Genomic DNA, 72,089 nt, shown 5'->3' with positions numbered 1-72,089 from the left:
GTGGCTCAGTGGTAGAGCACTTGCCTTGCATATGTGAGGCACTGGATTCCATTCTCAGTACTGCATATAAATAAATAAATAAATAAAATAAAGATCCATCAACAACTAGTAGCAATATTTAAAAACAAATGGCATCACAATTACATTGGGACTCTCTTTAAAAAACGCATATTGTTGCAGATGATTTCATGAGTATCAAAGTTTGAGAATCATTCTATAAGAAGTGGGTAGCCCTAGAAGGTTTTCAGACATGCTGCGAGCCATCCACGGGCTGTGTGGGGGCCACTGTGCATAAAACCTAGAGGGTAGGAACACTTGGTGTCTGAGAATGACCAGTGGATACTTCCTTTGGTTAACTGCCTTGACACAATGTGAATTTCTCTCCTGCTCTGCTGGATCCCACACAGCACCTGAGATGGGTGCAACCTGCCAAGATACCAATCAACCTGCTGACTGCAAGACATCAGGAAGCAAGAGTCCACCCTTGAAACCTTATCCCTGCCTTCTGGTACCCCCTTAAATAAACCACTGGAGCCATCTTTCCTTTGTCTGGTTCCACCTCTTGTGTGGACTGGACCTATCAATGGGTCCACTTTTGTAAATACATTTCTGACTTCTTGCCTTTTGTTCTTCACTAATTATTTTAGACTTAGTTTTTCAGGTGGCCGACAACCTCCTCGGCAGGAAGAACCCCCCAATGAGACGCTGGCCATCGCCACCTATACAGACAGAAGTCTGACAGAGAAGTAGGTGAAAAAATAAGAAAGAAAGGGAACTCCAAAAGCAAAGATATGTACAACACATAGAAAAATTCAAGTTATAAATTAGAGGCTTTACAGGAATTATAGATTTATTTTATCTCTTTTTTCAATCTGTGTTGGATAGGACAACATTATAAACATAAAGCCAGGAAAGCATATTTAAGAAAAGCACAAGAATTACCATAATAAATACTTTCAAACAAACCACAAACCATTTAATTAAAGGAGAAATACATTACTACTTTCCCTTTTCAAATAGTTCTCTCAGGATACATTATCTTCAAAACAATTTTGTTTTTATACAATTTCTACTTGATTTAAATAATTACAATTTTTCTTCTGGATGTGGTTAACCCCTCCTCCCCTTTTCCTTTTTTTTTTTTTTAGTGAGGGGTCAGGAAAGGAAAAGAAAGTGCTGATGATTTCAGTAGCTAATCCACTGAACATACAAAGCAAAATTAAATTCTGGAGCAGTGACATTAGTAAAGCAAAAACTACATTTTATCTTTTTACAATTGATTTTTTTTTACATCTTAGAGCAAATCTAAATCTCAGTGGGCTCCTAGTGGAACAAATAGCTACTAAAAATACTCTTTTAATTGACACAGAAAACATACTTGCAAAGCCTTTGGCCCAGATGGAGTCTTAAGTTAAAACTTCTAGAACTAAAAGAAGAATTTCTCTATGCAAAATATCCTTTAAGAAAAAAAAAATTTCATTATTTTTAGTAAATTTGGGATGGTCATGTTTCCCACATTTGAAACTAATGTCCCTGATTTATGGATTTTTAAAAAAAATTTCCTATAATGGTGCAAAAGCATACAACCATTCTGTTTTTCACTTTCAGTAGAGTTTTCAACAAACTATGTTGAGATGCCCAACTCATTATTACAAAATGGACTTCATGTAAAGTGATTCTGCTCAACTTTAGGCTAATTTAAGAGTTAGAGAGGCATAATTCTCTGTGGGTCTGATATATTGAATGTATTTTTTACTTACGGTATTTTCAACTTGTGATGGGTTTTTTGGGACCAACTTATATATTGAAGAGCATCTATACTTTTATAAATTATACTTGATGTTGACCTAGTATCTGTTAAGTTTCAAATGACCCACAGAAGGATCAAGATGACTTATAAGACTATGTTTTACACATGAATAAATGACATTAAGGGCTGGGGTTGTGGCTCAGTTTTAGAGCACTTGACTAGCATGTGTGATGCTCTGGGTTTGAGTCTCAATACCACATATAAATAAATAAAGGTCTATCAACAACTAAAAAATAAATATTAAAATAAATGGCATTAAAATCAAATACATAATAGTGCATTTCCAGATGAGTTAAGCTTAGTACTTCTTAAGAAAGTTTAAGAATGACATAGATAACTATCTGTCCTCAGAATTGATAGGGTTTTCCAAAGAGTTGATAAAGTCTACTTCTAGAAAATCCTTGCTATAAAGTAGCTCGTGAATTTCTGCCCAGTAGGATAGGCAGACCCTGAGATGCCTCTCTACAATCCATGTTTCCTCGTATTCATATCCCAAAGCAATTTCCTCCACTTGAATGTGGACTGACTAGACTTATTGACTTTGTCACTATACTTTGGAATAAGTCTTCCAAGGTTTAGAAACATACCACTTTTTATTGCTTCCACAACAAATTACCATAAATGTAGTTACTAATCAATACAAATTTATTATCGCATGGTTTCTGTGGGTCAGGAGTCCAGGTATGTGTCCACTGGTCATCTGTTCTGGGCCTCACAGTCAAGGTGTAGCCCAGGGCCGTGGTTCTCATTCAAGTGATGTGTTGAATTTAGTTCCTTATGGGTTACAGCTGAGGTCTCTGTTTTCTTAATAGTAGCTGCCTAAGGACTAATTCTAGCTCCTAATTCTTGTCTCTCTCTGTAGGCAGTTTATTCATACAGCCTTTTGCTTTAAAAAGCCCAGTCTAGCAGAACAATGCTCTTATTTTAAAGAGTCCATTTGATTACATGCGGCCAATCCAGGATAATGCCCCTTTTTATTAACTCAGTAAATTGATTTGGAAAGTAGAATGCATTTGAAACATTTCTTTTGGCATAGAATGTGACAAATTCATGAGAATGTTATTTCATTCTCATAGGATCTGTTCGTATTCAATGGGAGGGAATTATATAAAGCTAAAGTAATTGGTGTCTATTTTTGATCTGCTGATCACAGATGATATAGAATTCTATAGAGGACTATCATATAAGATCTTCTCCCATCATACAAGGTCAAAGGACCCTTCTTTCACCATGATGCTAAGATATAACTTTGTAAGTGGAGACTCAGAATTACTGAACCATTCTGGGGTAATCTGATCTGGAGGCTGGAGATGACACTGAGAACTCCTAGTCTTCAACTGGACCCTAAACAGAGGGTGGTGACGGAATCTGGTTTCAGAGATAAAGTGATGACACTTATCAGCCATAAACAATGTAGGTGTAGTTACCATGACAGATAGCAGAGCCAAAGCAGTAATAAGAATATCTAACCAACAGAGATCACTGATTTTGGCTAGTTGATTATACAGTTCCTAGAAATTAAATAGATTGACAACCTACTAAAGAGTTACTCCATTGACATTAACAGGAAAATTTTAGAACGAGTGAACACACATCTGTTTTAAAGCACCAAAAGAGAGACTCAAAGGTCTTCACTCATTTCCAGTTTGAACCAAACCATGGGCACAAAATCCCTTCAATGAAGTACAATCTGAGGAATCTTGAAAAAGAACCTTGCTAGTCAAATATTTATACTGTTAATCTTTAAGCACAACTCCCCGCTACCATTTTGGATCTGTGTCATATAACCTTCTGACTTTTATTTTTCATATTACACATATAGTGTACTTAGGGTAATGATGTCTAACTCATTCCACCATCTTTCCTACCCCCATGTCCCCTCCCTTATGCTCCCTCCCTTACCCTATCTAAAGTTCCTCCATTCTTCTCATGCTCCCCTCACATTGCCTTTATGTATCAGCATCCTCATATAAAAAAAATGGGTTTGTTTTTTGGGGATTGAATAACTTCACTTAGCATTATATTCAGCAACTATATCCATTTACCTGCAAATGCCATAATTTTACTCTCTTTTAAGGCTGAGTAATATTCCATTGTGGATATATACCAAAGTTTCCCTATCTATTCATCTACTGAATGGCATCTGGGTTGGTTCCATGATTTAGCTATTGTGAATTGTGCTGCTATACACGTTGATGTGGCTGTGTCCCTGTAGCAAGATAGCTTAGTCAAATGGTGGCTCCATTCCAAGTTTTCCAAGGAATCTCCATACAGCCTTGCAGATTGGTTGCACTAATTTGGAGGCCCACTAGCAACATATGAGTCTGCCTTTTTCCTCACATCCTTGCCAACACTTGTTGTTTTTTGTATTCTTGAAAACTGCCCATCTGACTACAGTGAGATGAAACCTTAGAGTAGTTTTGATTTGCATTTCTCGAGTTGCTAGAGATACTGAACATTTTTCATGTATTTGTTGATTGATTGTATATTCTTTTCTGAGAAATGTCTGTTCAGTTCCTTGGCCCATTTATTCATTAGGTTATTTGTGTTTGGGGGGGTCTTAAGGTTTTTGAGTACTTTATGTATCCTAGAGATTAGTGCTCTATCTGATGTGCTTATGGTAAAGATATGCTCCCATTCTGTAGGCTCTCTTCACCTCACTGATTTTTTCTTTTGCTGAGAAGCAGCTTTTTAGTTTGAATCCATCCCATTTATTGATTCTTGGTTTTAATCCTTGCACTATAGGAGTGTTATTAAGGAAGTTGGGGGCTAATCAGACATGATAAAGATTTGGGCCTACTTTCTCTTCAATTAGGCACAAGGTCTCTGGTTTAATTCCTAGGTCCTTGATCCACTTTGATTTGAATGTTGTGCATGGTGAGAGATGGAGGATTTTGATTTGTAGTTTTCTCAGCTCCATGTGTCGCAGATGCTATCTTTTCTCCAATATATGTTTTTGGCACCTTTGTCTAATATGAGATAACTGTAATTATGTGGGTTTGTCTCTGTGTCCTTTATTATATACCATTGGTCTACTTGTCTATTTTGGTGGCAATATCATGTTGTTTTTGTTATTATTGCTCTGTAATATAGTTTACGGTCTGGAATAGTAATGCCATCAGCTTGACTCTTCTTGCTAACTATTGCTTTGGCTATTCAGGGTCTCTTATATTTCCAGATGAATTTCATGACTACCTTTTCTACTTCTATGAGGAATGTCATTGGGATTTTGATTGGTATTTTATTAAATCTGTATAGTGCTTTTGGTAGTACAGTAATTTTGACAATATTAATTCTGCCTATCCAAGAACACAGTAGATCTTTCCATCTTCTAAGGTCTTCTTTAATTTCTTTCTTTAGCATTCTGTAGTTTTCATCATAGAACTCTTTCACCTCTTTCATCAATTCCCAAATTTTTTTTTGAGGCTATTGTAAATGGGATTTTTTCCCTAATTTCTCTGACAATTTGTCATTGATGTACAGGAATGCTTTTGATTTATGGATGTTGATTTTATATCCTGCTACTTTGCTAAATTCACTTATTAGTTCTACAAGATTTCTGGTGGAATATTTTAGGTTTTCTAGGTATGATCATATTGTCAGCAAATACTGATAATTTAAGTTCTTCTTTTCCTATGTGTATCCCATTAATTTCTTCTAATTGCTTTGTCTAGAGATTCAAGAACTATGTTAAATTCAAGTGGTGAAAGAAGGCATGTCAGTCTTGTTTCAGTTTTTAGAGGGAATGCTTTCAATTTTTCTCCATTTAGAATGATGTTGGCCTGGGACTTAGCAGAGAGAGCTTTTACAAAGTTGAGTTACTTTTCTAATATCCCTAGTTTTTCTAGTGTTTTGAACATAAAGGGGTGCTGTATTTTGTTAAATGTTTTCTCTGCATCTATTGAGATGATCATATGATTTTTATCTTTGAGTCTATTGATTTGATGAATTACATTTATTGATTTCTTTATATTGAACCAACCTTGCATCCCTGGGATGAACCCTACTTGATCATGGTGCACTATCTTTTTGATATGTTTTTGTATTTTATTTACTCATCTGATTTTAATGAAGAAAGAGCAATAACCAGATTTTTCAAGTATTATTGGACACTAGTTCTTAACTGAGACCAGATTTTGAAAGTTAATACATCATGATTGGCAGACACTCAGATTAGGCTTTAGGAAAGCTAGAGTATGAATGGAGACTTGTTTTACGTTCATTTCACAGTGGTTTCAGGGGCTCTCAGAATGTACCTTATAATTAGGTCCTAGTTCTGGAATGCACAATTGGATAGTTTTATAGGTATACTCAGAAACTGAAGGGAATCTCCATGTTGTTTCCCTGACCTGTGGAATAAGGGTAATTGTGATAGAAAAGAACAAGTGGAAGCTACTAAAATTGCCTCTACCTATGAAAATAGTAAACCAAAGAAAATACCACATTCCTGGCAGAATTTTGGAGATTAGTGCCACTTATAATAAGAGCAAGGAAAAAATGCATGGGTTGTATTTATTTTCTACCATATCCCATTTCAACCTGTCTACTTGGCCTATAAAGGAAACAGAAGGATCTTAGAAAATGGCAGTAGAATATTATAAACTCTACTGTGTAATGATTCCATTTGCAGCTGTTGTATGAATTGTGGTTTTCTTGCTTGAGGAAATCAATACATCTCTTGGCACCTGGCATGCAGATAGTGATCTGGTGAATGCTTTTAAGTTATTCTTGCTAATAAAGACCATCAGAACCAATTTGCTTACAGCAATATTCACTTCCTTGCCTCAGAGACTTTTCAACTCTACTTCTAGCTCATATTTTAATCTGTGGGGATCTGTGTTGAATTCCTCTTCCAAAATTCAGCCCACCAGTCTATTAGATTTATGATAGTAGACTGATTTCACATGATGAACAAGTAGGAGCAACTATTCTAGATACATTTGCAAGACTTTTTCAGGCCAAGAATTCTGGGGCCTGCTACCTCACTGAAGTGTCCAAGGTTCCAAGGTTCCATTGGTCTGGGATATATTGAGAAAACCCGTCCAAAGTGAAGGGTAAGTTGTATCTGGTCCTTCCTACTAGCACATTTAAATATGTTATATGCTGCCTCCGTTATCCAAAGAATATCACCAGAGATTTTTGTCTTTAATTTAACTGTGATACTCTTACCCACTTAGTGAGTTACCTAAAAGGATGCCAATATTAAGTGGAACTTAGAGAAAACTCTGAAATATATCTAGGCTCCCAAGCAAGTTGCTTTACCCCTTGGACCATATGACTCGTCAGATTTGCTAGCATTTAAAATGTTAGTGGGGGTAGGGGTCCAGTTTGGAGCTTTTGGTCCAACCTGTTCTGATTTAGGATATTGGAGAAATGCTATGCTATTCCCTATGTATAAGTATTCTCCATTTGGGAAATAACATTTTGCGTTTTACTGAGTCTTAGTAGAGATTATTTTCCTGACTATGGGAGAAGATTGCATTTGAGATAGAATACTTAAGCAAGTAAATGTTTTCCAGTAAACACAGATGGACATACAGAATAAATGTGCATAAAATGTAAGTTTAAAATGGGAGTTTAGAAATCAGCGGCTCCTGATGACACAAGGTAGTAAACAATGTCCTATGGCCCTTGTTACTGCTATATTAACTTTTCTCTCTTGACCCACACATAATTCATGCTTGGTTTGCAGATGTTTCTGCATGGTAAATAGACACCACCCAAAAGTACACATGAAAAAAAAATTGGCTGGAAATTGGGGATTAAGAAGAACTAAATTTACATCTTTGGATACAGATGTAAAGACATCTGTGCCCCCCATGTAGTATTTACTAAAAGATGACCTTGGCAGAAGAATATTTTAATAATCAAGGATATAGATAGGGTAACACATTCTTTGACTCCCATCATGGCCCAAAAGGATCAAGAACAAAGTAGACACAGCAGCAAAGATGGATGTTATGCATGGGTTCAAAACATGAGATTCCATTCACAAAGGCACATCAGGGTATAGCCATCAATGAATGCCCATTCTCTCAACAGTGAGAAATACCCCGAGCTCCCTATATGACATCAATTCATGGAAGGAATTCAATCACCTAAGGTAGAATTATAATGGACCATTTCTGTTATAAAAGGGACTGTCCTTTTTCTTAACAATAGGAAGTACTTACTTTGGATACCATATTTCCTCACCTAACTACCACCTTTTCATTACATAATACTATATCTATTGCTATGGTATTTAACAAAGTTTGACTTCTGAAAAGAGAAACATATTTCACAGAACATGCTACATGACAATGCGTGAAAGATATTCAGTGATCTTATATTCTCCACAATTTCAAAACAGCTGACTTGGTACAATGGTTGGTTGGTTTACTATGGAACAGACACAGTATCATACAGTTGCTAACCTACTCAAGCTATAGTAATATGGTAATATCCTTCCAGGTAAGTTCAAAATCCAAATTTCTTCTGGAAGTAGGATCCATAGACTTGTGAGTCAAAAGAAGAGCCATTATACCTATTTATCCATCCATTTATAAAATTTATACTTCTCATGCTCACTCGGAGTCTTCTGGACTAGGTATCTTAATTTCAAATCAATGCTTCCCCGAGTAGACACAAAATTATTTCATCGAACTGAAATTCACACTGCTACCTATCCCTATTCTTCATTACAGTAAATCCACAGGAGAAGATGGGGTTATTATTCTTATTAGGTTGATGAATCCTGACTATCAAGAGATATTGTTATTTTACTCTACTATATAAGAATGGATATGCCTGTATTTCAAGAGATCAACAAGGTTTTGTTTTGTTTTGTTCACAGTACTCCCCTTCCCTTGTGATGAAAATAGATGAAAAACTGTGAAACAGAGTTCAGGCTACACTTCCTGTGGACAAGATCCTCTAGAAATTCATATTTGGATAACCTCACTAGGCAACGATCCAGGTAAGTACTTTCTGAGGGCAATGAGAATATGGAATTAGTACTATAATAAGGCAATTAGAAATACCAGCTATGATAGCATCACCTTTTCAAGAGCAAAGATGGTAATAGTTATGAGTACTTCTTCTTTATTTTGATATGATTTTGTCTATATATATTTTGATTGCAATTATTTTCTTCTACTTTCTCATTTATTTAACACCTAAATCCATATAAGTTAATAGTAATGTTATATCTTATTTTTTAAGTTATGCAATATCAAAGAGGTTTGTGAATCAGCTAGGAGAGGGATAAACATCACCCACAGACCAAAAAAAGAAAAAAAAAAAGGTGAGGGACTTTATGTCATCTTCTGAAGAAGTAAGTACACATGTTCTCAATTGTACACTAAAGAAGTGTTTCATGTGAGACAGATTGTGACTTTGTATTGTCTTTAAAGATTACGTTTTACAGAGATGCATGTGGTTGCCAAGATGATAAAAGGTAGACTGTGATGACTTTGTAATGTGCTAACCTGGAAAGGCTGAACTGCATTTTTTTTCTTACATTTTTCTGGTTATAATGGATTTTGGGGAAGAAGTGGGGACAGAAATAAAGCAGCAGCTATTATATAACTTCCACATATTGTTCCTGATCTGCTGACCTCTTTCTTGGCAGTAGGTAAGCTGTTTCACCTTGTCTTGGATACTCCTTTTATGGGGTGGTCGTTCAGTTCCTGTGGTGACAAAGGTCACTAGCTTCTTCAGAACATTCATACCACCAAAGTAGAGTCAACTAGATACTAATATGGCTTCAGTTCATCCACAAAGTCAGCAGATTGCATGTGGAGATTCCAATTTGTTCTGGCCTGGCCTGTTCCCCTTTCCCCCTATACACATACCTCATATCCACCTTCCTTACTGTCTACTCTTGAAGTCCCAGCACCAGAAGACAACTGCATATAGACAGAGTAAACAGTTAATATAATACACCAGAATACACCCCTGTTGTACAAATAATTGTTATTATTTTTAACCTGCTTGAACCCTGACTGATATACATAATAACTCAGAAGATTAATGTTAGGAATTTCCAAATTACTAATCTCATTCATTTTTCTGCCATTGGAAAAATAGCACACAAATGCTCAATTTATCATGTGCTGATAGTTAACTGTCTAGCTAACTAGAATGTTAAAATATCAGATGGGTAAATCTTAGTAAAACAGACAAGCTGACTCCTTGGCTAATGACTTCTTAAAAGTCCCTCTTGGATTTGATGCAATCAACATTAGTGTTCTTGTCACTTGTCCTTCCTATTGATTTTCTGAATATCATTTTCTTTAATGTAAAAGGTCACTGAAAAACAGTTTGTGTATAGTGTTGAATGAGTTAGTGTGTGCACGTATGTTGTGTGTATGTTGATCATAGAGTGTTTACTTATTCAAACATAGTGCTGAAAATATTTTATTAATTTAAATCCATAATTTGGTCTATTATAAAATAGCTTTCTTGGTCTCTGGCTCAGTATTCACTTCATCATAATACTTAGCAAATTATGTCCAATATCATGCAGGACCATAATAAAGCCCGTATACATGTTTATAAACCTAGGGAAGGATAAACAGAGTTAGACTTTTTTAGATCACAACTACCACAGTTTATGCCCTTGATTGGATATTAATTTTCTGTGCTGGAACGTCATTTCCAGTTATAGAGTTTAGTATTTCTAACCACAGTCCTGAATGAATTTATAAATTTATGATAAATTCATTTTTATTTTGAGCACCTACTGTGCAAGAGTACTATGTTGTACTGATTGTACAGCATGTCCAAGACCCTGGGTTCAATCCACATCACCACAAAACAAAGTATGATGTTAGTCATTTCTAGATAAATTACATCATTTATGTGAAGCAGTTCAGTGTGAAAATTTTCTTTACCTCTTTTCAAGATGACATCTATATTCTAAAAGTTCATTAAAGTAATGGTTGTATCAATAAAACCAGAATGGCGGTGGGAGTATTAATACTCTTGAGCCACCAGGGATTGTCATATGACAAGGATATGCCCCAAATATTTATTCATGCCCAAAGGAAAAGTACAAACCATCTAAGATTTTGTCTAGTGACCTTGCCAGACAGAGGCAAACATATTCTGTGACCCAATACTGAGAAACATCTGTCAGGGCTGAGACCACAGAAGAAGTCCACCAAGTCAAGAGCAGAGATGGCAGAGGTAGTGGGAAGTTCTCTGGACTGTGTATAGGATGTGAGACAGTACTGTGTATGATGTATCTATTCTCCATGACCTTATTCTCATGAGGAGAGATCTGTGTCATCGATGTAATTACAAAGTGGAAGTTGAGCAGGTACAGCCCAATCCCTCTGGCTCTCCTTAGTGCAATGTGTTTTATCCCAGTTTGTGCCTCTATTTCACTTTGCTCTACTTCCTCATGAAATAAGCCAGAAGAAGAAGGTGCTGCTGGATAGAAGTCTATGTTTGTCAGTTTCTCTTGCCATAATTTGAGGGAATATCAAATGAAGAGGTGAGGAGAAAAAAGTTTGGTTCTTAGACAAAGTCTAATTTCAGAGTACAGCTTCTGCGAGCAATACACAAATTCTTTCGTCTTTTCTACTCCTTGTGTATTTTTTTTGTTTGTTCAGAATATCATGGGGAGGAAAACATGATTAACAGTTCTAGACATCAATATTTAGTAATGGATCAGTTTATTGCATAATTCACTGATTCACTAAACAAATATTTATTAAGCACTTCTCATTTGGATTTAGCTTAGATTCTATAGATAACGAAATAAATTTCATGATTTTTACAGTTTAGTAGGTAAGATGAATGAATAAGGAGAATAGAATATTATTTATATTTTTTGCTTTATTTGTATCATAGGTATGTAAGTCTGATCAAATTTTATACAGATCTAAAACCCAAAAAGAATTCATGAGTTCATACGTAAAATTGAGATTCATCTTATAATGATGGGAATGAATAAGGATGTACATAGGTTTATTCTGAAAATACCTTTGATTAAGTGAAAAACTGGATACTTCCAAAATATCATGATCAGGTAGAAGATGATACGCATGCAGAAGAGAGAGAAGGAGGTACGAAGAAAATCCAGAGCATGTGGATAGTGCCTCGGAAAGGATGAAGTGGCCCACAGATTTTAATGATTCTGAAATTTCAAGTTAGAGGAATGAAAAAAAAAATCATTCAATGTAATCACATGAAAGTGATAGAAAGCCTTAGAAAAAATTATTTTTGGAAAAAGTCTCCAGGGAATAGAATGCTAAAGTAAATTAAGGAGTGAGAAGGAAATGGGAAGAATATTCCACAATTCTTTCAGACAGATGGTTAATATTGAGAAGAAGAGTGATAGGGTGATAGCTGGAGGGAACTGTGAAGTGGAATTAGGATAGTCCCTTGTTATTGTTGAAGATGCCATGTGATTTAGTTTTTCAAAAGAAAGAACATTAAATTTGATTGAACATTAAATGGAAAGACTGATTTCACAGAAGCCCATTGTCTATTATGGGGAAGAGAAGCAACATGATCCAACCACACAAGTGGAAGTCCACATATTCATTTACTCGACCATTCTGTAAGTCCCTGCTTAATGAGCATATCTCACAGATGGTACTACCAGGGTTTGGGTAATGTTTCTACTAATCATGGGTCTGACTGGGACCATAGCAAAGTAACGTGTCATCCGACAGCAAACTTTAAACTTTACAACCTTTTCACATTCAACATTTAGAGAGAGCATGTTTATTATTCAAAAGCTATTTACTAAAGTTAACTCACTTTTCATTTGTAATCAGATTCATTTAAAATATAAAACCCCTATGTGATATGGTCTTTGCTGAAGTGCTTCTTCAGAAAGGCAGACAAGCTAAATGTATAAACAGACACCTAATTGAACTGTGAAATCTCACTATTGCTATTGTGCTGATTTACTTTGTTGAATTTTAATGTTAGAAGACTATCAAAGCATAGCCATAGGAAAATGCCCTGCATTACAAATGCTTATACAGAATTCCATGAATGTTAATTATTTTATTCATACCAAATTCTCTATTCAGTGAAATATTTGACTTTTCTCTCTTCATAACTATTTTTTTTTCCTTAAAAATGTTTTAAAGACTTACAAGATATATACTCTGACCTGAAATTATAAAACAATTCTTTTACTATCCAACTGAAGGAATAGGAAAACACTGCTGCTCTATTTATTGACAAAAAAGTAACAATAAAGTCTATTTTTTTTTTAATTTCAAGGGCACTTCAACTTATCTGTCAATAGAAAATCTGGTCTATACTCACAGAGACTGCTATCTTTATATTACAAGGTATGATGAAAGAGTTTTGCTTTTTGCAGTTGCAAAGGGGAAAATTAAAATGCCAGAAAATGTATGGAACTTGAAGAATATGCATTCTAGTTTTACTTGACAAGATAAATTTGTCAAACTCTCAATTGTACTTATTAACAACATAGCTTCCCAGGACCCTGTTTTATCTCTCCTTTTAAATTATATTATAAACTTGGCCTTCTGAATATTTTGACAAAATATTCAGACACCATAAAATACACATTTCTCATTTACTAGTTAAGATTAACTTTCAGCATTTAAGTTTAATTTACATTATCCCTATTATGTATATGAGTTGCTATAATAAGCATGGTTTCTAAGTTTACAGTTAGATGTTATCTCAGTTAAGGACAGAGGATCATAACTGGGGAGCCTGGAAATGCCAATAGAAACAGGTGGTATTTTTAAATGGAAAACAGCCACTACTGAGTTCATTTCTATTAGGTAATTACACTTCTCATTACCTTTTCCCGTTGATGCCAGATTGGTTGTTACTTTTCAGGGAATACATACCTAAAAACTGCATTTTGCCAATTATCTAATGTTTGGTGGCAAACATTGAATCCAGAATATAAAAATTGGCAATTGCAATTAAACATAATTTTCTTGCATCTAAAAGTACAGATAAAAATTTTAAAATTCTGACTTAACATGCTACTGACACATTTCTTTGTTGCCTATCAAATAAGATAGTAATAAAAAATATCACAAATATTAAGAAACAGGACATTCTAAATAAGCAAGCATGCTCCTAATATAAACTATTTCTTGTTATTTTAAATTAAAATCTGCTTTGGCTTGTACAAGAAAATTCTGTTTTAGACAGACAGAAGAAAGGTACACAGACTGACAGATAGGAAATCATCCTCAACCAGCTCCAGCTGGTGGTCCTGAGCCTTACATCGTTCTTTCCTTTCCCTTTTGTTAATGTTTTCAGAGGCAGAGTCATGCTAAATTGCTCATTCTGGCCTGGAATTCACAATCCTCCCACCTCAGCCTCCTGAGTAGCTGGGCTTACAGGCGTGCACTACTGTGTCAAACTCTGAAACTTACACTAAGCCCTGAACTTAATTGACAATTAAATGAGTTATTTTCTTTTCTAAGAGTAAAATAGGAAAGATCTCCTGCTGAGGTGGCCAGTGCTGTCTCAGAATGCAGTATGAGGAGGAACTGTGCTTCACTTTAGCCTTGTACACATCAGGCTCAATTTTAAAGCTCTTTGATTAAGAATTATTGCTATTCTTAAACTTTTATTTTCATATCTTAACTGTATATCTGCTTTTGATACACAAACATGGTATATTTATCTTGAAAGATTGTGGTAAAAATAAGCAAGTGAAAAAGCAGAGACTGTAAAAAAGTGATATATAATGGCAAAAATGTGCATTATATTATCTCCTCCCACACCCCAACAAAAACGAATTCTTCCCCTATTTTTGACTCCCTCCATTCCTGGAGTCTGCTGTAATTAGAAAATCAATTTTAGAAACCATACTTTTCCCCCTTAATTTTATTTTTGTAGCCAAGAATTTCTTCATATCATTCACATCTTCACATCAGATATTTATGTGCATGTCTTATACATCTCCGTTATGTAAAGGGAAAAATTTGCATTCTGTTAAGCATCATTGTGCCAATATTTCTGCTTTTTTGTTTGAAATATGTGTTCTCTCTTTAAAATCAATTAGAAACATTTTGTTTATCTTTAGCCCAAATTTAGTAAAAAAAAATTATTTTCCAAAATATGTACTTATTAGCCACATAGCTTTCTTCCTAAAAAAACGATTTTTTTTTCAAATGTTGTACCTCAGAGGAACTTTCCTTCATTTCCATTTCTTTCTTAAGACACCTGTCAGTAAATTTAATATTTTCTATTATCTCTTCAACAGAAGGGGCCTCAGGCTGTAGCTTGACAAAAACACCCAGAGGTATTGACATCTCAAGTAGACTCCAGCTGTCACCACCTCTGCAGTCCTTTTGTTCAAAACAGAGAATGATTGAAGTGTTTGGTCTAATGATGTTTTAACATTTATTTAGGGCTCATTTTCTGTCAGGTTTTTAGCATGTAAAAGATACAGGTCCTCCCTCCAAGGAGCTTACATTCCAATAAATTCAAACAAGGCAGATGCGCAAAGGAGTTCTTTGTGAAATGTACTTTTCCCAAGAGCAAAGGGACATGCATGGAAAGAAAACCAGGAAACATTCAAGTGGCATTGATGACAGAAGCAGAAGAAATCACTGCCTCTATTTCTTGCCATTTTAAATTTACAGCCAGAGAGTCTTAAACAAAGGAAATAATTCATGTTAAAGCATCAAACTGGCTAAAATAAAATTGCCTTATAATTTGTTTATATTCCTGTAATTTGAGGTATAAATACTGACTTGGAGCTACATAGGGTGGCTCATTTTAGGACAAATCCACATGGAAAAAAAAATGGTCCTTTAGGAATTGGGAAAATTTCAATAATGTTTCACTTGGAATGAATCAGATAAATATTGAGATATCTGGTGGTTTTAAAATCTGGGAAACAGAAGGGTGGAATTGTAAGTCCTTCCTAAACTATAATCAAACTACAGCAGAAAAAGCAACGTAGAGCACTGGCTAAGGAGATAGTATTGAAAAACAGCACTTGTATGTTTTGTTCACGATTTATGATAACAGAATGATAGGCAATACATAACAATGTCTCCCTACATCAGGGAACAATGGGTTGTCTGGATATTTAACTATCTGATGAAGAGAACTAGAAAAGATGTGAAGTGCAGGTAAAAAAACTTCTGGATAAAAATCTTAAGAGATAGTGTGAAAAATAACATGGTATGAGAGAAAATGAATTTTCTGGGTGAAAAGTTTTCTCACCTTGAAAAAAAAAAAAAACCTAAAATGAAAATTGTTCCAATAAACTACAATATCTATATGTCAATAGCACTTGTTAAAAAACACTCTAAAGGTAGACATTTTATCCAGGGAAGCAAATATGAGGAAATATTCTAGAAAAAGATCGGCAAACTTCTACTCTGTGGGAATCACACGGTAAATTTTTAGACTCTGTAAAACAGACAGGTCTTTAGCCAATCTTTAACATTTCACATTGTTTATGTGAGGTGCAACCGCCATGTACAATGTTATATATTGTGTAAATGAAAATGGCTCTAGTGCAGTAAGCCTTTTTTTTTCCAAATACACATGACTTAGCACATTTAGTTCATGGTTTGTCAACCTCTGTTCTAGAACCATTGAAGTCATTTGTAAAATGACTCCAACCTGGTGGTATTTTTGATCCTTCACTTCTGTTTTAATTCTATAGCATTTTAATATTGATATTCCTCAGAAAGTTTTATAAATAAGTGCTGCAATAAAAAGTCATACATATCTCAATGTTTTAAAAATCACTATGTATGATAATATATTTTCAGCTAAAATAGAGAGTAATTAAAAATCATGAGGCTTTATATTTTTTAAAAAAATTTGGTTAATATTAAGCCCACTAATAAACTTCAGGCCATGAACAAGACAACAAAATAGAATATATTTAAATATCAACAATGATTTGGACCACACACATTTATTATACTATTTCCTTAGTGTCATCTAACATTTTTTTTTTATACAGAAGGCTCTCAGAGAACATTCTTCCCACTGTGGCTATGTCCTTTAGACTTGGCCATAGGCATCCATCATCCTCAAATGCAACTCCTCATTATGCCATAGAAGGTCAGCCAGGCCCTGATGGAGTTCTCTGCACACTTCTGAGGCATAATCATCAAGGTGAAATCACAGGAGAATGGTTACTAGGCCCTTAATTGAGCTGAATTCTCAGATCACAACAGAACCATTACAACTCATATCCCTCAACTAGTCTTCTTCTTCTTCTTCTTTTAAAAATTTATTTGCTTGTTCTTTTGAGTTATACAGGACAGCAGAATGTATTTTGACATATTATTCACACACAGAGTATGACTTCCTATTCTTGTGTTTGTACATGATGTGGAGTTACACTGGTTGTGTATTCATTTATGAACATAAGAAAGTTATGTCTGTTTGATTCTACTGTCTTTCCTATTCCCATATCCCCTCCCTTCCCTTCATTCTGCTTTGTCTAATCCAATGAAATTCTATTCTCCACCTTGCCCCCCACCATTATTTTGCCTTAGCATTTACATATCAGAGAGAACATTCAGCCTTTGTATTTTGGGGATTGGCTTATTTCACTTAGCATCATAGTCTCCAGTTCCATTCATTTATCGGGAAATGGCATAATTTCATTATTTTTTGTGGCTGAGTAATATTCCATTTTGTTTATATACCATATTTTCTTTATGCATTCATCTGTTCAAGGGCACCTATGTTGGTTCCATATCTTAGCTATTATGAATTAAGCTGCTATAAACACTGATGTGTCCATGGCATAGTATGCTGATTTTAAGTCCTTTGGGTATATGCTGAGGAGTGGGATAACTGGGTCAAGTGATATTTCCATTTCAAGTTTTCTGAGGAATCTCCATACTGCCTTCCAGAGTGATTGTACCAATTTGTATTCCTACCAGCAATGCATAAGTATACCCTTTCCCTCGCATTCTTTCCAACATTTATTGTTGCTTATATTCTTGATAAGTGCCATCCTGACTAGAGTGAAAGGAAATCTAAGAGTAGTTTTAATTTACATTTCTTTAATTGCTAGAGATATTGAACATATTTTCATATATTTGTCAACAGATCATATTTCTTCTACTGTGAAGTGTCTATTCAGTTCCTTGTCCATTCATTGATTGGGTTATATGGCATTTTTTTTCATTAGGTGTTTTTAGTTCTTTATATATCCTGGAGATTAATGTTCTGAGGTGTAGGTGGCAAAGATTTCTCCCACTCTGTATGATCTCTCTTCACATTCTTCATTGTTTCTTTTGTTTCGAAGCTTTTTAATTTGATATGATCCCATTTATTTATTCTTGATTTTACTTCTTATGCTTTAGGAGTCTTGTTGAGGGATATACTTCCTAAGCCAACATGATAGAGATTTGGGCCTACTTTTTCTTTTAGTAGGCACAGGGTCTCTGGTCTAATGCCTAGGTCCTTGATCCACATTGAGTTGAGTTTTTGCAGGGTAAGAGAGATGGGTTTAATTTCATTTTGCTTCATATGGATTTCCAGTTTTACCAGCACCATTTGTTGAAGAGGCTATCTTCTCTCCAATGTATGTTTATGACAACTTTGTCTAATAATGAGATAATTGTAGTTATGTGGTTTTGTCTCTGTGTCTTCTATTTTTGTACCATTGGTCTACAAGTATGTCTTGGTGCAATACCATGCTGTTTTTGTTCCTATGGCTCTATAGTATAACTTAAGGTCTGGAATTGTGATGCCTCCTACTTCACTTTTCTTGTTGAAGATTGCTTTGGCTCTTCTAGGCCTCTTATTTTTCCAAATGAGTTTCATGACTGCCTTTTCTCTTTCTATGATGAACATCATTGAATTTTTTTTTAATTTTCATAATTTTAAATCTGTATGGAGCTTTTGGTAATAGGACCATCTTGACAATATTTATTCTGCCTATTCAAGATTGGGAGATCTTTCCATCTTCTAAGTTCTTCTTCAACTTCTTTCTTTAGTGTTCTGCAGTTTTCATTGTAGAGGTCTTTACCTCTTTTGTTATATTGAAATGGAGAAAAATTGAAAACATTCCCTCTAAAAACTGGACCGAGACAAGGATGACCTCTTTCACCACTTCTCTTCAACATAGTCCTTGAAACTCTGGCCAGAGCAATTAGGGATATGAATAGGAAAAAAACTCAAACTATCTCTATTTGCCTACAACATGATTCTGTATCTAGAAGACCCAAAAACTCCACCAGAAAACTTTGAGCACTCATAAATTAATTCAGCAAAGTAGTAAGATATAAAAATAACTCCCATAAATAAATTTTGTTCCCTGTATATCATCAATGAACCAACTGCAAGAGAAATTAGGAAAACTATCCCAATTACAATAGCTACACACACAAAAAAAATCAACTGGTATTCTTTTAACCTTGAGCTGTCAAATGCATATCTTCAAGTTGTATCCAAACTCAACCTCCTCTAAGATCATTTAACCGAAATAAACTTTACTCTTTATAGATCAAGAAATGGTCACTCTGGTAGAGGTGTCCCTTCACCAAGTCCAACTAATTTCTTGACCTACTTTTATCTTCCATTATGAAAAGAAAAATCTTAGGATATGCAGGCTAATGCATCTACTCTCCTTGAACTCTTCTACCAAAGTCATGGATCAAGCACTTAAGCCAAAAGTACATTTACCAATAACAAACATATTTTAAGCATTGTGCATTTTAAATTCAGATTCAAGAGAGGAAAATGAGCCTCCACCATTTCAGAGACATAGTTCTGTTAATAAGCCCAATTGGAGTTTCTGAATTCCTGTTAATGGTGAGCTCACATTTTCTTCCCAAAACAATGAGGATTCTGGTTTTATATTTGTGTAACTGAGGAACGCTAATTAGTGATATTTCCGAAACAAAAGGAAATCTGCCAAAAGTATATTGAATCTCTTCCTCTAGACACACAGAACTGCAGCAACTTGGAAATACATATAGTCTAGCTTCATAAAGATTAAGACTCGGTATTCACCAGGCACCCAGTTCCAATACAATTAGATACATAGTTATTGACAGCAAATTCCCTAATGAAATCTCTGAGTAGTAACTGAAGGCATTCAAAGGAAGCTAGTGTCAAAGCATCTGGAAGCAATCATGTAGTAATGCCTTTGAAAGATGAAAATGACTTACAGAAAAACAAATGTCACTAATAAATAGTTTGAACACCAACTGGACCAAACTATCATAGTTTACTCTTGCTGCTTTGCTGCTTCAAAATTTCTCCCCCATAATATCTTTGTGTGTTTGTGTGTGTAGTGCTGGGGTGCTGGGGATTGAACCCAGGGCCTTGGGCATGCAAAGCAAGCACTCTACCAACTGAGCTATATCCCCCCCACCCCATAACATCTTCATGGTTGGCTCTCTCACTCTTGCAATTCTTTATTTCAATGACTTCTCCATAAGATCTCTAGACACCCCATCAGAGAGAAAATCCTAGTGTTCTCCATACTGTGTTCCTCTGCCTCATTATTATACATCATTATCAAGCATTTTTAGCTTATTAAAAGTCATTGCAACAAAGCAATGACTTTTACCTTCTACATATTAAAAGATGGATAACCAATTGGCAAATGAATAAATAAATAAATGCATAATTATTTTCCACACAAAATTCAAGCCACTCCAATTTCTTTTACCAACATTTAATATTAAGTTATGATTTGTAGAGACATACAGGTAATATTTATTTCTAAAAAGAGAGCAAATATGCATTTCTTCTATTTCTGGTTCATCACTTGTTTTCTTCTCTTTGCTGTTAGATTTTTCTTAAACTTATATATCCTCTAACACTTGATAATTATGCTATAGACAACCAGTCACATGCAGTAGCATTATTACCATGTACCCATGTAATCAACATAAAAACTAGCTTTTTTAACTGATATGGGGAGATAGAAGAAAAAATAATCTGTTGGTAAGTCATTCTACCATATTTGCCTTAGCTGGCCCAGTATCTCCAATGCCTGTGGTATAAGCATCTCATCTCAGATCACAGAACAATCTAGCCAACCATCTACCTGCCTGTCTATAATCTATCATACATAATTTAAAACCTTCCTACAAGTCTAGAAATGTGAAAAAATGTATTTCAGTAAAAATAGTTTAAACAATTCAGAATAAATTTAATAAGAGATGAATGAAACTGAATAGAGATTTAAAATCATATTGAGGGTCACATAATGTCTAAACAAATGGAAAAGCATCATGCATTTTTGATGGAAGGACTTAAAATAATAAAAATGTCAGTTCTCTCAAAATTAATATAGGCATGTAATCCAAGTTAAATGAGGATATAAGTTTTTCTAATTGCATAAAATGAAAATTTATATGAAAAAAATAAATATCTATATGTGACTAAGAAATGTATGAATAAAGAACAGTGAGAAGAAATATCCTTTGCCCTTCAAGGTAACACCACATAAACAAAAGCATTATATCAAATATTACAAAATCAAAGTGCCATGGTATTGTTATAGAAATGAAGGAAATATCATGCAAACAAAAAATAAGTATAAATATGTATGTGTGAATGTGTGTGTCTATGTGTGTAGATGAAACACTTGAATACCTGATCAAACTACTATTTCTATTAATACATAATATTAAGAATAATAAGTCGATAAAGCTGACACTCCATGTAGAAGAAAATTAAATTCTTATATTTTGTCATGTTAAAAAAGAAATTATAGGTATATAAAAAATAAAAACACTATTGAAAACTATATTTGAAAATATCTAGAAGTTTATATATATAATTTAGCTGTAAGCAGATACATATTTGACTATATAAAACTTAAAATATTTAAGAAAGAATGTTAGAAACCAAACAAGAAATTAATAATACTGTTGAAAAGAATACCTTTAAAACAGATATAAATGGTGGTTAAAGTACACAGTATGAAATAACTAATCCACGTTGATGAGGAAAACTTGAAAATACACTGATGTAAAACTTCAAAAGATTTAAATAGCTTTATTACTGAAGAGAAAATTCTCATGGACCATAAACCATATCATAAGTAGCTCAAATGTGTTAGTTGCCTTGAAGTGGCCAATTAAAGTCATCAGAAATCTCACAACAACCACATAAAACTGACAGAAACTAAAAGAACAGAACATCTATTGCTGTTGGGCTATGAGGAAAAGATGCTTTTATATGTTACTCAGGGAAATATGTAATTCTATCACCTTTCTGGAAAGAAAATTAGAAATATTTGGTGTAATTAAAAACACATGAACTCTTTGATTCAGCTCTCCTGTCCTGGAATTCAAACACTAAAGATAAAAGCCTGAGTCCATAATACCTATGTAACAAGGATGATCATTATAGCAGTATTCAAAGAAAAATTAGCTAAAACCTTTCTAATACCCAGGCATAGGACAATGAATGGAAAAATTATTATGAACTCAAACTACAAAATCATCTTAAAGAGACCGAATAAAAAGGTAAGGAGAGCCAGGCAAGGTGTCGCATACCTGTGATCCCAGCAGCTCTGGAGGCTGAGGCAGGAGGATTGCGAGTTCAAAGCCAGCTTCAACAAAAGTGAGGTGCAAAGCAACTCAGTGAGACTATCTATAAATAAAATACAAAGTAGGGCTGGGGATGTGGCTCAGTGGTGGAGTGCCCCTGAGTTCAATCCCCAGTACAAACAAACAAACAAAAAAAGAAAGGTAATTAGTTCATTTACATCAGTTGATTTGGAGAAATTCTGTTAGTAATAAAAAAGAAAAGTACTGAGAATAAAAACATATATTATATGACAAAGCATACATATTTGTATAGAAACAGGCTAAAATATCAATGCATATATACTTTATATGATTATGTGAACAGGTAAGCTATAGGATGCTCTTTGCTAGGAAAAGTTCAATTATGTGACACTAGGGAGGATGAGCAGGTGTGAATGTTGAGGCAAAGAAAAGGAAATGACAGAGTCATGAATAAAGGAAAAGGCAAATAAATATGGCATTATAATAAGGCATATACAATATAAACAGCTGCATACATTTCATACATCTATATAAAATTATGTACACACAGCCATTAGGGAAATGCAAATCAAAATTACAATGATACTACTTCATACCCATTAGGATGACTATACTCAAAAAGACTGATAACAACATATGCTGGCAAGAATAAGGAAAAATTAAAATCATCATACACTGCTGATGCAAATGTAAAATAGCTCAGCTCCTTTAGAAAACATTCTAGCAGTTTCTCAAACAGTTAAAGAGTTACTATATGGTATAGAAATTGCACTCCTAGTTATACCAAAAATAAAAAAATAAAAACATGTCTACATAAATATGTATGCAAATTTCATGAAGCATTGTTCATAATAGCCAAAAGTGGAAATAAAGTGAATATCCATCAGTTGATAAATGTTTTTATCTGGTGGAATATTATTCGATCATAAAAGGATTGAAGCTCTGATATATACTCCAATAAATGAATTTAGAAAACATATAGCATAAAATAAGACAGACACAAAAATTTGCATATGTTGTATGATTCCTTTCACACAGAATGTCCAGAAGAGGCAAACCTCTACAGACAGAAAGTATGCTAGTGCATACACTGCAGTCAGTGGACAGGGAGATTCGCGGTAATGGGTAAGTAGAGAAATGGTTCTTTGGAGAATAATGACTATATTCTATATCACTGTGATGGGTGCATAACCCTGTGACTATAAAACTGGACTGTAAACTTTAAGTGGGTAAACTTTATGATGTGTTAATTACATTTTTAAGAAGCCTCTTTGTTAGGCCACAGATTATGTTAAACCACCAACTCAATGCAGAATATTTTTTAACTTGTAAAGAAACAAAATGACAATTTAGCCAATATTTCTCTTGCTCTTTGTTTTTTAAATTTCAGGCTTTCTGAAAATAAATTTCAGTGGAAAATTTTAACATAAGTAATAAAATAAATTCTAAGTGGCCATAGTGCTCTCACTGTTACTGCAAGCCTATTGAAGTATGGAGTGAGGCAAGGGAGGTTTAAGACATGCCTGAAAAAGAGCTGAGAAAAAAATAACGAATGCAAAAACCTGGACAAAGGAATTCCTCAGAAGTTCAACATTGGGCATGAGCATTTTTTGTTTTATGTTTTTTGTTTTGTTTTGTGTGTACTGGGGATTGAACCCAGGAGCACTTAACCACTGAACTGTATCCCTGGCCCTTTTTATTTTTTATTTTGAGACAGGGTCTTGCTAAATTCCTTAGGGCCTCACTAAATTGATGAGGCTGACCTCAAATTTCTAATCCTCTTGTCTCAGCCTCCTGAGTAGCTGGGATTACAAGAGTGGGACAGGAGTGCCTTAAAAGCAAGTCAGGGCATGTAGTTACTAATAGTAATTAGACGGGAGGGGCTTAGAAGTGAGAGGTATGAGGTGACAACCTGGAATAAGCACAGTTCTTGAGGCAGAAATAAAGAGAAATGCTTTTAAAACATAAGGCACTAGAAGAAAACTAGGAAGAAAGAGAGATTGAGGTAAATGTTGAAATCAGCTTCTAACCACCATTACCAACTTCATCCTTTAAGGAGCCTGAGCATCACTATAATGCAGAGAAGAGAGTTCTCTCTAATATACGTGAAAAATAGAAGAAAAAACTCGGGTTTAAAAATGATCTTACTACACTATTATAAGACAAAAATACAAAATATAAATTCTAAGTTGTTCAATGATAAAAACCCACTCTTTATGTCCCAAAATAAATAAAAATAAAACAAGACCAAAAGAAAGTTCAGACAACATTCCAACCTGAATCATATATTCTCAAAGAAGCACATGGAGTAAACAAACAAAGAGAAATTAAGAATAAAAATGCAAAAACCAAGAACAAAAATGGAACCAAATGGAAAACAAACCAAAAAACTTTAAAAATTATAAAGGCAAAATCATTTTAGATGAAGAATAAATTAAAATTGAACAAGAATGATCCATCCTGACATATATTTTTAGTAAAATTATCAAATTTATGACAAAGAGAATATCTGTAGGGACAATAGGCAGAAGTTCACACTGCTTCTAAGTGTGAAATAAATAGGCTGCAGCCCAGCTATATCTATTTTCCATTTTGCTTGGTCCAGCTAGTCTCCTCACTCAGTGAGAAAATAGTCCTTTAAGGGAACCCACAGATGAAAAGATGACAATACTTACCATGACCAATGAAACACAAGGAAGAACTGCAGGAAAAGAACCAATCATTAATTTGCAGATGGCAGGACAGTGGTTCTCCAGTGCAGTTTAAGACCAAGAGGCATCGCCTCTTAGTAAACTAATGAAAGCCTATTGTCAATGAGAGTTTTCCAATGAGGCAGATCAGAGTCAGACTTGATGGGGAACAAATCAATGAAACAGACACATCAGCGCAGTTGAACATAGGGGTTGGAGAAAATTGATATGCAATAGTAGCAGATACTATTGGATACCAAAAAAGAAAAAGAAAAAGAGAGCCTGATATATTACAAATCTGTTCCTACAAACAAGATGCATGCCCAATTTAATAAACAATTTGATTTCACCAAAACCTTACTAATTTAGTACACCCCCCATTTTTTAAATTTTACACATAACTGACATATGCTTGAGTATTTACTATATATTGAATTATTTTATTTTTTAATAAAATAACCAATAGTGTGTTTTGATGGATACTACACAAAAACAATATGGAGAAAAAAGAAAATTTGTTTCTTTTTTAAAAAAAAAAAACAAAAAGCCTCCTTTTTTCCTTTAGTTCCACATAAACCATTAGACATTGTTTTTCATTCTGTGTAATAAATGCAAGAGGCAGAAATTTAACTTTTTCTTTGAAGGGGTATTCTGGCATACCCTGACCACTAAACATACAATAATTTTTCTGAAGTGTTACCCCTTGAATCTTTATAAAGTTTCTCTCCCATCCTTTTGAGTAGAAGTCTTACTGAGTTTATAACATAGAAGACACCCTTTGCTCATCCTGCCTGATCAACATGATGTCATCAATGTAATGGATCAGTGTGAGGCACTACATGATGTCCAGACAGCCAGGCTCCTTCAAATTTTATTTTGACAGAATACAGAACCACTGATATAGCCCTGGGGAAAAACTGAGGAAATATCATTGTCCATTGTACATGAAAGTTAACTTTCTGATTCCCTGTTTTCATTGAAATAGAAAACAATCTATTCCCTCATCACTATCATAAACCATGTACCTGAAGCCTGCTTATCTGCTTTAATAATCGTGCAATACATGGTATTGTAGCTGCAATCAGGACTACAATTTGCTTAAACTTGTAGTTATCATGAATAAGTCTCCATGACTGTCTGCATTCTTCTGGGATGAAACCTGTGAATCAAACAAGTGTATGATAGGAGTACTTACCCATGCATACATCCTGGATCTTTAATTGTAACTTCAGTCTCTGCTACTCTAACAGTGCCCTCTCTTAACACACACACACACACACACACACACACACAAATATACATACATGTAACATGGGACTTTGCTTTTAATTTATAACAACGTGGTAATGTGAGATTTCTAAGGATTTCATTGAAATATTAGGGAACATTTTTGAGTGTTAGTCCAAATTTCAAGCATGTAAGCACCAATTTTATATTTGGGAATTAGGTAAACTACTTGACAGGCATGTCCTCAGAGTAAAGACTAGAAAATTCTCCTAAAATTTATAAACTAAAAAACAGACTTCCTAACAAATATCCCTGGGACTTAAAAATACTTTCAAAGAAAATTCTGAAACAAAAATTTAAAAATAAATTGCATTGAATGAAATGATGGTCATCATTATATAAAATACATGCATGAAGATTGAATTTGGTGTCAACATACCTTATATACAAACAGAGATATGAAAAATTGGGGTATATATGTATTAAGAATTGTATTGCAAAAAAAAAAAAAAGAAAATTTAGGGGACAAATCCAAATCAATACTGAGAGGCAGTGATAACAATAAACTCATATAGGAGAAAACAGGGAAAGTCTGAAGTGAATAATCCAAGCTTTAACCTCACAAAATCAAAAAAAAAAAAGAACAATAAAATAATCTCAAAGAGAAAGAAGTAAGCAATAAATGAAAGAGTTGAAATTTAAACAAGAAAACAATAGAAAATATCAAACAAAAAGCTGATTATTGACTAGGGATATAGGTCAGTGGTACAGCACTTAGCTAACATGTATAGGGCCCGGAGTTCAATCCCTGGAACTGGAAAATAAAGCGACAGCTAGTTATTAGAAATTATTAATAAAATTGAAAAACCTATAAGAAGACAGAGGAGGAATAAAAGAAGAAAAAAATTACCAACATCAGCCATAACATAGTTCTAGAACCCTGCAAACATAAAATAATTGTAAAGGAATGATTATATATATATCTATCTCAGTACACATAAACTTGACAAGATAAAATTTTGTAATCCCAAAAACCACAATTGCATCTAACCCATATAATAGGTAATTTGAAGACCCACTGCTGTCAAGAAATTTTAATGTGTAATTTTAAACCCCCCCTATAATCTCTCAGTCCTGGTAATTTTTTGAGTCCTACCACATCATTAAACAAAAATTAACATTTCTACATATTGCCAACCAGCAAACAGAAGAGAAGAGAACATTTCCCAATTCATTTTATGAAGCTAAGTATTACTCTGATAATAGACCAGAAAAGGCTGGCACAAAACAAAAGAAAAACAACCACAGTGCATTATCGTTTATGATACAGACAGAAAACATGACAAGTGTCCACAACTCTCTTACTAAAAATAGAGTGGTTGGCCAGTGCATTAAGACAAGAAAACAAAATTAAAGGCATAAAGACCTGAAAGAAAATGTAAAACGGTCCCTATTTGCAGATGACATTCTTTTCTACCTAGTAAATACAAAGGAATCAACCAATGATTATAAATTGTGTTTTTAATTTTTTTTATATATATTTTTAATTTTTTATTGTGGGTTGTTCAAAACATTATGTTTTTAATTTTTATTATAGTTCTTTCTCATATAATGTTTAATCAGGTTGCATTTGATGTGATATAAACATTTCATTTGTCCATCCCTTTACTTTTAGTCCTTTCAAATCACTCTTTGCTTCTTGAGAGTGGGCTTTCAAGATATATCACAATAGTAAGTAAAATACAATCATATCTACTGATGGGTCTGAAACATTATCTTCAATATTTCCATATTATTATTACTGAATTATAATGGGACATATATTGCTTTTACTAATCTGTGAGGGTAATAATTTGATTTTTCCAAATTTTATAACTGTTTTGAACACTTAGTAAGATTTTTATTTTTGTTTTAGTAATTACTTTCCATTCACAACATTAGTAGATACTTTTTTCCACACCTAACATTTTAGAATGGAGTCTGAGTGTTAACTTTCACTTATAACTTTTATCTATAACTCAGTTAATGACCCTATTGTCTTTTCCCCTTTCTAGCCTCTTGTTTTAATGAACTTTATCTATGTTGTAAGACATAAAATACTGTAATGTTTTACTCCACCTACATCCTTACCTTTAACTTAATCGCTACAATTAAATATATTTAATGCTTACTTTAGTCTTTTCTAAAACTTCTCCAGTTCTTTTGATTAGATGAGCCTCATCTTCCAGAAGATTCTTTCGGAAGTACATGGATATATTACTTTCGGATTCACTTCACATTCAAGATCATTTTCTAAAGCCTGACATATCTAAAACTCACCTACATACAGATCTCTCAGGTAAACTTTGTTCTTGCGTTTCAAATTGCTATTTCAGTTTGGCCTTGACCTGTTCTCTTCAAAAGGATGATGCTGCTTAGTGTTTCTTCAAAAAAGAAATTTATTTAAACAATAAGAACTGTGGCATAAATGGAAGAAATCTAGAAATATTTTTTAGAATAAGTGTTCCTACATAAAGATCAATGCTTCTTATAAAATTAATTTTTATGTCTTATTTTTTAAATTAAAGAAAAATATTTAAAATTTCTATCCAAACAAGGTAAGCAACTCTATATTTTTTAGCACTGAAAACAAAGGGGCTCACTGGAAAATTACTTGTCCAGCTGGCATTAGACAGACGTTTATCATTGGTTTCCCTAGTAATAGCTAGAAAAAAGAGGGTCCTCAGTAGAAGGTGAAGCTATGAATGGCCCCACAAGCACAAACTCCAAGTTACCAGGACCAACTGAGATGCTTCTAGATCTGAATGGCCTACCTGCCAGCATGGTGACCAATACCAAGGACTCCTTAAGACACCATTTAAACAAGAGGCAAATAGATGTTTGATAGCAAACTGATTACATTGGTCTTTTCAGCTTGGAAAGTCAAGCAATTCATTCTCCCAGATATATCTACTTATTCTGCATATGAATTTGCCTTCCCTAAGCAGTATGGAGATTCCTTGGAAATATGGGAATTGAACCTCCATTTGACCCAGCTATCCCTTTCCTCAGACTATACCCAAAGGATTTAAAAACAGCATACTACAGGGATACAGTCACGTCAATGTTTATAGCAGTACAATTCACAATAGTTAAACTGTAGAGCCAACCTAGATGCCCTTCGGTGGATGAATGGATAAAAAAAAATGTGGTATATATACACAATGGAATTTTACTCAGAATAAGAGAAAAAAAAATCATGGCATTTGAAGGTAAATGGATGGAGTTGGAGAAGATAATGCTAAGTGAAGTTAGCCAATCCCAAAAAAACAAATGCCGAATGCTTTCTCTGACTGACTCATAGTGGGGTAGGGAGCGGGAGCATGGAGGAATAGATGAATTCTAGATAGGAAAGAGGGGAGGGAAGAAAGGGTGGAGGCAAGGGATTAGCAAGGATGGTAGAATGTGATGGACATCATTATCCAAAGTACATGTATGAAGACATGAATTGAGTGTCAACCTACCTTATATACAAACAGAGATATAAAAAACTGTGGTATATATGTGTAATAAGAATTGTAATGCATTCCACTGTCATGTATTTAAAAAAATAAAAAACTATGAAAAAATAGAATTTGCCTTCCATGTCTGCAAAGCCTCAGCCAGTACGACTTAGGTGTTCAGGTTTATGGAATGCCGAATACACATGGATAGAGTCTCCTGCAATATAACCTCCAACCAGGAAACATACTTTATAGTGAGGGAGGTATGGGAAGAAGACAAAAAGTGTTGAATCCATTGACTTACTGTGACATACAGAATACAGTTGATATGATACAGTTTTAGAACAACCCATATGTGAAAAATCAGCACAGTGAAGTTTACCAAGAATGTCTCTCTATTTTTCACTACACTGTATGTGCACTTAGGGTCTCCATATGGTTTTGCATTCCCAAGAGAAAAACATTGAGTATCCAAGAATCACAGACTGAAGCAGGAGTAATCATTCCCAGTTGGCCACAGAGGGACCTTGCACTGGTATTTCTACAACTCAGCTTTTCAGAATTAGCAGTCCTGCTCATCAAGGGCATGCATTCAAATCTAAGTTCAGAAAGATATCCCATCTAATATTTTTGAGTCTTTTTGCCCAACCATTAGCAAATGAGCAGTGATCATCTTGGCAGAGTAATTGTTTATGATCAGAAGAAGAAGTAAAGTTGCTTGTATAAAACAAAGGGAAGGAGAAAGAAATTGAGAAACCCTGTACTCACTTGGATGCAATTTGTTGCATCTCTAACTAAATACAGCTGAATAGATATATGCAAGAATGCTGGCATCAAAATGGCATGACTGAAGGCTCAGACCCCTCTGGAATGAGGTTTTGATCTCAATATAGTTAAATAATGAGTATATGAACTAATAGCATTGGGCAAGACAAATTTAGAAAACATAGTGCCCAGAAGGAGATGAAGAACACTTGATGCCCTGAGACAGAGGACGGTAACAGCATCCTCCTAACTTCCTTCTAATTACCCTGTTTGCAAGAGAAGCCCAGGGAAACTGTGGAGGAGCTGCTTTTCAAGACTATGAATAAAACTGAACCTCAGTAGAACAAAGGATGGACTATAGTGAAAGTAGATGCCCCTTTCTCCTAGTCTCAGATTTTGAGTGGAAAATAAGGTGGTTTACCAGAACCCATTTTACAACATATATTTCAACTTTAAAACTAAAAGGCAAAGGCATATGTCTTATTTTAGAAGACTGCTTCATCCTCTTTTCTTAAACCCTACATTTTTCTAGAGAACAAAAGTGAGATGAGCTCATGAATAGAAAAATCTTTCTTATGACACATGCTTAGTATTTGGATGAAATCATGGAGGTATACAATAATTTTATGATATCTACTGTTTTTCTGAGTTCCTTTTGTTCAGAAAAGTAATGTTGCTGCTTCCTTTGAAATTCTAAGAGATTGTTACTAGAGGTAGGAACTTTCAACTAGGCATTCCCCCCACCCCCTGTATTGAAATCCCAACTTGGTATAATTGTGGCATATGAAGTACACTCAAGAAGCTGGGTGGTGCACCCAGCTACTAGACCTTAGAATAGGAATTATTGCCTATTTACCATGTCTATGCATAGGATTTCAGACTTACCTCAGTTTCTTGGATTGCCCCAACATAATAGAAGTTTTCCCATTATCCCTTAACACACAGTTTGCTGTTCCCCTATTCCCTCATTATTTCAGGCACTACATGGAGGTATGCTACAGTTTTCAGGAAAAGCAATTTACACTGTACAAACAAAATATTCCTATAACAATCCAGAGCCCAAAAGATATTCATTAGAGCACGAAGAGTAGGGCCCATAATTTGTGAGGCATGTATCGTACCAGTTAGTCACAGAATGTTCTATGATAAGGAACATTAGGAAAGTAGTGAGATTTTGAGATTCTCTTTTTTTCCTCCAGTCTTTTCTATCCTCTTTAACTTTTCTTTTTTCCTATTTTCCATCCTCTCTTTATTATTTCTTCTCTCTTTATCTCTCTGCTGCATTTATCCACCTCAATTTTCCTCCCCAACTTCTCTTTCCCTCCACTTGCCTCAGTATTTCTCTCTCCCCTTTCCTTTAACCAGCCCTTCTATCAGCCTTATTCAGAATTTTGAAAAGGACGTTAATTTAACTTGCAGCTATACTGTTTACACGTGTTTTTCTAGCAGAAAGAAGTTTTATAACATAGGATCATTTTAATACAAACTACCTTCAAGTTGTCATTACAAATATTTCTTCTACTAAAAATAACTTACATGTCCTCATGCACAGAGAAAGAGTTGTCTACATAAAATAGTTTATGTTTTGATCTTTGTTTTTAATTCCAGGACACTACATTAGTAAATATGATGCAAATATCAGTAAGAAACAAAAAGAAAGAGAAATTTTCATGAAACTATAACTAATTAAGAAAACTATATTTTTTAATACAAATGCCCACCAGAATATATGTACACAGAGAAAAGAGAGATATCCTTCATTTGTATTTCCAATATCATTAGTGTGAAATAGCAAATGTTCATTTTCATAAATATGATATAGAAAACTCCCATTCCATAGATTCATAGTACCAAATTCATGGGTGGCATGAGGAATAGCCTGGTCTTTTATAAATAGGTACAATTCTTGGACATTCAGTCTGCTCTTCTAGCTTATGTTTTTGGTGAGAGCTTCCCAGAAAAGCTTTATAAATCAAAGGTTCAGCTTAGTTCATATACTGTTAATATTCTTGACCAGTTATATATAAATATAGCATACTAAAGATACCACTTATTACATAGTTGCTCTCTTTTAAATCAGCAATATGGATCCTCTTAACATTTAAACATCGAGTATATTTCTTAAGATAAATTTTATGCATATACTATATATGTATATAAAGTTGTATAGTTATACTACTAGTTACCAATAATGCATACATAAAATATATATGGTAAACTATGCACTAATATGCTTCACACTATATCAGAACTATATTTTTTAAAAAGACTTGCTATAGCCTTAGTTCTTCCTATTTATATATCCATTTCAAATATGGGCTTAAAGTCAGGAATATAAAAATAGCACATTAAGTAGTGTTCATTATAATGACAGATAAGAAAATGGTATACTATGTTGACCAGCAAAATTTCATTCAGTGGCTTTTATTGTTATTCTCAATATTCAAATAAAGGGAGAATAATCTCAGTAGATTCTTTTGGAGAAATAAATAAATTACAAAATGAGGAATGAGTATGTCCATCTGTGCATTTTACAAGCATAATGACAAATTGTTTATTTGATACCATGGGCATTATTAAAATCAAAGTCCTGCCAGCCCAGCTTTCATACATAACAGATTATAGTAATTATCTACTGGGACCAAAATCACACTCTTGCTATTAACTCTTATTTACCTGAATAGACAAAATTAAATATATACAATATAAAAGCCAGCAATGCCTAAACAAAAAAATAATGGGACAAAAAGATGGCATTAACTGCCTATTGCATTCCAACATTAATATCATTCCCAATTTTGTAAATAAACAGAAACAATATTATGCTTCTTTAAATCATGTTTTGTGACATGGGGTATCTTCTTTAGTCATATTACTTCCAACAAACTTAGCGTTGTTAGATTTTAAATTTTCCATCTGTCTAGCAAATTTCTTTAATTCATTCTGTTTACTTTTTCTTAATTGTTTTTCTATACTCTCTGGATAGGGAAATAATATGTAATAAATATTCTTTAATTGATTAATAATTTTTTCATTCAATAATTATTATTTATTGACCTTCTACTATGTGTCTGATAATCTAGACTTGATTCCTTGAGAAATTTATTTGTACTATTAATGGATTTATACTCTCCAAATCTTAGTGCTTTTTGTTGTAAGAATTCCATCTTTTGGGGCTATGCCTAATACTTATGAAATTCCATATGTGGTTATATTATGATTCTATTATTCTTCTTGATAGCAGTACCAGGTCAGAATGCATCACCAAATTTCATTTATCTATACATTTTATATACACTTTCTGCATGAAGGCCATTCTCATTAAAGTCTCTGAATTCCATATCACTAAATTTAGTGAGCTCATTTGTAAAATGAATACTGGAGGTTGGCCTGATCTTTCACTCTAATTTTTCTTTCCTAAGACACTATGTTTTTATTTCATGATCATTTGTGAATCTCGGTGTATTTTTCTCAAAGTTCTCATGCTCATTTTTCTTAGTTTTCTTTGCCATATGACCTACCTACATGACTCCTAAAGATGAGCTTCCCATGTTTCCGTCTTAAGACTTCTCTCCATCTTTTATTTGCTGTTCTTTTCCTTTTTCTGTTTTTATTTCATTAGTAGTACTATTACCATCTATCCATTTTATCCTAAGAATTTCATAATGATTTTCACACAGACCAGGTCCTATCAATATTTTAAACTCATGTCTCCCTCCTAGAATCTGAGCCAGTATTTCCAAGTGTTACTAATATTTATAAGTAGATACAAATAGTTCAAGTACAGCAGCATCTTTGAAAGTATTAGGCCATCTTCTCCATCTCTTAGGTAATATACCTTATATCACTAAATTACCCATCTTCAAAAATGTTCAAACCTGAAACATGGGAATCATTAATAGGACTTTTTCTTCCTCGTTCCTACAATCTCATTGATATTATCTCTCAAATATTACTTATTTCTTTCTTCTGCCTCTATCCTAGCCCAAGGCAGTGGCACATGCTTTTAGTAATTCCAGAGAATCTCTCTGGAAGTGGGAGCAGGAGGATCACAAGTTCAAAGCCAGCCTGAGCTACATAGGGCAAACCTGTCTCAAAATAAAAAATAAAAGGTGATTCCCTTCCCAGCTTTCCAAGGAATCAAAATAGACATTATTATTGCTGTATGTTTATAGGTGACTGTATGACCAATGTGATTCTGCCACCTGTACAATCAGAAAAATGAGAAATTATACCCCATTTGATGCAAATGTATGAATTGTCAAGATCATTGTACTGTCATGTGTAACTAATAATAAAAAAAAAATACAAAGCAGCAGATCCAATGTATAACATGAACAGTGATTGTAGATTAGGCATTTTTGTCAAATAAGTAGATTTTATCTGCTCATTTTAAACAAGGAACTATGCAAGATGAAATGAATGTTAAATATGCTTTGCTACAATAACCATTTTACTATCTATAGATATATATCATAATATATGTTATAAACTTCAAATATACAAAATTTATTTTTAAAAACAAAAAATAAAATAAAAATAAAAGGTCTGAAATAAATAAAATAGCTCAGTGTAGAGTGGTATCTACACTACTATCTGCCCCTGGGTTCAATCCACAATACCATAACCCCCAAAAGAGAAAGGAAAGGAGATCATCGTTGTATGTTTCAGTAATATCCAGTTATCTTTATCAATTTGTTTTCCACAATGGTACAAGGATGTTTTACTTTTAAGACATTGCATTTTAACAAAGTTTGATTACCTCAATCTTCTGCCTCAAATTCTATAGTGGTTTTTCATTAGCTTTAGTAGAAAATTTAATAATTTTAACAGCATTTTACAGAAATTGTGGTTAGACATTCATCTGGAACTTTCCTCTACCACTCTTTTCATACTTAACCCTTTCAATTTCTTAATATTTTCCAGTTCTATTCCCAACTTCATGCCTTGGGTCTGTCTAAAGCATCAGCCCAAAGCAGTCACTTAGGACATTGTTTCTACCTCTTGCAATTTTAAATCCAATCTTGTACATTCAGCCAGCAGCCTGTAGTTAACTACTGAGTGATATTCCACCAGGTTGTCCCTTTTCTGCATGAAACTATTCAGTCACATTAGTAATCATGACTTTTGAAAGAAGCAGGACATGACTATCTTTCTGTGTTAAGCTGTGGGAGTAGAGAACTCAATGGAGGCCAAGAGCTACATCTTTTTCACTGCAAAAGCAGCCGTGTACTTGAATCTGCGTTTGTAGCAGGTTGTCTAGATTGTGATGGAACTTGTTACTAATCATCTAACTGCATTCAGAATGAAAATATCTTTCTGTAGCACTCATGATGAAATCAAGTCTAGATTAGTGGTATATATTTCTTCATCCAACATGAATTCTATTTAGAAGCAATGTTCCATCCAACATCCAGATTTATGTTGTAGGTGCCAGTCTATCATGGTTTTGTTTGTTCGTTTGTTTTTTGTTTGTTTGTGTGTGTGTTTTTATTTTTGGGGGGGTGGGGGGGATTCTGGGGATTGAACCCAGGGTCACTTAACCACATCCTCAATCCTTTTTTTTTATATTTTATTTAGAGACAGGGTCTCAGAAAATTGCTTAGGGCCTTGCTATATTTGCTGGGTTGGCTTTGAACCTATGATCCTCCTGCCTCAGCCTTCATGAGCCACTGGGACTGCATGCGTGGGCCATGGCACCCAGCTCATGAATTCTTGAATTTCACTGATGTTCAAACTTTGTCTTTTTTGTTTTTCAAGATACCTCAGTACTTATATAAGTAAAATCAATAGTTAACTGTGTGGGAGAAGAATATTGTTAAACAAATTTTCAAAAAATTGCTAGTTCCTGCACAGCAGGGCTACAATATTAGGGAAAAAAAAACCCTTGAAAATACATGAAGAACTAGAATTAAATTAATAAAATAAACATAATATCTGCCCTCAAAATGTATGATAGAATATTTCATGTGTCAAGTATGTGGGTTAATACAGCCAGTTGTTCTAAAAAACATTAACCTAGCTTTTGTTATGAATGGATCTTGTTGATGTGATTAAAATTCATACTGAATTAATTTTCAGGATGGCGACCTTCCTATATAATCTGGATGAGCATGATTCAATCAGCTGAGGCCTTACAGAAGCAGCAGCAATTCTGCCTATGGACAAATGGTTCCCACTGTGCCAAAGCATACCAGGTTGCCTTTCCTAACAGCCTGCCTTGGGGCTTTCAGGTGGTCCAGTGAGCCCCCATAATCATGAAGCTAACTCCTCACAATATTATTATTAGCATATTCTCTTAGCATATTCTCCTGGTGTGTCTGTTTCTGTGGCTGAACACTGACTGATACCAGGAGAGCGAGGCCATGGTGGCCAATAATGACCACAAGTAACAGTACAGGGATGCTACATGGGAGGAAGTAATTATGTCAATGTGAGGAGAGAGATGGAAGCTCAAAAGTATTACAGAGAGGTTACCAACTGCATCAGCCCTTGAGGGATTAATAAGAAATGATGATGAAATCATAAAACTAAGGAAACACGTCCCAAATCATTGGGAATCTTTATACAAAAAAAAATGTAATAGAAGCATGGAATTGCATAATCCCATGTTAGGTACTAGGAAAAGCAAACATAGTCATGTGCTGCTGAATGAGTGGGATGTGGTCTGAGAAATGCATCATAAAATAATTCCATCATCATGCATTCCCTATGGAGTATACATATACAAATTCAGATGGTTACAACATTGCTAATAAATGATTAAATGTTATATGAATACAGTCCATCATTGACCAAAACATCATTATGTGTTTTATGATTATAGTTGCTTATTTGTATAAAAAGGGAGGAGTAGAAGGAATAAAAATACATATGTTGATTTTACATACAGTTAAAATGTAGATCATGAAAGTCATTCAATGTTGAGTTCTGAAAAGATTTTTTTAGGATATAATGCATAGAAATAAAAACAATTTTGAGTTTTATGAGAAGCCACTTTTTATACTATGTGGATGGTGGGTTAGAATGGGGCATATGTGAATATAGATGATAAATAAAAGTCAAATGCAATAGTAATTTTGAATGATATTGAAAGTCTGAAGCAGGACAGTTCTTGTGTTGGGGGGGGATTAAAGCAAAGGGATTTAGTTACCAATTAAATATAGGCAGTAGGGAATTGTCTGAACCTTAAAAGGCACTCCACCAAGGGGGAAAAAAAAACAAACAGTAGCGCTTTTGAAGATACCCAGGTCAAGAGGGGGACTGGGATATCTGATGATGGGAAAAATGTAAAATGAGTTCAATAGTAAATATCTTGGGCTCCAGATGCATGGGACTGAAAAATATATTAGTTTATACCTTGAGAGAGGTTGTTAGAATTGCATTGAGCTCTTTGATGACAGAGAATCTCCACCTGAATGACTTAAATAGGTAGAAGTTTATTTGTATCAGATTATTCAAAGTCATTAGGATGGCAATCTTAAGTTTTTAATGTGTTCAGTGTTCCTAATGAGGATCAAGGCTTCTTCAGTCTACCTAGTGAACAACTGGGAAGAGCAGGGTTCTTTCCCTCATAATCATAGGGTGAATGACAAAAAATCAGGGATTTACTTTTTCTGGGAAGAAGGGGGAAGAATGAAAGGTGAAAACAAAGCACCATATTTGTGTGTGTTGTGTATATAGGAACTTCTTCCCCTGGGATTTCTAACTATACCTCATTATCAACAATTGTGCTACAATTGTTACCAGCAAGACTATGATATGGAACATTTTAGCTTTTCAATGTTTAAAATAGAAACAAGTAAAGAAAACATGACTTGGCAAGGGTTCTGAGTGAGTAAGCCATTAGTTATGAGTGAGCAGGTTGCTCCTAGAAACATAGGACTTTTTGTTAAAATTTATTTATTTTAATTAAGTATATATGACAGCACAATGCATTTTGATTCATTGTACACAGTCACAGCACAATTTTTCATTTCTCTGGTTGTACACGATGTTGTGTCACAACATATGTACAGTCATACGTATGCCTAGGGAAATGATGTCCATCTCATCCCACCATCTTTCCTGCCCCCATTCACCCTCTCCACCCTCCCTCCCCTTTGCCCAAATTTCCTCCATTTTTTTCATGCCTCCCCCCTCCCCATTATGGATCAGCATTCACTTATCAGAGAAAACATCCGGCCTTTGTTTTTTTAGGGACTGGCTTACTTCACTTAGCATGATATTCTCCAACTCCATCAATTTACCTGCAAATGTCATAATTTTATTCTCTTTTAATGCTGAGTAATATTCTATTGTGTATATACACCACAGTTTCTTTATCCATTCATCTATTGAAGGGCATCCAGTTTGCTTCCACAGTTTAGCTATTGTGAATTGAGCTGCTACAAACATTGATAAGGCTATGTTACTATAAATCCTTTGGGTATAGTCCAAGGAATGAGATAGTTGGGTCAAATGGTGGTTCCATTCCAAGTTTTCTAAGGAATCTCCATATTGCTTTCCAGACTGGTTGCACCAATTTGTAGTCCCACCAGCAAATGTAGGCAATTAATGAAATACATCAATTGTGAGATGAGAAGTTCAGAAGTATTAAAGTAATATTTTTGCTAGTGAAAAGTGAATACACAAAGTGAAGTGAGACGAGCCATCAAAATCTGTCTCCAAATATATCTGTGAGTGATAGATGAAAGAGGACACAAGAGAAGGTATCTCAAGACTGTGAACAATTGTATTCTATTAAACACAGACATATTAGATGACTTCCAGATGGAGTTCAGAGGGAAGAAAAAAAAAAAAAAACATCATGAACTCACATAAAAGGGAATCATGTAATTTATCTCAAATATTTTTATAATTTTCAATTCCATTAGATAATGACTTAATAATGAATTTAAATACAAGACCAAAGGAAGCAGTGGTAAAGAAAGGGAAAGGGCAGATAGGCTGTGGATAATATAACTAAGAGGTTAGTTGAACATTTGATTAGTTTACCCTAATTTTTGTGATTACATTCCTAAATGTAAGAAAAATAAGAATGATACTAATGAAAATTATAAGAGTAATAGAAACTAACCCTATATAAGATTTTCTGTGTGCTGGGCCTTGTTCTAACTGCTTGAATTCTAGCAACTTTTTACATTTCACAAAACTATGAGTTAAGTAATATCATTATCATCATTTTACAAAAAGGAAACCGCATGACTAATTCTATATACCCATTAGAATTATCTCAATTAAAATAAAACATTGACAAACCAATCCTATGACCATGAGCAAATATTAAATGACAAAAATGTTAATATATTTAAATAAAAAATAGGTCAAATATAATGAAGTTGCAAAATGTAAAGTTGGAAGGAATGTCATGGATTCTTTATTAGTCACTTGAATATCTTACTTGGCAAAGACCTTAAATATTAAAACACTGCACCTCTAAGCTCTCAGAGAAAAACTTATTGAACCTTATAAATTAATGACAAATTTTTCTGTTGTACGGGGCACTGACACATATTTCCTGTGAATTTATAAAAATCACAGTCTTAGAACCTGAGATAATTTGGCTTTAGAAGGTTTTAAAGGTTAAAGGACCAGAATGATTTAAGTATTTAGAAGAGTAAAGGGGTGTTTTCTGAAGCAAAGAAATCACTAAGTTATTCAAAGGCTTCCTTTTCCTCAGGGCAGCTTAAATAATTGGATTCATGGATATCTGAATCACTGGCAGAGGGTAGAGAGGAACCAATGTCACTTTTTATATTCATCCTAAAATATTTGCTCCATTTTACTACTATGTCAGTTAAAAATGAGTTCCTTAACAGAATGAAATACTAAATATGTAAACTAGGAACTCAAATTATTTTTACAACAATGTGAAGAAACCTAAATAAACTATAGTAACTTAAAACTAGGTTATCGCTTAGGACATTGATTATTTGATATAAGTTATTTATGATTATTAACTCTTGTCTTAGAGTGATACGGATATTAACAAGACAAGTACAAATTCTAATACAGTTCTGATTTTTTTGTTTTGTTTTGCTTTGTTGTTGTTTTTTTTTTTTTTTTGGTACTGGGGATTGAACCCAGGAGTACTCAACTACTGAGCCACATCCCCAGCCACATCCCCAGCCGTATTTTGTATTTTATTTAGAGACTAGGTCTCACTGAATTTCTGAGTGCCTTGCGCATTGCTGAGGCTGGCTTTAAACTTGTGATCCTCCAGCCTCAGCCTCCCAAACTGCTGAGATTACAGGTGTGAGCTACCATGCCTGGCTCTGAATTACTTTGATGCATTTTTATTGTGATTAACCGATACCTAGAGAAGCACACTCTACCAACCACATGATACAGTACAAACTGAGTAAAGAAGGATCAAACAATGATGAAATATATAGAAATGTTAGCTTGACTAAAAGTGTTTTTACATATATATCAATGTCAAAAAACTCTGAGGAATATATCCTAATTCTGAATTGACTTGTGATGTAAATTGAAGAAAATTTGAAGTTTGCTTAATATATTACAGACATGATAAGACCAAGAAGACACCGAGAGGAAAGTTTACTTTCATAACAAGGATACAATGGCATGTGAAGAGACAGTATATCTCATTGGAATGATGTTCTTAAGGAAAAAGTTTTTAAGACAATTGTTGGTAATACTGTTTGTTTTCCTAAGTAGTGAAAGATAGGTTGAACTAGATAAAAACTGAAAACAGTTGAACTAAATGTTTTTGGAAATCACAGAAAATTTAAAATCACTGTCAATATTGACTGCAAAAAAGTGAGATGTCTGTGAGGGTTTTATGAAGCTGCATGAGTGCATAAGCCCAGATCCCCAAGAGAACCACCTTCCAAATCACTGACAAAACAGGGCTTCTAGAATTTGAATTAGAGAATAACACATTTACGTGAGGATAGTATGTTTAGTGGACAGGAGTCATTCTGGAAACAATGGGTCACATCATAAAGAAAAATGTTGGCAATGGAATGCATTTATATGCTGCTTACGGAGAGATGAATCACAAAGGAGTACAAAGCATCTTGCTAAATCAATCATGCTTGCCCAAGTGGGAAATGAAAGCCAAATAACAAACTGGTGAAAAATCTTTATGTCCTTGTTGCTCTGAGAACTCCAAGGAGGACATGGTTTTCTATAGAGGAACTTCTCACACTACCTCTAAAACCTCACAAAAAATCCTTATGTTATACATCAATCATGTGATTTGGGATAAATAGAAAACTATCTCAACTACTTTGTGATTTATTGACTGAATTTCACTGATTAAATTAACTGAGGTAGTATTGCAAAATCGCTTTACAAATATGCATCAATACATTGGGCTGTGGTAGTATTTCCAATTAAGTTTTTAAAAAAGGAGAAACCCTCAAAGTGTTCTATAGATAATATAAATGCTAAAAAAGAAAAGACCAAGAACTCCGAATCTAAAGCAGAAAACTAAGTCAGAATACTTTCTGAATATTATTTACTATTTTTTAAATTATACAATAAATTTTATATGTAAGAAAATGAGGCTGGCAAAATATTATGAAGACAAATATTTTCATAAAATTTAAAATTGGTAAAGTGTTTTAATAATGAATTCTATGGATGTGACTCACTGACAATATATTTTCAGATTTGGAAGTAAATTTGGGATTATCACATTTCAGAACCACCAACGACCGTAATATACCAACCCCACACATAATTTTCCTATTGAAAAACTTAAATTTAATGAAAAAATTAGGTAACACTTAATTTAATCAAGGGAATAGTGAAATTATTCTACATTAAGACATATATATAATCTAAAGCTTTGTCTATAAAATAGTATTATTTTTACAAGAAAAAGAGCATTGAAATACTAAAACAAGTGTTTACCAGAGAATGTCTTAAGTTGTTATCAAATAGCCAAAACCAAATATATATATTTATATGTCATATATATATATATATATATATATATATATATATATATATATATGATATATATTAAAAAATACAGTGAGGATAGCAGATAGTAAATGTCCTAGTGAGGCTTCTAGAACTTCCAAGTAGGACATAAGACATTCAAACAGTTAGATAATATTATAATTGGACAAGGGATTCCTTTAGAATGAATATTTGGTGTATAATATAATAGTTGATCATCCAATTTGAATGTTAAAATATGGAATTCAGTTGACATACACTGAGGTTTCAAGCAAGCAATAAACTAGCAAATCCTTGTGGCATATCATGGGGAGCATGAACTTGGCTCTGAACAGGAAAAAGTCAAGGTGTTTAAACATAATCCAGGGAACATATTCAGTAGAAAAAGAAAAGGTAAGGTACAGACTCTCTGATGCAATTTGTATACTTGTAAAACTTTAAGAAGTATGAAAATTAATTTCCTTAGATAAGGCATTAATTACAAAGGCATAAAACAAAAATTACACTATACTGTAGCCCTAGGAAACATGGGGAAATAGAAGAAAATCCATTCTTTTCAGATTCTGATCTTTAATTTTAAAACCATAACAACAGTGGGATAAAACAGGTAGAAGGGACTGTGATGGCTGATCAGAACTGTCAATTTAATTGAAGAAAGACATGCCTAAGATTAAGACTTCTGGGTGTGTCAGTGAGGGTGTTTCTCAGAATGACTGACATGTGGCACAGCAAACTGAGGGAAGATTCACTCTGAATGTGGGCAGCACAGACCAGTAGGTCCCAGCCATGGATAGACTAAACAAAACAGGTAGAAGATTGAGAAAGCAACAGGGGACAGAAGCTCAGTCTTCTTGAATGGGTACTCCCTTTGCTGCTGTGATCACCTGAGGACATCAGACTCTAGCTCCTTCAGTCTTTCAAAGTGGACTCTGACTGGAGACTCTCCAGGGAGTTTCCAGGCCTTCAGGCCTCAGACTGTAGACACATCATTGGCCCCTCTTTCTCTGAGGCTCCAGTTCTTGGAATGAGAAGCTACTGGTTGCTATCGCTGTCCAGCCTGAAGATGGCCACTGTGGGACCATCTAGTTTCTGGTCACATAGTTAATGTAATAAAATCCCATTTTATAATCATACCTCCCTCTCTATCTCCTGTTGCTCTGAGAACATTTAATAACAGAGGCACTGATGTCAAACTGAACAATTCTAGGAGTACCACTGTGAGCTGAAGTTCAAGAATTTGGATAGGGACTTGTAATATACCTGGAAAATCAAAATGGCTACTATTGACTGAACAGTTAAATGTGTGATCTGTGAGAGATTTTATTAATAAAAAGTTATCTGGGCTGAAAGCCCAGACATTTGATGGAAGATGCTGTATTTTGAATATCCTTTATAAAATACAGCAAAGACTATTGATATTGTATAACATTATCCTTATTATCTGTATACAGCCTTCAAATAACCAGAAACTATCAAATCAGAAGGACTTAGTTAGAAATAAAAGTCCTTATGCAAAGGACTTGGTTAGAAATAAAACTATAGTTTAGACATTGTAATTTCACTTTTGTCCATGAAAACACATGAATAAATATGGGAGTTATTTTCCATGGAATTCTAGTTAGAGAATGTGTCAATTATTACTATTATAGATATACAGTAAAGAATTTGACTTTTTTACATAAAATATTTCTTTGAAATAACAATACATTTATATGGAAATATTGCCAGAACTTCGGTCAAACAGAAAAAAACTGTTTTAAAATAAATTTTTAAAAACCCTCTATATGCATAATAGTTTGTTACTAGATACTCATTTTTATGGCCTAATTGTGCCCTCCCTAAATTTAAAGTTGAAGCCCTATCCCCCATCATATTGTAACTATATTACAAGAGAAGACATTTAAATAGAAGAGTAACTCAAAATGAGGCCATTACCATTTCAGTAAGCACCATGAGCACCAATCCAATCTGATGGATGTTTTCATAAGAGGGTATCTGGACACCCACAGACACACGCACAGAAAAGACCAGGCAGGGACTCAACAAGAAAGTGGCTGTGAAGTCAAGGAGAAATGACTCATGAAAAACCAAACCTGCTAATTCCTTAGTCTTGAACTTCTGACCTCAAGAACTGTGAGAAAATAAATTTCTTATTTAAGTCTCTTAGTCTGTGGTATTTTGTTATAGCAGCTGAATATATTTGTGTACAATTGGTTTTTGTTAGTCATGGAAATCATATTCTATAAAGTTACTGTAAATACTGAATTAGCAAATACTGAATTACTGTCTTGAAGAGAAATATAGGATTATGGACTCTAGCCACCAACTTTCACCAACTGATCAATAAATAACATTACCTTATGTACATATGTTACTGTTTAAAGATAACTTACATCATATATAGTGTTGATTCATTAACTTTCATTTTACAGTCAACAGCACTATACCTCATACATGAACAAAGTTTAACATACATGTTATCTTCAGAGGGAACATCATAGCCATTTCTTGATATTAGTTACTCGTTTTTTTAAAATATATATATATATTTTTTTCAGTTGTCAAGGACCTTTATTTTATTTATTTATTTATATGCAATTCTGAGATTCAAACCCAGGGCCTCACAGGGTTTGTGAGGCAAGTGCTCTACCTCTGAACCACAACCCCAGCCCCTCATGGAAGCCATTTTAAACATAAAAGTTACCAAAAAAAAGCTCCTAGATGTGAAAAATGATTAAGTAGACCAAGAAAAGGACACTTGCTTTATAATATGAGAACTGAAATGAGAGGACAGAGAACTCTTGCCATGATCAGTCTCTGCTAGCAACATGCATACTGGGTGACTCAAATCTTTTAGCAAATTTGCATAACTGAAAAATCACCAAAGGTTATTGAATTTGGGATTACAAAAAAAATTTAGCCTGCAAGTAAATTTGAAAACATAAAATTCATGAATAATAAGAATCTCCTGTCCCTTATTGTGTCTGTCTACAGGAGTAGTAAGTCAATTGTTTAAAAGAAAATTAGAATTCTATTATCTCTTATTTATATGGGGGATAAATTACACTGATAAAATCTGATTTGCCAAATCAATTTATTTTTGTTTTATATAACTTGCAGCCTTGACTCTTATAGGGAAATATCTGAAAATTTTGGATATAGTCTGTGTTTCTATTCAGGTCTGGGTTTTGGATTCCTAGACTTACTTTAAGAGACAAGTAAAGAAAACCTTTCCTTGGAATATTGAAAATAACAGAGACAAACACCGCTGATTTTTGTTTCCTCTGCATTCCACAGTATATCCCTGCCAAGAAAAAAGCAAGTTATAGAATAATCAATAGATCACAACACAAGCAATAGGTATCAGCTGCGAAGACAGCCAAGAGATCACTCTTACATTTATCTGAATGTATTATTTCAGTTTTATTATTGCTAGTGCAACTATACTCTGATGTACTTTTCTTGATCTTCTACTTGTATGTTTCATAACAAGTTATTCAAAAAGAACATTTTAATTATTTCATATGAATTCCAGTTCTTCCAAGCAAAACAGTATATTTTTAACCTTTTATAAAAAATTTATTTTTTTTTCCTTTTCACTATCATTGAAAGGTTCTAAGACTCCAATTATGATCGTTGTTTAATCTCACCTACAGGTAACATAAAATAACATTTTAATCATATTTAACTCCCTTTTGGACCATTGTTATATCTTTCTCAGGCTTCCCTCTCAGGTATCTTTGTTTCTTGAAGTCTTTGCTTTTAAAAAATATATTCCAAATATTTTACTTTATAAAAGTTGAAGGTAAGAATCAAAATTAATAATCCCTGTTTAGATGACAGACAGTAAACAAAACAAAAATTTGAGTATAAGCTCTTATTTAGACACCAAATAATTCTATTTAAATTATGTTTAAGAAGAGACTCTGATTTAAAACTTTCTTTTACATAGAGAAAATATGACTATGCATGAAAATAATTTATTTATATACCATATTATATAACTACAGTCAAGATAAAAACATGAAACTATTATCAAATGACCATCAAATTATACCTATCTTAAGAAATAATAAATTACCACCAAATATGGAATCTATTAATTCTTACAACTAATTTTAATTTCCTAAATAGGAAACTATACAATGAAAATAATAGATAAAAATCTTAATAAATTGTTTGCTTATATTGTTTGCTTCTAAATTTATGTTGCATTTTCTCTTTAAATTTCTTAGTTTTAATTTAACTATTTCACTTATTCTGGTAAAGTCAGACAAATCTGTATGATTTCCCTTTTTTAAAATGAAGCACTATTAAAAATAAATAGGGGGGCTGGGATTGTTGCTCAGTGGCAGAGTGCTTGCCTAGCATGTGTGAGGCACTGGGTTTGATCCTCAGCACCACATAAAAATAAATAAATAAAAGTACTGTGTCCACCTACAATAAAATAAATAAATAGGAACATAGTGATTGCCACTGTCTCAAATTTTCTTCCCTTTCAGTAGGTTTCTTGCCCTCAATTTACTCATTGGGTTTTTTACCCATCCTTTATTCACACTCCTTTATTATTGTTATCTTTATTAGTACATTAAAATTATACATAACATTTATTATGCCATAATCATACATGCTCACTTCATTGTTTATGCTTAATTTATTTACAGCTGAAATGTTTTTTGACATACTTTTTGACTGTTGACTCCCACACAGATATATCACCTGAAGTATGATCCAAGGGAAATAAATCAATTATTAGAAACAGACAAAATTAAGACTAGAATCCACTTATTAGCTAAGGCCAAAGAATAAAAGACAAGGCATTTAAAAGCGTCAGATAGGCTCACCCAAAGATGGAAAAACAAAAGGTGTATTATATGTAGATGTTTATATTAATACACACACATACACACATATCCATAATTGTCACTGTCCCCAACTCTTCTTAGTAGAATTCCACTGCAGTGAAGTCTAACGTATTTCTTTTTTTTTTTTTGAGAGAGAGAGAGAGAGAGAGAGAGAATTTTTTAATATTTATTTTTCAGTTTTCGGTGGACACAACATCTTTATTTTTTATTTTATTTTTTTTTTATGTGGTGCTGAGGATCGAACCCAATGTCACACGCATGCCAGGCGAGCACGTTACCTTTTGAGCCACATCCCCAGCCCCTAACATATTTCTTTATGTCTGAAGAGTCTGCTCTGTCTTAACTTTTCTAATGAAAGGTAACAGAAATTACAACAATACTATTATTAAAATAAAATACTATTATTAAAAATAATAATCTAATCACCAAATGATCACTGTTACTTACTTTCATTTTATACAACTGTGTTTGAACATTCAAGAAACAAAAAAAATTCTAATAAATTTAAGCTTACCTAAATAATTTTTACACTAATCTTTTGTCAGTAATACATTATACATTATACAGTATAATCTTTTGTCAGTAATACATTATATATTATACAGTATACATTTAGTTGCTTTTTACATTATGGGAAGAGACAAAATACAAATATAAATATTTGAAGTTAGAAGATGGTTTTTGATTGTCTGAAGTCAAATCTATATGGTGGCTTCGAAAGTTTATGTTTAATCTTGATTTTTTTAATAGGTTAATATGTAAGTTAAATGGACAAAGTGGCATCCTGGCAACTTTGAAAAGTACAGCACTTCCTTGAAAAGCATCAAATTGGAAAGAAAGATAATTACACACACAAATAATATCATTGTAGCAAAAGCAAGTAAAATTATATTTCATTGGTAGAACTACAAATGGACATCCAACTTTTTGGAAAATGCTTCATCAAGATTCATAAATTGTTATCAATATTTGATCAAACAATTTATTAGGGAAAGGATCACACACATAAAGACACTTCAGAAAGTTGCAAAAAGATTGCAAGTCCAAAAACAGAAGAGAGTTTTTAGTTGTTGTTATATTTGTAGAACCAATAATCAGACAATTGGTAATGTCATAAACATAAAGACACTATACTTAAATATTAAGTAGGATTTTTTTTTTACTTATTCTGGATATGGAGACTAAGAGCTAGAAAAAACAATTTAATAAAAGCTACTCTAATTAGTGAATAATGAACAATCTCATGAATCAATATAACCAGAAATGGTAATAATCTAATCAGCAAATGATTATTACATTAATATTTTGTAACCATATCTACCATTGTTTCTAGCACCTGGCTTTTTTCTAGCCATGTTGATGCACTGAGGAAAATTAAATTTGTTTTGGAATGTGTTAGTTCATTTTTCCATCACTACAAAAAATTCCTGAGATAATCAACTTATAAAGAAGAAAGGTTTATTTTGGCTCAGTTTTGGTTGGGTTTGAAGCAATGTAATAATATAAGGGCAGAAACACATCATAGAGTAAAATTAGTCACTTAAAATAATATTTTTGGCCAAAAAATGAAGAGGGAAAGGGAATGGGCATTCAAGAGCATTCAAGAGCATGTCCCCAATGACTGAAAGATCCTCACTAGACATCATGTCTACAAGTTTTTACCACCTCCCAATAGCATCACGATGGGGACGAAGCCTTTAACACCTAGCCTTTTGGGGGTGTCCTAGATCCAAACTATAGCATGGAGAAAGTAGAGAGGAAAGAAAAACTGGAGTTCTTTAAATATTTTCCAAATTGAATTTGTAGGTCTAAATAGGGCATAGAGATTATAACAAAATATTGCATGACTATAGAAACATAAAAGGGATAAAGGAAATCAAATGTTCTTTTGTGCCATAACTATGGGGGCTAAACTGGGGGGGGGGGACCAGTACTTGAACTTGTAAGATATTGGATAGAGCTGGTGGGAGACAGGGAAATAGAAGCCCTAGTGGAACCACTTAGTAGGTAAATGAGTCATCATTTTAGACTGCCAAGTACCACTTGGATCCTGTATAATGTTGCTGCTTGAAAGAAAAGTCAATACCAACGCAGAGACTATCAGAATTTGGCTCTGTAAAGGAACTCTTTCTGCTGTACTTGATACTAAGGAGTGATAATTTCTATTAACAGCCACTTACAGCTCAAGTTTGAGATTCCCTGAAAATGGATTTCTGGTTTGGAGGGAAGTAGTTGGCATAGGAAAACAGAAGAGGTTTTTTTCTGTTTTTGTTTTGGTTGTTTGTTTTTGTTTTTGTTTTGGGGGTGGTATTGTTTTGCCTTGTTTATTTAGTCTTTTGGCCACAGAGAAGGCAATAAAAAAGGGAAACCTCAAAGATTTATATTCAAGGACAATTGGAGGTGACAAAACTCTATCTTTCAACTGTAAATGAAAGCCTTTTAGAAAACAGAATTTCATTTGTTCCTCAGTGCTTATAACTGTGGACTAACAACAATTAGTCAATAACAATTAGCAAAGCAGCTAATTTGCTAGTAACAATTAGCAAAGCAGCTACCTGGGTCCAGGGAGTTGCATGAATGTGGCCAAGAATGTTACTATCAGGAGAATGTGCTGAACTCAAGAATGATCCTTGAGTATCTATAAAGTAAGTACATGAAGATCATTCAATCTATTTACCTTGTCTCTAAAAATCTGAATAAAGAAAAAAATAGTGCTAATTTTGTTCTTGGCTTAATTTAAATCTGATGTATAATATTAATATGCAAATCCCAGAAGTTATTATGTAACAAACAGAAAAAAGGTTAATTTCAAGGTCTATTAATGAAACTACCTATTGCTACCATCATGCTCCCTGCCTCTCAGGCTAGCCAAAGAATACCTAAAAGGAAGTAGAGGAGAATAATGCCAGCAATAACTTGACAGTGCAGTAATGGTTTATGGGGAAAGAGACTCAGGTTGTCACCTGGAAATAGGAATGAAGCATAGAGAATGGCAGAAAAACTGGTCAGTGAAAGATTACTTTTGCCAAATTAGGGTAAATATGTTGATGCCTGTTCTCATTTGTTATATATATTTAATTCACTTCTTAAGTTTTGTCATTTGAGATGCCGATTGGCTACTTTCTTCAAATATTTATCCTCACCACTTTTATATTGGTCAATATCTCAATTAGTATGCAAAATGTGGTGGTTATTCCTGATTGTGTTAGATAATATAACATATATTTCCAATAAAAATATGAAAAATAAGTATTTGTTGTAATAAAAATACAGCCAAATAATTTTTTTCTACTAACATGAAAGAGATTTAAGTTACTTGGTACTTGTAAAATCTTGATTACATGCAGGGGACAGCTTTACTTGGTTTCATAGGATTTCAAAACTTGGGTGAGTTTTTAAATTTCTTACATTACTTTTGCAGATATGCATCACAATCAGTATTTTGGAGCTTGTAGAGTAAAAATGTTTGTGATTGTACACCTTAAATGTTAGTAATATGATAATCTATGTTTTCAGTTAAGACTCCATAATGAGTCTTGGTAATGTGGATGGCAGTATTTCTTGAAAGTTCCAAAGCCCAAGGGACATGTTTGCTAAATAGAAGCCTGCATAACTCCGGCATCTATAGCATCTAATTGTTAATTATTTCCAAATTGAGTAGATTAATGCATTTCTCATTTGTCTATTTATGCAACTGCTTTTTTATGTTTGAAGTCTCACATTGAAATATTGACATCAAACTCAACAGGTGCACTGACTACTCTTGATTTGTCTTCTCAATCTATCTCCCTCGAATTCTTCACTATGCCAGTAAATCGTAACACTACTCACTCTATTGCTTGATCAGGAATCTACTCTATATTCACATTGTCTCTTGTTTACACCCCAAATGATCAGTAAGACTTTTATATACAGAGTATATCTCAAAAGAGTCCAGTTCTATGCAACAGGCCTTATTTTTCACCTGGAATAGAGTAATAGCTTTATAATGTATCACAGGCATCTGTTCTTGGCCCTGCTCTAATTACTGCCCATATATATTAAAACTAGTGCTTTTTCCCACAACATGATTCACTATGCAATTTACATGTGAGCTTGTGATTTACTTTCTTCCCTTTTTCTGTTGGCTATTCATCATTAAGCTTTCATCTCACACTTCAGTTCCTCTGTGAGTCGAATCCCTCCATCAGCTCTCATAGCATTTTGCATCAGTCACTCAGAGACATTCTAACATTGCCATTTATATTGACTGCATTATTAATTAATATTTATCTTTCCTATTCCATCATGCTCCACAAGAACAGGGCCATGTCAATCTTTTACTTCACTTCCAAGAACATCAGGTTCTCAATGCATGCTTTAAAAACATCAGTCAAATGAGTAAATTTAATGTCTCCTCAAGACCCACATCATCAGGCCCTGATCCAACCTCATCATGTGTCTGTTTTCTTTTCTCCGGTCTACTCTCGTCACACTGTGTATCTTCCAGTTGCTACAAGGTTTCTCCTACTTCAGAATATCCCAAATTCCTCTAATTCTGGAATGCTTTTCTCATGGTGCTTGGGATAGGTGATTTTTTCTAATCCTTAAAAATAAATTAATTTTCTCAGGGTCCATCACCTGAACATCTTTATATTTTGATTTGTAACAGTGCCTCCCTCTCCAATAGATGCTTATTATGGAGAACAAAAGTATTTCTATTTACCAACATACTCAAAATCTAGCGAGTTTAGGCACATGAGAATATAAGAAACATTCTAATAAGTAAGAATTCATGAGATAAGAACCTCTGTGGTCAGGTTCAAGAATTTTCACATTAAATCATTTGAGATCAATTTTATCTAATATATGAATGGATAAGTCTAGGCAAAAGATCATGGTTGAAATGCATTGTCTCAAAAAGTTTCAGGAAATGTCCATGGCAGCCATGTTAAAGAAAAAAAAAAAGGGCACACCTGTGGAACATATAGCATTAAACACTGTCAATGTGGGTAAACTTTTCCACACAAATTGAGAGGAGGGGATAAAAAGGATACTTTAGATCACTGAATATAGTCAATTGCATGACAGGGTTAACTTGAAAACTTGCTCTGTATTTTGGCAATTATTTTTCTCCAGGACAGTTTATCTTCTGAGGACTTCCTTTCCAGCAACATTAAAGTAACAGTATCTTCTATTTCTTAAATTCATTGGGAATCCCTTTTAACACTATCTGCTGGGGACTCACACATGATTGGGTTCTAATACCATATCTATATTAATAACTATGTTAAGTTTGGACAAGTTGTTTTAACATTTGTCAGTTTAAAATGCAGAAAAAAAAAACTATTTAACTCTGTAAAATTAGGTAATTCTACTTATAAGTTTTTCATTGTCGCTACTAACTTATAACCATTAAATGCTTCACCTACATTTGGAACAAATTTTATCTTTCCCTGATTTATCAGGCAGAGAAGTACTAGGAAAATGGGTCAGGTGGGCAGGTCTCTGGGACCCTGTAATGGTTTGGATGCATGATATCCCACAGCAGCTCATTTTGTGAGACAATGCAAGAATATTCAGAAATGAAATGATTAGATGATGACAGTTGTAACCTAATAAGTGGGTCAATCCACTTATATGAAATACCAGGGTGGTAACTCTAGGCAGGTAGGATATGGCTGGAAGAAGTAGGTCACTGAGGGTATGCCTTGGAGTATATATTTTGTCCCTGATGAAGAAAGCTGTCCATCTGCTTTCCTCCACCATGTCCTTCCACCATAATGTTCTGCCTCAGAACTATAAAACCAGTCAACCATGGACTGATTCTCTGAAACCATGAACCCCAAATAAACTTCCTCTTCTGAATTGTTTTTGTTGTTGTTTTGTTTTGATTTTTTTTTGGGGGGGGGATGGGAGGGTCATAGCAAAGTAAAAGCTAACTAAAACAGATGCCAATCAATAGATTGCACTAATGTTTCTCTAGGATAAGAAATATTACTAGCAAAGTAGAAAATTATCAGAATACAATCAGAGCTGCTTGCTATGTGTCAGGCAATGTTAAAAGCTTTTCTCATAAGCTTCATAGCTCAATTTCTGTGTACAATGAATGCAAATGAGAGGAATGTTTTACTTAGCCATCTGGGGCATGGTAAAGATCTTTCAAAATAAGGTTCTTTGCAACAACATATGAGGTTTTATTGTGGTTGCACAGGATATGCATGTTTATGGTAAAAGTGGAATTCTCTAGCACAAGACATTAAATGGTACTGACACAAATGATGAGACTCTGCCCTTCTCTTCTGTTTAGTCTCTATTTTAAATAAATGTTGAATAATTATTCAAATAATAGTGTTTAACAGGGACATCTAATTATTTGTCTTTCTAGTACTCATTAATTAGTCCAGTTTTAGATGAATGTGACTAACCATTATGTTAGCAAATTATTAAAAGCAAACTTTAAAAAGAAATTCATAGCATATCACGTCTCCTGAGATTTTGTCAATTTTTATCTACTGAAAATTAGTAGAGACTTTACCAACAGACCACTTATTCCAGCTAAAAGAGCAATAATAAAATGTAGATCATAATCAACAATAGTATATTTGGAAACAGAATACAGTAAGTTTAATATGCAAATTATTTCTATCAATTAAAGAATATAAAAAAAGAAGGAAACACTCTCATTTGAGTTTTTTCCACCTTGATTTGAATAAGGACACAATTTTCAAGTAGCGGCTATATGCTCCTCATGCAAAATATTGGCCTATAAATCTCCAATTAGGCATATAGCAAAAATAAAATTCAAGAAAAATTCATATTATAAATATGGATTTATGAATTAGGAAACATACATATATGTGTGTGTGTGTGTCTGTATATACAAAAACAATTTTATCTTAAAATAATTATTAATATATCCCCCCCTACAGAAATTTTAAAAGACATGTTTATGGAATCATCTGTCAAAGTTATTGCCGGTTGTATCTGTCTTATCAAAATTAAAGCATCATTAAAATAAATAACTTATTTATTTCAGTGTTGAAGTATTTATGACAAGTGGTATCCACTTAATTCAAATACTACTGGACATAAAACCATTTGTTTTAATGTAATGCTGAGAAAAAAGCAGATTACATAACAATATAGTGCTTATATTAGAAGAAAAAAATACAATTTTATGAATTTAAAATGTTATGCCATAAATAAGAAAATAAAAGCATTTCATAGATTTTTAATTTGTATTTCATCTGGTATTTCTTTTTTTAGAAATTCCTTCATTTATTTTATAATGTTTAGTCAACACATCCAAAATTGTAGGTATTGTTATTATTCTAATGGTCCATAGTATAAAGAGCAAGAAAATATTCTAAATCTAGGAAATAGTTTTAAAACATTTTGTTTAACTAAATTTGTGAAACTATTTTTAGTAAATACATTGAAATATTATGGAACTATTTTTGATATTTGTTATAGGGAGGTCTAGCACATGAGTTTTGAGGAAACTATTCACAAAAGTTTTGCTATGCAGACTATTAGACCCATTGTTTATTTTTTCCTACTTCTTATTTGTTTTAATTTACAAGTAACCATATCAGCAAACTAGAGCAAGCTTACAAGATATGCATTATAAATTAATGTCATCTATTTGAATCTCCAAATATTTAGATCACAACAATATTCATTCTTGACATATGCAGATAGATCAAAACTGGCTTCCTATTTGCATCATAAGCCCTGCTTTACAAATGAGGAGTGTATGCTTTAAAATGCATACAATTTTGACCTCAAAATTATAAACCGTTAACTCTAAAAACTATGTTGAATAACCTCTTTTAAAATGTTCAAGATTCCTGGGCATCGTCCAGAAAACCAATTAAAAAATGGCATACATGGTTCTAAGGGAACAAAGCAGCCCATAAAGCTATGCTGCTAAAATCTGCCATAGAGAAGGGAGGCGTAGCTACATTAAATAACCTTACATATCCGCAGCACAATCACCTCAGAAAGTCTTTCTCTTAAATACATGATAAAGGAAGTGCTTCATTTTCATTATAGTTCGTTTGTATTGATTTAACACTGCATTACCTTTGAGGGTTTTGATACACTATATTGAATTCACAGAATTATAGAAATTAGAATTGTAAAAGGCCAATTGGCTCATCTTGCTCAACTCATTAGTGAAAGATTATTTGGTTTAACTTACATTTTAGTGTTTAGTCAAATTTTAAATTCGTTAAGCAATAGTGCTTTTGGGAAATGTTCTCAGTGATAAGAAAGCATAGGACATATATATTCCATTATTATCATTTAACCAGATCTTAGCCATTGGGACTTTAAAATGAGTAATTTTTTTCTCAGTATTTGAGCAGTTTCCATAAGAAACATGGCAATGCTGCAAGAGAAATACTACCCAAGTGACTATTTGCATTTGAAAATTGTACTCATTTACAACCAGAAAAGATGATTCAATTTTTTAAAAAGTGTTGACTATAGTACCAAGAAACCTACTATGCAAACCTTAGATTATCTTTTAGTCATGTCATAACTTTTCAAAAGTTTGAGTTGCTCTAAGTCTGTGGCTACTTCCTGAGCCCCATTTTTATTTTGCACCATAGAATCTTCAAAATATTTCCAAGCAATCACCCTAGGTTAATTTTCTATGAATGACAGCTTTAAGACATTTTGTTCAGTAAAAATGTTGAATAAACTCTCCAGTTCCTCATGAAGCCCTAAGTCAGCCTATGTTGATGAATCTTCTGTTACAAACTATTGTGTCTGTTTCCCAGATTTAGCATGGAATATGAAATGATGGAAATGGAAAACTCTTCTGAAATCCAGCTGCAATCAATCATCTTGAAATATACTCTGGTTTTTATGAGTGACACAACACAATAATTAAAGTCCTCTTCTGTCAGAAATTAAATAGATTCAAAAACAACTTTTGATAGAAATAGACTTAACTTTTAAGTTTAAATTCTTCCTACTGAATTCCCATATGTGTAATATAGATTACTTAATTCTTTATTCTTTCTTGCAGAAATGAAATGCTTCAAGAGAATTATTTTTTACATTTTTATCACCTGTGATTATAAATTTTATTATTTTTCTATCACATATTCAAGGTTTTGAAAAAGTCATGTGGTTGAGGATTCTCCTCTTAATGTCTTTCCCCCATGGGTATGTATCCAGTAGTTATAAAGTAATCTTAACACAGTTTAAAGATGAATTTGAATGTGTTCTTTTCAAAATGAACTGTTTTTACAAATGTTTTATTTTATATCATTGATTGTAGGGTCACTCTTACCTAAGTATTGTCTGTATTATGAATTTGTTATTCAGATACCTAGTCTTTTCTTCCACTCCTTTTCAATGATTCTAGTTCAAAAACTTCCAGTTGAGTAACACCTTTCCTTTTTATGTTATCTGATTTTTTTTCTTGCAAAACATATTTCCATAAAGCTACCTTGATGAAATATAGGGAATATAATTTCTTGCTTTGATTCAAAATGTGTTCTTTTCATATTTTAGATGCTTCAAAAAACAACTAATTCAGGAATTACCCTATCACAGTATCTGATCACTTCTCTCTTCAAATTTTCAAGCTTAATTATACTGAGAAAATTAATGTTTTGGTGGATTTCAGATAAATAATTGATTTTATAGAGGATGAAAACTCAATGTATATGGGAGTGGAAGGTAAATTTTAACAGGGGTTCTGAATATGTATTCTTTAATCCTCTACATGATCATAAAAGCATTGAAAACTGAAAATAAGGAGGCAGAGGAAAATGTATTCCAAGAAAGAAAATTGAAAAGCAGTGCCAACAAAGAAAAATGTTGTTTAATTCACATGTGTGCCTAAGGGTGTTAATCAGTTCTCTTTAAATATTTCATTAAATGTTGATTGAGCAGTTACTATATGCAGAGAATTGTGCTAGGTATTGATAAAAGACTATTTTCTTCTTTAATATTAAGCAAATAGGGAAGATAAAATTTCTGCTGAAATATTCAGTGCTCTCATGTAATGAATAGTCCTTTCCTTCAAATTGTTTCTAGCCTATTCAAAGAAGCCAATAGTAACTACCAAGAAAAAAACTGAAAATTCAAGAGTTTAATAACAAAAGAAGACTTCTCACAAACTAGATTGTGATGAAATCAGAAGTTATTCGTATAGAGGCTATGTACTATTGAATGGTAGGCACAAGAAATGTTAGAGTAACCTTCCACCAGATTCCATGTTCTTGACTCTCTCATGTGTAAGTATTTCATAATACATGGTAAGTTTTAAGGAATAAAGGACATTATCTTTGTGAAATACTTTGCAAAATGTTAAAAGTATAAGGAAGGAGGTAGTGAACTTGCTTATTCTTCATTCAAAAGATTATTGTCATTCTGAGCACTGGTTCCCCATCACCCAGAATTTTATCCCTCAGAAAATACTTGGCAACACCAGGAAACCATTTTAATAGTGTAGAGAAGAAAAAAATAATTTTTCTCCACTCTCTTAGGCACAACATCTGGAGGCTCATGAATTAAACTTGCAAAAGAAAAATTAAGAAGAAAAAAAGAAAAGTCAAACTCATTGATGTTAATATTTTTATGTACTTGGAGCACTTCACATAAAAGTAAAAAAATCAAACAACCAAATATACTTAGGGGGTTACAGATCATCCTAACAGATGGTAACACATTGTGTAGAAGTGACCAGATAAAGTATCCATTTGCTTGAAAATTTGCCTCCCAGAGAGGTAAATTCTGGGAAGGTAACTAGTAAATGCATGGGGAAAGTAATGATAGATTGTTATCATTAATAACCCATCATGATATCTAAATGACAGGTAGTGTTTACAAAGCTAACTATCCAGGTGCCATCTTGGAATGAAGGTCATTTTCCTTTTCCTGATAAGAAAGGGGGGATGCAGTGATTTTAGTGAGGCAGAGAAGGTCAGAGAGCTCTTACTGTGGTCTCTCTTCAACTGCTACTATTTTTCATATGCTTTCAACTCAAAATAACCCTTATGCCAAAGTGACATGTTTTGGTGTGGCAGATTAGGATCTTTTTCAGTAGTCACACTTGGAGTGTGGTAGAGCTACTGGTGTCTAGTGGTAGAGGTCATAAATGCTGTTAAAAACTCTATAATGCCCAGATTAGCTCCCTTTCCTTCAACATAGAATTATCCAGTCTAAATGGCAATATTGCTGATGTTGAGAAACCCCAATTGTGAGCACTTAAGAAAATGATTCATGAGTTACATATAAGGTACATTAAATTAAAGTGCCATTAGATGAGATGCAGAGCAAAAATAAATGATAGTGTAATTCCTAAAAGGAGCTTTACTATTAAAAATGGATTGTGAAGACAATAAGCAAGCAATGAGGTAAGCAGGATGCTCGTGCAAATGTATTAAGGTCTTAAATTCCAGGTTGTGATTGTGAGCACTATTCTGTTGTTTACAGAGAAAAAAAATTAAGACTAGTAGAACTTTGAGAAATTTATATTTCTAAGGTAAGCAGATATTAAGGAATAATATACTAGAAGCAAGGGAATGTCAAAAGACTATTATAATACATCCTATTTTTTATTAATGAAGACTAGGCAGTGAAACTTATTTTAAACAGTTGAAAATGCAAAGAAATTCCAAGAGACTATAGGAAGAATAATCTGAGTCCCATAGAAAAAGGATACATCTTTCCTCAAAAATGTACATTTGCTCCTTTAGGAAATAGAACACCATAATCTGTATTGATGATCTAATAAATTCCATATGTTTAGACTATTTTGCTGAGGAACTAAAATGCTACTTCTTAGAGCTTTACATTTTAATAAGGTAGATAATACGTAATATTTATAACAATGTACAAGATACCATGAAACTCATAAGAATATATTTCATTCTCATGGTGCTTAAAAACATTTTCTGAAGAAAAATTAGAACTAAGTCTAAGATTAACAAAAAGTCATCAATTCTGAGATTTGCTGTAGTCAAGGTCTGTCTCTTTTTAAGCTAACTTCTATACCTCTACCCCACCCCAGATAAAGGACATGTTCTCCACTAAATGGCAGGCAATGGAATAGTGCATTAATCTCCTCTTTGTTTCCTGGCAGCTTAAATAGCAATCCTGTTTCTGCCTCACCTCCCAGAACCCATGAAAGATCTGGACAATAATTATTATTTACATTGATATCCTGTGGCCATAAAAATCCCTCAGCCCCCACTTCCATCCCACCATCCAGAACCATTTACTCTTGCCAGCCCTGCTCTTCTCAGACCACAACTTGAAGGATTTTGTCTCAGCAATGAAAACTCTAATGTGGCAGGCAAGGCTAAAACAACCTCTGTCACAGCATACATACTTCTATATTTTTCATTCTTCACCTCTTATCAAGTAAAGAGTACTCAGAGTACAAGCATATCCTAAGGAATAAAAATTATCAATCATTTGTTCATATGAATACGAGTAATAAAAAGTTTTTTTCTTACATCCCCCAAAAAGACCAGTAGAGAAAATCCTCTTGGGCAAATACTATCCTATTTTAAACCTGTAATAGTTTCCAAGTGCTGATAGAACAAATTAACACAAATTTGGTGGCTTAAAACAATACAAATTCATTCTCTCATACTTTCTGTGAACAGAAGTTGGAAATGAAGGAGTCGGCATAGTCATACCCCTTCCAAATGCTCTAGGGTAGAATCCTGGGCTCTTCCAGTATCTGTTGGCTCCTGGTATTCGTGAATTTATGCCAGTATAACTCCAATATTTGTTTGCATTTTTACATGGCCACCTTCTCTGCATCTATCAAATCTACCTCTCCTTTCCCTTATAAATACACCAGTCATTGAATTTCAGCCTGACTGTGGATGCACAATACCTCATTCTGAAATCTTTAAGTTACTTAAACTGTAAAGACCCTAATTCCAAGCAAACTCACTTAGACATGTATTTCTTGAGTACAAGTAACTCACTACACCCACTAATTTGAGCTAACAGCTTTCCTTACCTTCTGTCTTTCCTCACCCTCCTTACTAACCATTATCATTCCTCACCCTCAGGTGAGATTATGCCCAGCAATATCTTGAGTCATTTTAACCAACTGTCACTTTTAATGGTACCAATTAAAATATGATTCTAAATGCCTATTAGCTGTTAATAGTCTTATTAATATATATTTTATTTACTATTGTTGTAATTATATATTTCACATGTAATATGTAAATGATCATCATTATGTTGTTTGCATAAAATATTTTTGTAAGCAAGAGCAAAGATCAGAACATTTTCATTCCTTGATTTAAAAAGTTTTAATGAACATTTATTCAAATAAATGTGTTACCTCAGGATATGTTTAATTCCTTTTACTAATATTGTACTTCATAAATTTTTTTTTTCTGTCTGGGACAATTACCCATATTGTTTGTCTCTGTTTCAGCCAAAGGATGCCAGATACTCACATTCCCAGCATCCCTTGCAGCTACACAATAGGCAAGTGACTTTACTTCACCAGGAAATGCACCTGACCCAGTTTACTAACCAAGAGTGTGCAATGGCTGGTCCACAGGTGTGGCGGTAGGCCCATTTCATTTTCAAAAGCAAGTCAATTACTAGTTCTAGCAGTGGAATTCCATGCCAAAATAATAATAAAGATACAAGCAATCTGTGGGGAATTGCACTGTGGTGGATATAGTAAGGTGTTTATGGCATTGCACTGTGTCTGGAATATTATTCCTGAAGATTTAGTCTTTAAGCATGGTTGTAGACCTTACTAGAGATTATATGAACTATCTGTAATTGCTTATTAGATTACTTTTCTGGCAACAAAGAATAATGATTGATACATCCACTTACCAGACTCAGTTTGCTGGCAAAAACAAATAACCTCATATGTCACTATGAATTAAACAGTTGAGTATGAGACACAGAATAGAGAGGGATTTGAATGAAAAGGCTTCTTTACACAAAGAAGTCAGTAAAATCCCTGATATTTTACTCAAAACATTTTTATAAAATAAAATTTTATAATGTATTCTCTTACTTTCCATCCAAAATTGTCCATCTAAAATCTATGATATCTTTATTTTGATTGTCAATATGTATGGAAAACAAATAAAATCTACCTAATTATGTAAGATGATATTGATAGCAATTTTAATATGCATGAATACATACAGAAAAATAGGCTGAAGCTTTAACAATTAACAGTATCACTTTTCTTTACAAGCTATAAAATTTTCCAAGAGTCTCTGTAATCCTACATAAAATATTCTATTAAAGTCCTTTTATAAAACAATATACAGGTAGCAAATATTTTTATTTAAATATAATATATAATATATATTTATATGTAATAGATGTATAGATGTATGAACATTATGTATAATAGATGTATAGATGTATGAACATGTAGACATGTATATTAAATATCTAAATATCATATCTACTTATTTATACTACATATACATATCTAAATATACATGTGTATCTATGTATAAGTTTATATTTTGCTATCAAGTATATTTTTTAAATAGCCTTTTTAAGAATCAATATCATACAACAAAGGTTAAATAGTGTGTGGTGAAAACAGCCAAACGATTAAACCATAATGCTAAATAACTTTTTTTTTACTCAAGAACATGTTGAGTTCCAAGAAGGCAACTCATACATGAAATTTCTTAAGTACTTGAAAACCAAGTTATTGCTTAAGCACTTCCTTAGTTGAGTAAATTAATAAGAATAGAATTGATTACAAAATCTCATTGGATAGAATTCTTGAAGGTTAGAAGTTTTAAATAGTTGAAATAGTAAATGTTTAAGAAAAGGCTCAGATTTTTAAAAACTTCTTGAATTTCATGGTGTAATCTTTGAGAACTATCAGGTAAGGGTAGAGAATACTTGACTGCATAAGAGTATGAACATAAAATTCAAAAAACAACAGGAAAATTTCATTCTTTCAGTTTTCTTAAATGACAGAAAATCGTGTTTAATTAAAAAAAAACTTGAAGACATTTATATGATAATTTCAGTTAAGAAAAAACAGTTACTTTGAAACTATCCTTAAACACATACTGTCTGAACCTATAAACAAATCCACTCTGCAACTGTCTGAATCAATGGCTCATTAAGAACCTTTTAAGAAGAAATCAATGTATTTTAATACCCCCCATCTACAATGAAAATACACAGGCCACTTCAACCAGCACTTAGAGTATTTCTCCCCATAAAAACTTTTATCTACATATGTCATGGCCACTTTTTCAATTGTTATTTCATTGGTTTCCTCTACTCAAATTCTCATTGTTAAATAAAGAGAAAACTTCCATACTTCATGCATTTGACTTTAGTTTATTTACGTTTTTTTATTACTTGTGAACAAATAGGGTAAGCCTAAAAAACAATATTTAGTATTCACAATTGAAATTAAACAATACCTTCTGTAACCAAATGTTTTCAAATACAGATCTTCCATTTGAGGAAAGAGAAATTCAAAAAATAATCAGCTATAATGCAGAGGTATATCAAACTCTTTAAATAAAAGGAACTCATACTACTGAAGACTTCAAAAGTTTATTCTTATATAATTATATAAATATATAATTTTATAATAATTTATAATAATATATATAATAATAAATTTTGATTATATAAAATTTAGTTTTATATTTTATTTTATATAAAACAATACTCAGTAATTATTCAATAATTTTTAAATTTTTAATTTTTTAAAATAAAAATCCCAAGTTTTATTAATAAAAACAATCATCATTTTTTGATTTATCAATACATTTATTTAAGAATGTTATGTATTACAAACTAATGAATAAATGAGCCTGAATTAATAATTCTCTATTTCTTCTTAGTTTAGCCTTTTATTTTTTATTTATTTATATTTTTTTTATGACATCCTTGGTTTTTTCCACCCTGAGTTTAAATTTTATTCTTTTTCTTTTTTTTAATTTTTATTATTAGTTGTTCAAAACATTACATACCTCTCGACATATCGTATTTCATACATTTGATCAAGTGGGTTATGAACTCCCATTTTTACCCTGTATACAGATTGCAGAATCACATCGGTTACACATCCACGTTTTTACATATTGCCATACTAGTGTCTGTTGTATTCTGTTGCCTTTCCTATCCTTTACTATCCCCCCTCCCCTCCCCTCCCCTCCCCTCCCATCCCATCCCATTTTCTCTCTCTACCCCATCTACTGTAATTCATTTCTCTCCCTTGTTTTTTTCCCCTTCCCCTCACTTCCTCTTATATGTAATTTTGTATAACAATGAGGGTCTCCTTCCATTTCCATGCAATTTCCCTTCTCTCTCCCTTTCCCTCCCACCTCTCATCCCTGTTTAATGTTAATCTTCTTCTCATGCTCTTCCTCCCTGCTCTGTTCTTAGTTGTTCTCCTTATATCAAAGAAGACATTTGGCATTTGTTTTTTAGGGATTGGCTAGCTTCACTAAGCATAATCTGCTCTAGTGCCATCCATTTCCCTGCAAATGCCATGATTTTGTCATTTTTTAGTGCAGAGTAATACTCCATTGTGTATAAATGCCACCTTTTTTTATCCATTCATCTATTGAAGGGCATCTAGGTTGGTTCCACAGTCTAGCTATTGTGAATTGTGCTGCTATGAACACTGATGTAGCAGTATCCCTATAGTACGCTCTATTAAAGTCTTTAGGGAATAGTCTGAAAAGGGGAATAGCTGGGTCAAATGGTGGTTCCATTCCCAGCTTTCCAAGGAATTTCCATACTGCTTTCCAAATTGGCTGCACCAATTTGCAGTCCCACCAGCAATGTACAAGTGTACCCTTTTCCTCATATCCTCGCCAGCACTTATTGTTGTTTGACTTCATAATGGCTGCCAATCTTACTGGAGTGAGATGGTATCTTAGGGTGGTTTTGATTTGCATTTCTCTGACTGCTAGAGATGGTGAGCATTTCTTCATGTACTTTTTGATTGATTGTATGTCCTCCTCTGAGAAGTGTCTGTTCAGGTCCTTGGCCCATTTGTTGATTGGGTTATTTGTTTCTTATTGTTTAATTTTTTGAGTTCTTTGTATACTCTGGATATTAGGGCTCTATCTGAAGTGTGAGGAGTAAAAATTTGTTCCCAGAATGTGGGCTCCCTATTTACCTCCCTTATTGTTTCTCTTGCTGAGAAAAAACTTTTTAGTTTGAGTAAGTCCCATTTGTTGATTCTTGTTTTTAACTCTTGTGCTATGGGAGTCCTATTAAAGAATTTGGAGCCCAACCCCACAATAGGTAGATTGGAGCCACATTTTTCTTCTATCAGATGCAGAGTCTCTGATTTGATATCAAGCTCCTTGATCCATTTCGAGTTAACTTTTGTGCATGGCGAGAGAAAGAGATTCAGATTCATTTTGTTGCATATGGATTTCCAGTTTTCCCAGCACCATTTGTTGAAGATGCTATCCTTCCTCCATTGCATGCTTTTAGCCACTTTGTCAAACATAAGATAGTTGTAATTTTGTGGATTGGTCTGTGTCCTCTATTCTGTACCATTGGTCCACCCGCCTGTTTTGGTACCAGTACCATGCTGTTTTTGTTACTATTGCTCTGTAGTATAGTTTGAAGTCTGGTATCGCTATACCGCCTGAATCACTCCTCCTGCTTAGAATTGCTTTTGCTATTCTGGGTCTTTTATTTTTCCATATGAATTTCATGATTGCTTTATTTCTACAAGAAATGCCGTTGGGATTTTGATTGGCATTTCATTAAATCTATAGAGAACTTTTGGTAATGTCACCATTTTGATGATGTTAGTTCTGCCTATCCATGAACAAGGCATATTTTTTCATCTTCTAAGATCTTCTTCTATTTCTCTCTTTAGGGTTCTGTAGTTTTCATTGTATAAGTCTTTCACCTCTTTTGTTAGGTTGATTCCCAAGTATTTTATTTTTTTGGAGGATATTGTGAATGGGGTGGTTGTCCTCATTTCCATTTCAGAAGATTTGTCGCTGATATACAGGAATGCCTTTGATTTATGCGTGTTGATTTTATATCCTGCCACTTTGCTGAATTAATTTATTAGCTCTAGTAGTTTCTTTGTAGACCCTTTTGGGTCTGCTAGGTATAGAATCATGTCGTCCACAAATAGTGATAATTTAAGTTCTTCTTTTCCTATTTTTATGCCTTTCTTTCGTCTAATTGCTCTGGCCAGTGTTTCGAGAACTATGTTGAACAGAAGTGGTGAGAGAGGGCATCCCTGTCTTGTTCCAGATTTTAGAGGGAATGCCTTCAATTTTTCTCCATTCAGAATGATGCTAGCCTGAGGCTTACCATAGATAGCTTTTACAATATTGAGGTATGTTCCTGTTATCCCTAGTTTTTCTAGTGTTTTGAACATAAAGGGATGCTGTACTTTGTCGAATGCTTTTTCTGCATCAACCGAGATGATCATATGGTTCTTATATTTAAGTCTATTGATGTGGTGAATAACATTTATTGATTTTTGTATATTGAATCAGCCTTGCATCCCAGGGATGAATCCTACTTGATCATGATGCACGATCTTTTTGTTATGTTTCTGTATCTGATTTACCAGAATTTTATTGAGGATTTTTGCATCTATGTTCATTAGAGATATTGGTCTGTAGTTTTCTTTCTTTGAAGTGTCTTTGTCTGGTTTAGGAATCAGGGTGATGTCGGCCTCGTAGAATAAATTTGGAAGTTCTCCCTCTTTTTCTATTTCCTGAAATAGCTTGAAAAGTATTGGTATTAGTTACCCTTTAAAGGTTTTGTAAAACTCTGCTGTATACCCATCCGGTCCTGGGCTTTTCTTAGTTGGTAGTCTTTTGATGGTTTCTTCTAGTTCCTCAATTGATATTGGTCTATTTACGTTGTGTATATCCTCCTGACTAAATCTGGGCAGATCATATGACTTAAGAAATTTATCTATGCCTTCACTATCTTCTATTTTTTGGAGTATAAAGATTCAAAATAATTTATAATTATCTTCTGTATTTCTGTAGTGTCTGTTGTGATATTGCCTTTTTCATCCCATATGCTAGTAATTTGAGTTCTCTCTCTTCTCTTCGTTAGCATGGCTAAGGGTCTGTTCATCTTATTTATTTATTTTTTCAAAGAACCAACTTTAATTTCATAAATTTTTTCAATTATTTCTTTTGTTTCAATTTCATTGATTTCAGCTCTGATTTTAATTACTTCTTGCCTTCTACATTTGCTGTTGTTTTGCTCTTCTTTTTCTAGGGTTTTGAGACGAAGTGTGAGATCATTTATTTGTTGTTTTTTTCTTTTTTTAAGGAATGAACTCCAAGCAATGATTTTCCTCTTAGAACTGCTTTCATTGTGTCCCATAGATTCCGATATGTTGTGTCTGTGTCTTCATTTATCTATAAGAATTTTTTAATTTCCTCCTTGATGTCTTCTGTAACCCATTGATCATTCAGTAACATGTTGTTCATTCTCCAAGTGATGCAGGATTTTTCCTTCCTTCTTTTATCGTTGATTTCCAGTTTCATTCCATTATGATCAGATAGGATGCATGGTATTATCTCTACTCCTTTATGATTTCTAAGAGTTGCCCTGTGACATAATATATGGTCTATTTTTGAGAAGGATCCATGTGCTGCTGAGAAAAAAGTGTAACTGCTTGATGTTGGCTGGTATATTCTATATATGTCAATTAAGTCTAGGTTATTAATTGTATTATTGAGTTCTATAGTTTCTTTATTCAACTTTTGTTTGGAAGATCTGTCCAGTGGTGAGAGAGGTGTGTTGAAGTTTCCCACAATTATTGTATTGTGGTCTATTTGACTCTTGAACTTGAGAAGAGTTTGTTTGATGAACATAGCTGCACCATTTTGGGGGGCATATATATTTATGATTGTTATGTCTTGTTGGTTTGTGGCTCCCTTGAGCAGTATGTAGTGTCCTTCTTTATCCTATTGATTAACTTTGACTTGAAGTCTATTTTATTTGATGTGAGTATGGATACTCCTGGTTGTTTGTGAGGTCCATATGAGTGATATGATTTTTCCCAACATTTCACCTTCAGTCTATGTATGTCTTTTCCTATCAAATGTTTCTCCTGTAGGCAGCATATTGTTGGATCTTTTTTTTTTTTTTTTTTTTTGATCCATTCTACTAGCCTGTGTCTCTTGATTGGTGAGTTTAAGCCATTAACATTTGGGGTTATTACTGAGATATGGTTTGTACTTCCAGCCATATTTGTTTATTTATGTTACTTAACATGATTTGTTTTTCCTCTTTGATTATTTTTTCCCCTTTACTGTACTACCTCCCGCTGTCAGTTTTCATTGTTATTTTTCATTTCCTCTTCCTATAATGTTTTGGCAAGGATATTTTGAAAACCTGGTTTTCTAGCTGCAAATTCTTTTAACTTTTGTTTATCGTGGAAGGTTTTAATTTCATCTTCCATCCTGAAGCTTAATTGTTCTGGATACACGATTCTTGGTTGGAACCCATTTTCTTTCAGTGTTTGACATATGTTGTTCCAGGATCTTCTAGCTTTCAGAGTCTGTGTTGAAAGATCAGCTGTTTTCCTGATTGGTTTACCCCTAAATGTAATCTGATTCCTTTCTCTTGTAGCTTTTAAAATTCTCTCCTTATTCTGTATGTTGGGCATCTTCATTATAATGTGTCTTGGTGTGGATCTCTTATGATTTTGCACATTCGGCATCCTGTAGGCTTCTAGGATTTGGAATTCTGTCTCATTCTTCAAGTCTGGGAAGTTTTCTTATATTATTTCATTGAACAGATTGCTTATTCCTGTGGTTTGGAGCTCTATACCTTCCTGTATCCCAATGACTCTTAAGTTTGGTCTCTTTATGTTATCCCATATTTCTTGGATGTTCTGCTCATGGTTTCTTAACAGTCTTGCTGAGCTGTCTATGTTCTTTTCAAGTTGAAATACTTTGTCTTCATTGTCTGATGTTCTATCTTGTAAGTGTTCTACTCTGCTGGTAATACTCTCATTTGAGTTTTTAATTTGGTTTATTGCTTCCTGCATGTCTAGAATTTCTGTGTTTTTTTTATAACCTCTATCTCCCTGTACAGTTTTTTTTTTTTGCTTCTTGGATTTGTTTATGTAATTCATTGTCAAAGTGATCTTTCATTGTCTGATTTTGCTGTCTAATGTCTTCCTTGAGACTCCAGATCATCTGAAGCATGTATATCCTGAATTCTTTATCTGACATTCCATCTGCTGCAGATATTACCTCTTTGAAAGTTGAGTTGACCTGCATTGCTTGTGGTCCTTTCTTTCCTTGTCTTTTCATACTGCTCTCATTTCTTTCTGCTTTGTGAAACTGTTGTGTTATTGATTTTCCCCCTATATACTTAAATTACTCTTGTATAGTTCCAAAGTCTCCCTTTTGTGGAGAAAGACAATGTTAACAGTTCCCAATATCAATAGTACATCATCTAAGCACACGTTTTCCTTATTACTGCATTTATAGCTAGACTCTATGTCTACAAATGTTGATTTCGATTATCATTTACAAATATAGTCATTAGTTTCATGAAAGGCATACCATTTCTGGTATCATGAAGAAAACTGAATTTCAGGTGTAGGATGTTATGTTTAGGGGGAAAGGACTGAGGGTATGGGGTTAATCTAACTTAGTAACTTTGGAGAGCTCTAACCAATAGATGGGTAATTTATGGAAAAATGTATAGATTCAAACTCCTATCTGTATTTATAAGATTACCCTACTTATAAATACTAAAATTTAGGGGGTTGCAAGCAGGATAGAGGGAGTAAGAAGGAGAAAAACAAATAACAAGGAAAGAAGTAGATAAAAGAGAGTGGGAAAAAGAAAATAAGAGAAAAAAGAAATAAAAGGGGGGAGGGAGGTGGGGCATATGCAATTCCTCTGTATTATATTATTCTGGTGATTCCGTTCTTAAAGACCTTTTTCAGGCACAATTCTTGGTTTCACATATGTTGAGGTTGCCAGGACCAGAGGGGGAAGGGTAGAGGAGACTGGATTAATGGGTGAAAAGAGAGAGAGAAGAGAAAAAAAGAAAGGAAAAAAATGTCTCTCAGAACTCTGTTTTCTTTTCCTCCAGTTGGTGGTGTTGTCTATTCCTAGCTTGAGTCTCTGTGTTCAGGGTGGTGGTGGTAGTCAGTGTGAGAGGACTTGAGCTTCCACCTATGTCCTCTCTACTCTTATTCTCTGAGATATAAACCAGGTGCCTGATCCACTGCAGAACCGAACTGGTAGCTACGCCCACCGGTTGGTGGGTTTTAAGGGTTGGTGGGATTTTAAAGATGAGATCCATCAGTTTTTCTCATAAGGTGTTTGATGAGGTGGGGGGTGTTGGGGAGACCTTATGTTTGTCCAGATCTCAGTCAGGTGACCGCACGGGCCGGCGGCTGTGCCCCTCCTCCAGTTGGGGTGGTATGCCTATCACTCGGACGGGCGGCTGGGCCCCTTCTCCGGGTCGCATGGTCTGCCTACCGCGCAGGCGGGCGGCTGGGCCCTTCCTCCAGTTGGGGTGGTCTGTCTACTGCGCAGGCGGGCCGCTGAGCCCCTTCTCCAGGTCGCGTGGTCTGCCTACCGCAGTTTAGCCTTTTAATTATGACTTCATTCACTTAGTATAATGCTAAATTCATATATATTATAGCATTTTTCAATACTACTCCTTTATTCATTGAATAAGATTCCATTGTAGGATATTCTACCATTATTTTTCCATTCATCAGCTAATAAACATTTAGGTCATTTCCAGTCTTGAACTAATACGAATTGCTATGTCTACTTATGTATAAATTTTGGTGTGGTTAGGATATAAAGTATCCCTTAAAGACTCTTGTGATGAAGACTTGGTCCAGAGGTGGGGGCTGTTGGGATTTATTGGATCATGATGGCACTGGCCTCATCCATATTCTCATCTGTATTTTACTTAAAAGTTTTTATAAAATAAAATTTTATAATGTATTCTATTACTTTCCATCCAAAATCGTCCATCTAAAATCTTGATATCTTTATTTTGATAGGTTGATAGAAAACTAATAAAATCTTTAATTCATTGATTGCTGAAATGTCTTTCTGGTTTTTTGGTCTGTAATTTTCTTCAACAATGATTTATGCTTTATTGTAGAGGTCTAGTATTACTTTCATCAACTTTATTCTTAAGTATTTTTTTAATGCTATTATATAGAGTACATTCTTCATGTCATTTTTCAGGTTTTCTATTATTAGTATATGGATATAATTTGTTTTTGCATATTTATCTCAAGTTTCCTGATCTCATTTAGTATTAATCATGTGTTTGCACATGTGTATCTGTGCATATGTGTGTTTGTGTGTATTCTTTATGGTTTCCTACTAATGAAATATTGTTGTGTGTTAATTTTTTCCTTAGTTTTACTTCTTCCTTTTGAATATTCATGTCTTTTTTTTCTTACTGACCTGTCTAGAATTTAATTTTAATGTTAAATAAAAGTGGGATGAAATGTCTTCTTCCAGATGATGGAGGGAAACTTTTGGTTTTTTACTGGTATGATAATAGGTATGAAATTAGCTATAGGTTTTTCATACATGCCAATTACCACATTGGGGAAGTTCCCTTGATTTCTAATTCATGTTGTTTTATCATTAAAGGGAGAAAAAATGTCAAATATAATTTTATTTGTACTTATTGAGATGATCATTTTTTAAATTTAGTTTATTAATACAATGTACTGCATTGATTTTCCTATGTTGGACCAAACTTCCTTTCTTGAAACAAATCCCATTAGGCCATTGTATACAATTCATTTGAAATGCTAGTAGATTCAATTTTCTAATATTTCACTGAGGACATATGATTCTATATTCATAAGGGATAGAGTCTATAGTTTTATTTTCTAGTAATGTCTTTGGCTGAGGTATTATAGTAAGACTGGCCTCATATGATGAGTCAGGAAATGTCACTTCCTATTGTTTAGAAGAGCTTAAGAATACTAGTGTTAATTCTTTTTTTAAATTTGTTAGAATGAAGTCATTTGTTTCACTGGCCTACCAGTTAGCTCCAAAATGGACAGAAATTTCCTTGAATTCCAAGAACAAACAACTCTCCTGTTTCTTTCTAAAGCGCTCTCTGTGTATTCCAGGGCATGTCTTCAATACTAAGACAGGAAGTTTACAATCCTATTTTAGCTTTCATTTTCTCATTGTGTAGAGCTTGAAGGTCAGCTGAAGTAAGAGTGTAAGGTCTTCTCAGACTCGTAAATTTGTACACAACCCTGGGAATTCACATGACCTTATTGATTCTCTGGAATAATCACAGTTTTTCCAAGGCCTTTATTCCCCCAAAGATTTCATTAACCTTTCCTCCCAAACATTTGGTCTATCATTTGCTCCAACTTCTATCTCTTGTCTTGGCTACTGAGACTAGAACATTTGCTGGTAAATATTCTCATCAATATTCCCCAGCATGTAGAGTTTGGCAGTAGGTAGGTCTAAGCAGGAGAGTCAATGACACATCCTATACACTGGACTTCCAGGGAGTCACCAGGCATCTCAAGTAAGAATTCATAGTGAATAAAGTCTGTTCTACTCTCACAGGCACAGATTGTTATTTCCCAGTCTGACTCCAAAGAGCTGGAGATAAGTACATGGAGACACTATGTTTTCTCTTTACAAAGAAATCTGTTGATTTTTTAAAAAAATCAATGCTTTCAGTACATTGTTACAAGCATTGTGTAAGATTGCAGAATTACAAAAGGATATGTTTGGGATATTTTGTGCCAAATTTTTCATTGCATTTGTGAAAGGATGTTCTTGCCTTTTGGTGTTTCTAACTTGGGCACTTTCTTTCATATCACTCTACTATATTATTCCTTAAACTATAAGTTTTTACCACAG

This window comes from Marmota monax, unplaced genomic scaffold (genome assembly GCF_021218885.2).
Source record: "Marmota monax isolate L192 unplaced genomic scaffold, Marmota_monax_Labrador192_F-V1.1 WCK01_AAM20220418_F8-fsc00113, whole genome shotgun sequence".
Classification (NCBI taxonomy): Eukaryota; Metazoa; Chordata; class Mammalia; order Rodentia; family Sciuridae; genus Marmota; species Marmota monax.
This window is presented reverse-complemented; position numbering follows the sequence as displayed.